Genomic DNA, 70,679 nt, shown 5'->3' on the forward strand with positions numbered 1-70,679 from the left:
TGTCGAGCTGCCCGAGGCCCATGGGTATGACGCGGTTATGGTAGTGGTTGACGCCCTCGGGAAGCGTGCCCACTTCACTGAGTGCCATACGACAATAGACGCGGTCGGAGCTGCCCGCTTGTACTATCGGAACGTCTGGAGACACCACGGAACCCCCGAGAAGCACATTTCGGACCGCGGTTCGCAGTTCATCGCTGACTTTACGCGCGAACTCTGGCGCTTAATTGGCGTCAAGCCGGCTACCTCTACGGCTTACCACCCGCAGACCGACGGACAAACCGAACGCGTTAACCAGGAGCTCGAGCAGTACATCCGAATCTTCACCAACTACCAACAAGACGACTGGGATGAGCTTATCCCTGCCGCTGAGTTCGCCTATAACAACCACGTTCACTCCTCCACTCAACAGGTACCCTTTATGACGGACACTGGCCGGCTCCCCCAAATGGGTTTCGAGCCGGGCACCCGCTCAGAGTTGGAGTCAGTGAACGAGTTTCGCGATCGGATAGCGAACGGCGTCTCCAAGGCGAAGGCCGCGCTCGTCAAAGCCAAAGACGAGTATAAACGGTACTACGATCGGAGACGATCGGACGCTCCGAATATTCAAGTTGGTGATAAGGTTTTGTTAGATGCCTCTGACATCAGAACAACTCGGCCCTCCGAGAAGTTCTCCCACAAGCGCCTCGGACCGTTCAAGGTGCTCGCAGAGGTTAGCAAAGGTGCCTACAAGCTCGACCTCCCCCCGCGTTACTCCAAGCTCCACCCCGTCTTCCCCGTTGTTAAACTCGAGCTCGCTCAGGACGACCCCTTCAATGGACGACCCGGCTACGACGAACCGCCCCCCGAACTAGAGGATGGAGTTCCCGAATGGGAAGTCGAGGAAATCTTGGATGCCAGGATAAGGTATAAGCGTCTTAACTATTTCGTCAGGTGGAAAGGCTACGACGCTTCACACGACTCGTGGGTTCGGTTCGACCGTGTCTTTGCGCCAGACAAGATTGCGGACTTCTATCAGAGGTACCCGGGTAAACCACGGCACATCGCCTCAGCGACTTTCGACTCCTTGCCCTTTCGAACTATGCGTTGGGACGCCGCATTCCAAGGGGGGGGTGATGTCAGGGGAACCCCCGCTTCGGCCTCCTTCGGACCCTCCGAACGCATCCGAGGCGCATCCGACCGGCGCCCCCTCGGACGCTCCGACCCACCCCGACCATCGTCCACGGCCTCCTTCGCCCGCACAATCACCGATCCGTCAAGACCCTCCCAACGATCACCTTGGGACAGAGCCTGCGATGCCGCTCAGGCCTTCTGCGCTCTACGTCGGCAGTTACGGACGACCAGTATATAGTTGGCGCCCTAGCAGGCGGACCCTTAGAGTTTCTTCTCTTTGGATCCTCCCCTGCTAGGTCGGTCCCTCCGTGTATTTCCTGTAGTCTTATTCACGCTTTGGATCCTCCCCTGCTAGGCTTTCGTCGGAGTCTCCAGGGTTGCCCTTACAATCACAATTAATTGTTAAGTTGTTCAGTCGGATGGCTGCAGTTTAAGTTTGCTGTGATCTGCAAGCAAGCCCTTATTTCTACTAAGTCATGTCTCTCATATAACTGCACTTTCACATGGCCTCATCCCTGCACAAGATCTGAAACTATGCTCCAATGCTATCAGTGACTGATCTGTTCAAAGCTTGGTTGAACCATTGTTGGAGCATCTGGAGTTCAAGTCCCAAATATGCACCAAACCGAACATACCTTTTAGTTTACACTCCCTGTTGGTATATATAAAGGATTGGATGGACCCTTTATGTTGATTTGGGCTCTGCTGTTATTTGATTGTTCTAAGAGTTGTTCCAAAACAGTTATTTGCTGTCAATGACAGTCAAGTTAAAACACCTTTTTGCAGATATCTCACTCATACCAGTTCTCAGATATGCACTATACTTATGGAAAAAAACAAAAATAGTGGTTTCTCTGTATGCTCCAAAATGCAGTTTACACAAGTCTGGCAATATTTAGCCCTAAATTTGTCCATAATAGGCAATTTTGCCTAATTTGGTGCCAGAGCTAATGGGGAAGGTGTGACGAATATTTAGGTTTGTCACACAAGTCACACACTCCAGTGGGTGACAAAATGATTAAAATAGTACATTATATAAGCCAGTCTCTAATTTAGTTAATATACTATTTAGATCAACTGTCCGCGGCATGTAACATGTAACGCACACTGTCCGCCGGACAAGGTGTCCGGACTACTATAAAAGGCAAGTCCGGCATCAGCCGGAACGAAAAATTGCCTTTTTAAGGCGATTTTGATGGGAGTCTGGGCCTGAACGTGTAACGGAGGCCGCAGGTGTCTGCGCCACACCCACGTGTAACGTGTAACACGAACACATGATCCAAATACTACAGTATCATATGATATACAGTTGCGGACAATTAAAGTTAACAAGTTTAATAAGTCAATATTGGTACGTAGGAATGAAAAACCAATTGTACAGCTGAAGAGAGGGATTTTTTTTCCTTCCAGAAACTGTCTAAAACTATATACTTTTTGTGTCACATATGCTAAAATTTTTGGAACACCCTATTTCTCACGCTGTCACCATGTATGGGGTATCAAAAGAAAGGTGTCGACAAGTCCTATCGAATGAGCCTGGTTTGGAGACATTCCCATATTGAGTTTGCAAGATATCATAGCTTTGATGGTAGACACTTGACATGAGAACATCCAGCCTAGAGCTTCTTCTGCAGTTGTTACCTATAGACTAGGGCCATATATACAAGAGCTCATTATGTAATCTGTGGCACTGCATATGGAAAGGGCCCAGGACATGCTAATAGATCAGAGAGAACACTTCAAACTCCAAAGTGGAAGAGCAGGCGGAAATTAGGGCTTTGTGTCACAAACAACACTAAATCAGAGAATGCTAGTTGGCAAGTTATCAGAACATTTAAGATAAACCCCCCCTGTCAGTACTTAAAAATCATAATGACAGCAATAATAAGTAATCTGCATAGTTAGCATAGTGACGACCGAGCCCTCAGTACCAGTGCTGATCATAACTAATGTCACCCAAAAGTAGGTAAAGGTTCTACTTGATAAGAGACTAGATGTTATAATAGACCTATAAGATATGGTCAAGCCTACTAGTAGTAGTATATAAAAGCAATATTAGTGTGAAGTAAGTCTATTTTACCAGTCTCTTTCCTTTTTGGGTGCTTATTAATATAAAACTATGAAACAGGGGGGTTTCCAGCCAGGCTGTTTATAAACATATAAAACAGGGGTGTTTATAAACCGGTTTACAAACACTCCTATATAAACCAAGCTCTAGACTGAAAGGCCCTAGGCCAAAAAGCCAGCAACAGATAGATATCAAGCAAGTGTCTTGGCAACTGACTGATCTTAATATGGTTGATTTAGCAAGCTCTACTTCTGAATCCGAATCTGGACCCGAACTTGAAACTGATGCTAGTGCATATCGATTAGGCTCAACAGGCAAAGCAGCAGCATGGGCAGTAAAAAAAGCAGAGGTCTTATAGGTTATGTAATAGTACTATTCTAGCAGAACTAGAGAAGGCAAGCATAGCTTTTTTTAAAAAAAAATACTCTTATGATCAAATAAATGAAAAACTTTTTTTTAAAAAAAAATTTCGCAACCCTGATATGATGTGGAAAATTACACAAATACTTTATAGGGGTTTTCAGACCCTCTGAATCTGAGCTCAGAATTCGCATAACAATAATGGTTGGCTCATAATTAAATGTTTATTTTATTCACTTGTCAACTTTGATTGTCTGCAACTGTAGTTTCCCCAGAGTTCAAAGTCTTTCCTCTGCTGCTTCTCCCTCTCTGCCAGTTGTGCTGTAGCCTCTAGTTGCAGTTTCTTGCATGGAAGAAGGGGATGTGGAGCCATGATTCAGAGCAATGGGGAGGACAAAGGAAAGGCTCCTGGTACTGCCACCTGTGCACAGCTGCCGCATGGTGTGGAGTGGGAGAACGCGGAAGACAATCGTAACAAATCGGGTCTTCTGCCATTGGCTCAAATCATTGATCCGAAAATTGTAACTTGGATATGTCCTTCGAGGAGCATATCCGGGAGAAGGGTAATGCGCGCCTATGACGAAACTTCCCAGCCGATTCAATTCTCTATCACTTGTCCGCAGCCCGTCTCTGGGCCTTCTTCACGTCGCGCACGCTGCACGGCACCTCCCCGCGCTGCTAGTAAGTTGCAAGGCCTCTTTCTTCTGGGAGCTGACACCGCCGCAGACCGCGTTCGTGCTTCAAGGCGGGCTGGAAGGACCCTCACACCCGAGCAGGCACGATCCGCCGTTCGCGGTGCATCTTGTGCTCGAGCTCGTCAAGCTTGCGGCGACTGCCGGGTGGTTGTATGTGCAGGAGAAGTGGGTGGCCAAGAGCAAGGCAAAGAACGAGGAGCCCCTGGTGCTGCAGGCGCGCGGCGAAGAAGAGACGACAGCCGTGGAAAGTGTGTGGGGGAGGAGGCAGAAGTGGGTCGTGGGGGCTCTGGTCGGCGGGTTGTTCTTCGTCCACCACCTTTTGGTGCGTTTTCTGCTTTCGCTTTGATGGCCTTGCTGACCAGACCAGCTGCAAGCGCGCACGGCATACTCGAATCAAGTCACGCTGAACATCGTCGACGCGCTGCCGATTCTGTTCATCATCCTCCACCAATTCGTGCCTTTGCGGAAGGGAACGCCGCTGACACACATAACGAGCGCGCTCTTGCAGGTGCGCAGCGGCTCTTCCGCCGATACAATTTTGCTCATTTCTCCGAGATTGTCGCGCTTTGCCTGCTGTATCACAAAAGTGCTGCAATACCCACACGCTACATACTCACTGCTCCTCACTAGTGCAGCCGTCTCCTCGCTCTTCTCCCTCGCGCCGTTTGTGGTATGCGACCCCTCCTGTTGTGCTGGACAGTCGCTGACGCTGACTGTGGCTGACATCAACAGCTATACACCCTTAATGCCGACTTCCACCGTCTCAACCGGTTCATCTTCCTCAGTTCCTCTGTCACTGCGTTCATCGGCGTCGTCGCCTATCCAGCAAAAAACACGAATCTTCCCACCCCGCTCGCTGCCCCGCGACTGGGTAGCCGCATTTGTCGGCGTGCTACGGCGGGTGGACGCGCTGCTGAACGTCCCGCACCTGATGCAGTTCCCGTAGGACCGGCTGTGGTACCACAGTCCGTTTGCGACGCGGTTTGTGCCCAATCCGGCACAGACTCAGAATGGGACGCTCGCGGAGGGGACGGCGGACATGAGAAGGGAGGAACAGGTTGTGCTGCAAGAGGCACAGTGGTCAAAAAGGTGGTGAAGATAGGCAATGATAATTCACGACAATGTGAGTACTACACTTGTGCCAGTCGCTATTAATATTTATCGAAAGAAACAGCCAAGAAAAATAGAATTATAGGCAAATTGGGCGTGCCTTCAAGTTCCTTGCGGAATACTTCAGCGCTCTCAGGATTCTGAAGGCGACGGACATACTTGGGGTCGACGGTGCCAGTCTAGTCGTCGGCGCGAACCGCCGGCGCGCGACGGCCGATATCGGTCGGCTCCGGAGGCCGGGGGATGTCCGTTTCATCCTGGCGGCGCTTCAAGTCGGTTGGCTCAGGAGGCGAGGGGATGTCTGTGTCCTCCTGTCGGCGCTTGAATTCGGTAGGCTCCGGGGGTTGGCCGATGTCGGTGTCCTCCTGTCGGCGTCTAAAGTCCGTTGGCTCTGGCGGCTGCCCGATGTCGGTGTCCTCCTGCCGGCGCCTGAAGTCAGTGGGTTCGGGAGGACGGGGGATGTCGGTGTCCTCCTGTCGGCGCCTGAAGCCGGTCGGCTCAGGCGGATGCCCGATGTCGGTTCCGTCCTGGCGCCGCATGCGGGCTGCCCCCGGGACTGCCCCGGCAATGACGACGGGGAGGAGAAGCGCGGAGAGGAGGAGTTTGGGGAACATGGTAGTGCCAATGCGGGTGCGGGTACGACAGTGGGCGGTGGGATGAGGATAGAGGCGATGTCGCCAGCGTTTATATACGCCCCGGGAACCCTCGTTGGGCCATGGGGCCATTCAAAAAAGTTTTTTTTCTCGTCGTCTGTTTTCGCAACTTGTCACGGTCGTTCCCGAGTTCAACTTTACGCGTGCAAGACCCTGCGCTAGCGCTACCCGCTACCCGCTACCCGCTACCCGCTACCCGCTACCCCATAATCCAAGCCTCTCACGACCCCAGAATCAATACCTTTTCGCCGCTCTACTGCTCCACCGGATCCAGAATTGGACACACCACAACCTCATTGCGTAAGCAGATCATGGAGCGCACCACATGCCACATGCGCGTACCACTGGCAAAAAAAGCACCCGCGGTATGCGGAGCGTCCGCCATCCTCCGGATCAACGACCGCGCGTCCGTAGGCGTCCGTTTACCTTTCACGGTTTTAACCTATCGCTTTGGTTCTTGGCATCCTTTCGCACGATTCGGCACGAATTCGCGAAGCGTTGTGCGCATTATTGTTCAGGCCCGCATCCGCTCGTAATTAGCTGGAGCCTTTTAGTTCCTTCCTGACTTCCACAGTCCGTTGAACTCGCGTTCCCGGAAGATGCGTCGATTTAGCCACCGACTCGGCCGCCACTGGCGCTGACAGCGCTCCACAAACGCCTAGACTATGGCGAAACGCCGCGCTCCGAGTCCGCCGTCTGCCGGCATTATGTGGTTCCTCTCGACAGGTGTGCAGATCCTTCCGTCATGGGCAGGCGTCGTCACCAACCCAGCGCAGACCACAGTTGGCACCAAAGTTTTGAATGCTTGGCCTTCACAACTCAAGACCTTTGATCTCAAGTTGCCGGTGGGACGAATATTCAAGTTGCTGAGAATACTGTATCGAAACCACAGAACGATGTGTATCCCGACGCATCCCACGTGCAGTTGTACAAGTAATCGTGCGCGGCATGCTCACTGCCCATAGGTAACTCGGAGTCGCTGATGGGCAACGGTGCCAGTGGGGTCAAGGCCGATGACTCGCGGTGGAGCGCGTTGGGTCAAGGCCGATGACTCGCGGTGGAGCGCGTTCGTAGTCCCGCTCAAACACCCGAATTGCAGCCGGACGAGGACAAACGCGTGGGTCGAACGTGGAAGTCACGCTTCTTCAACTTGAAGATCACAACCGCGCGCTGCATCCCTGCCAGCGATGCCACCAGGCCCGCGCGGTGTCCGAGGGTGCTTTGCATACGGAGCGCGATGGGCCATGCCACCCCACCCCAGCCTGAGGAGTCACTGGCGGTCTGGAGATCAAGCGCCGACTCCGCCGCCGCGTGTTGGAGAGGTTGGGTGGCGGCGCGATGCCACGGGGGATTTGGGGGAGAAGCCGGTTGGATGGGCCTAGTGATGCGGAAGGGTGGCAATTGGCGGTGTGGATGAGGGTAAAAGGAAGAACGTCAAGTGTGACTCAGCAGTCACTCATTGCGTGATGGGCGGGCGGCGGGACCATGTGATGCCATTACCCGTTTGGGAAGGCATGTGACGTTGCTGAAATGTTAATACCTCACAACCCCCACTGATGGCGGTTGCGCCGCGCGGGCCGCAGCGACCGAGCTCCGGCACGCGGACGGGGAACTCGGAGTGTCTGGTGTTTCGCGGCTCCGAGTATCGGTGGAGACCGTGTGCGCAAGATGACGCATCGTCAAGCTACAGTCTCAATCTGGCTGTGATTAATTGCTGGATTGCGTGACGTGCGTCAGCGTCCCGGTTGCCCTCCAGGATGAGTCTCCATGGCGTGCCAGCCTCGATACTCCACAAAGTTGATCCGATTATGTGGTTGATTGCAACCTCAACCGTGACGTTGTTGAGTCTGGAGTGCGTTGCCAGTGGAAAGCATGGACATACCCGACCATGTCGACAACACCGTGTTTACGTGCGTCGAAGAGAGAAAGACGACTTGGCGGCCATTCGTCTGCGTTCCTGGGGGCGTATATAAATGCCGGCGAATTGGCGTCTCTCCTCATTCCATCGTTTAACCCACATCGCATCCCACCTACAACAACAACAGCAACGAACCATGCTCCCCAAACTCCTCCTCTCCGCGCTTCTCCTCCCTGCGGTCATCGCCGGTCCAATTTCCGGTGCAGTCCGCGACGCCGAGACCAGCATTGCGCGCCGGGCACCCGACAGCGCTTATTCCGTCCCCTTGATTGCCCGCCAGGAGGACGACCCGCAGCCCGGCGGCGGGGGCGGTGAACAGGATCCCGACCCCGGGAACGGCGGCGGCGAACAGGACCCGGACCCCGGGAACGGCGGCGGCGGCGAACAGGGCCCCGAGCCGCGCCAGGAAGAAGACCCACAGCCCGGCGGTGGCGGCGGCGAAGAGGACCCCCAGCCCGGCGGCGGGGGTGGTGAGCAAGACCCGGACCCCGGAAACGGCGGCGGCGGCGAGCAGGGCCCCGGAGGCCGCAAGGCATGAAGAGCACAACAAGTGAGTTCTGTCGTTGCATAGTTCATCTTAATTGATGTGTTGCAGACAGGCTGTTCAACGCGCGCTGGTTCGTGCGCATACCGGTCACCAAAGCGAAGTTCCTCTGCAAGACATTTGTGTAGCACATAAGTAGTAATGGGACAGTTTACTCCCATCATCCGCTGTACATGTCTTCACAATCATCGTCACTTTTTCTCTGATTTCCCCCCGGCAGCCTGAGGTCAGGGCAGAGCAGTTCGATTCCTTTGAATACCCACGCACCAAGCACCCCCACATCTACGGATGTCCTGTCCTATGCCTCTCGTCCTCAGAGTGAGCCATGGCCGTCAACTGACCGCTTGGGCCACGTCGTATACCATGTGTGCGTGTAGAGAGTCATGAAGCTGCACGCCGCGCGTTCCCTCTTGCCGGCGCGGAAAATATTCAGCTTACGACGATCGACGTCAGCGCAAAAAAAAAAGAGGTCACGAGAGGTCACGACGGTCACGGTGATGCCCAGATGCTATGCTGTGTTTTGACGATTCCGCCGGTTCGACCCTGGCTGCGGGTGATTTGCAACGCACCTTAACCTTTTTGTTACTGCTGTTGTTCCCTCCAGCCAGCCTTTATTTTTTTAATATATAATTTCTTCTTGTGTCTTTGGTAGTGATGATGTCAAACCCTGGGTTCAAACCCGTCCCTATGGAGTTGGATCGCACCAGGGCTCGGGGTGCCCCTCGCCGCGCCTGCTTCAGGTGCGGCGACCCAAACCATCTCGCCCGGGATTGCCCCCTCCCCGCCGATGTCCGCTCGATGGACATCCTCGACGAGGTGATCCAACAACTCGGTGACGAGATGTTAGCGGAGTTGATCGCCCGCTACACGGACACAGCTGCCCTGCCGGAGACGGCAGCGGAGTCGATGGCCGGAGAGGATTTTGTCCCCCGCGACGAGTGACTGGTGTGCCCTCGTTCGCGTCTATAAATCGTTTTGCCTCTTTGTATGATGAATGCAGTTCCTTGCCCTACAATGAGCCCGAAACGAAAGACACACCCTCTCCTGCCCCCGCCTCGACTCCGTCTCCGACTCCGCCCGCGACTCCGGTCATCGTCCTTCGCCGCCTCACTGCCTGGGAAAAGAAACTGCCCAAGCAGTACACCGTTGCCGCTGCCCCCGGGGCGAACTCCCTCCACCTCCCGTTGGAGCTTGAGTCCACCACCAGCGCGCTGAAGCTCTCACTCTCTGGGCTTGTAGACTGTGGTGCCACCTCCGACTTCATTGACATGAACTATGTCGCTCGGAATGGCATTCCGGTCCGCACCCTTGATCAGCCGATTCCGGTTTTCAATGTCGATGGCACCCCCAATAACGCTGGCTCCATCAAACAGATCGCGGACTTGGTCCTGCGCTACAAGGGCCATGCCAAACAAGTTCAACTGGCCGTCACCCATCTTGGCAAGCAAGACCTCATCGTGGGGTATTCCTGGTTGCGGAAGCATAACCCAGAGATCAATTGGGAAACCAAGGAGGTCAAGATGACAAGGTGCCCCCGCAATTGCTCGACCTGCCGTGAGGAAGAGCGCGTCGAACGGACCGAGCTGCGGCGACTCCGGTCGCTTCAGAAGCGTCTCCGCTCCGGCCCGTTCCCCTCGGTTTGCACTATGGACCTCTCTGGCCCGGAGGACGGAGACGATTCCGATTCCGGTCTCGATTCCGACCGGCCTGATCTGACGCCGGACTCGGACTCGGATGACGAAGATGACCAGCTCGAAGATGGTGACCGCATCTTCTACACCTCGTTCCGTCCCTCAGAGGAGATAGCGCGCAGGTAGCACCGTCTCACAGCGTCTGGCCGAAGCCTTCGCCAAGAACTCCGCCCCACCGCCCTCCGAGATCCCGGACTGGGCTAAGGAGTTCCAGGACGTCTTCAACAAGGAGTCCTTTGACACGCTACCGGAGCGGAGAGCCTGGGACCACGCCATTGAGCTTGTCCCCGACGCTAAGCCCACCAACTGCAAGGTGTACCCCATCTCGCCCCTCGAGCAACGCGAGCGCTGACGCGTTCATCGAGGAAGGGCTTTGACGGGCCGGATTCGCCCCTCCAAGTCTCCGATGGCGTCTCCGGTCTTCTTCGTCAAGAAGAAGGATGGCGGACTCCGCTTCGTCCAGGACTACCGTGCTCTCAACGCGATGACTGTCAAAAACCGGTACCCCCTTCCGCTGATCAACGACCTCATCAACCGGCTCAAAGGCGCTCATTACTTCACCAAACTCGGACGTCCGTTGGGGCTTCAACAACGTCCGGATCAAGGAAGGTGACGAGTGGAAAGCGGCTTTCCGGACTAACCGAGGCCTGTTCGAGCCCTTGGTGATGTATTTCGGCCTGACAAACTCTCCCGCAACGTTCCAAACAATGATGAATGACATTTTCCAGGATCTCATCCTCTCCGGAGACGTCATGATCTACCTTGACGACATCCTGATCGCCCATTCCGACCTCCGGAAACACCGGCAGATTGTCCAGGAGGTCTTACGGCGACTCCGGGAGCACAAGTTGTACCTTCGAGCGGAGAAGTGCGACTTTGAAAAATCGTCAATCGAGTACCTCGGAGTCATCATCTCCCACAACCACGTCGAAATGGACCCTGTCAAAGTCGCAGGCGTCTCCGCTTGGCCGACTCCGGAAAACAAGAAGGACATTCAGCAGTTCCTTGGGTTCGCTAACTTCTACCGCAGGTTCATTCGGGACTTCTCGACCCTTGCGCGCCCTCTTTTCGTGCTCACCAAGAAGGACCAGCAATGGACTTGGGGCGACGCGGGAGGCCTCCGCGTTCCAAGCGATCAAGGACGCGGTCACCTCGGGAACCGGTCCTGGCGATTCCGGACGACGCACGGCCTTTCCGACTCGAGGCGGACAGCTCTGATTATGCGACGGGGGCGGTTCCTTTCACAATCCGCCCCGGACGGGAAGTGGGAAGTAGAGGAAATCCTGGAAGCAAGGGTAAGGTATAAACGGCTGAACTACTTCGTCAGATGGAAAGGCTACGACGCATCGCACGACCAATGGGTCCGCTTCGACCGCGTCTTTGCCCCGGGAGAAAATTGCGGAGTTCTATCGTAAGTACCCCGGCAAGCCACGACACATCGCCTCCGCGACCTTCGACTCGATTCCGTTCCGGTCTATGCGCCGGGACGCCGCATTCAAAGGGGGGTGATGTCAGGGGAACCTCCCTTTCGGCCCCTCGGAGACGCCTCCGATTCCGGTCCGACTCGGTTCCGTCTCCGGTCCGGCCCTCCATCTCGCCCGCACAATCACCGATCCGTCAACGCCCTCCCGACGGTCGCCCTGGGACCTCGCCTGCGACGCCGCCCAAGCCTTCTGTGCCCGACAGCAGCAGCTACGGACAAGCAGTATATAGTCAGCTACCTAGCAGGCGGACCCTTAGAGTTTCTTCTCTTCGGATCCTCCCCTGCTAGGTCAGCTTCATTTGTATTCGCTTACCAATGTTCACTCTTCGGATCCTCCCCTGCTAGGACCTTGATCTCAGGCCTCCGGGGTTGCCCTTACACCATCCTCAAACCGACGGTCAGACAGAGCGGATGAACAAAGAGATTGAACACTATCTCCGCATCTATGTCAACCACCACCAATCAGACTGGTCGGAATGGTTACCGTTGGCCGAGTTCGCCTACAATGACAAAGCTCATGCTTCGACCAAGGTCTCGCCATTCTTCCTAGATCATGGGTACCATCCCTGGAAAGGCGTCGAAGGACCATATGACTCTAAGGTCGAGGCAGCAGAAGAATTCGCGAAAAAGATGCAGCGTGCGTGAGGATGCAACGGTGGCAATTAAGAAGGCCCAAGAGCGGATGAAGAAGTACTATGACCAGAAACGTGTACCAGCACCTGAGTTCAAAGTCGGAGATAAGGTGTACGTTGAAGGGTCAAAAGTGCAACAGAATCGACCATCCGAGAAGCTCAACGATCGACGTGTGGGACCATTCAAAGTGGAGGCAAAGGTTGGACCTTCGGCATACGAACTCAAGATGCCAGGTTCTAGTCAGGCTCATCCAGTCTACAATGAGACAGAGCTGACACCCTACCACGAGCCACCATCCCACCGGCGAGAGGAAAGGCCGCCACCGGACATTGTGGATGATCACGAGGAGTGGGAGGTTGAGGAGATTATGAAGAAGCGGAAACGTGGTCGTGGTTGGCAGTATCTGGTGAAGTGGAAGGGATACCCGCATAGCGAGGATACATGGGAGACGGCGCAAAGGCTTGAGAACTCTCAAGAATTGTTAGACGAGTTCAACCAGAAGAACCCAGTGGTCAAGACCCGTAGTGTGCCTGTCCTTGCCCAGGGTCATTGGGATTACCTGGTCAAACGTTATAAGCCGACGCCAGAGAAGCTCCCATATCCATCCCGGAAACTCTTTAATTATCAGACTGGCCATTTTGTGGAGGCTGAAGGGGGGGTGGATGATGAACGCGCTTTAATGCCCTCTGTCGACGAGGACGTCGACCTTGAAGGGGGGGGTAATGTCAAACCCTGGGTTCAAAAACCCTTTTTCTTCGCCTTTTAAACCTTTTATTTTGGCCCTGGTTGATAAGATAAGACAAGGAGGAGATAAGATGGACGATAAGATGGTGATTGGATCATTAGATGTCGATGCTGATGTTGATTGACAGCGTGGAGTTGGACATGAGGCAAACGGCACGTAAAGGCATGGCTAAAGTATGACGTCATTGCCTCTCGTATTAGGCATGGTAAACACATGGTAGTAGTGTATATAAGTAGAGTAGATTTCGTCTTGTACCCCAGTCTTCGAATTCCATCATCTTTACGATATCTTTTCACGGTGCTTCTTGCTTGCCTTCACTGGCCAACTGGCATCCTCTGGATTGGTGTTGTTTGTGACAGATGAATAGGTATATACAGACAAGTGTATATATTTCCAGTGCTAAGTATTGAAGTTGTACTCCCAGGTTGCTTCCAGGCTCAGAGCATTGGTATATTACCCTCCAATTTCAAACAATTTGTCAGTCACACGTCACACCCATCAAAAATGATAAAGTTTTTTATCAGTCATAGGGTGCTGACAGAGGTGATGGCACCCAGGCCAGGGCTGCAGGGCCACCTGCTTGTAATGACCAGTGACTAGGGTGCTGTCAGGGGAACCTCCACTTCACTACCCCTTGGACCTTTCAAGCAGACCAGTCAACCTAAGGCTTCTCATGAGTGTTGCAGATAAGTACCTGTACTCTACCCACAGGTAATTCAGGCCTTAAAACCAAGACTTGCATTTGCAGCATCCATGGGAAATGGGTACCTGTACTCCCAGATATGGGTATCTGCACAAGTTGCACTAAAATAAACACTACAGGGCATGAAAAGACTATACACCCCAAACCAGTGATGATATCCAGTGTATATCTCCACTAAATGTCTGTAGATATTAGCACCAAATATCAGGCCAATGTCTAGAGAATATACTCAGCAAATTCAAATACCATGTCAGTTGACAATCAGCTGATATTAACTGATCATATACACCTGATATCATGAAAAATATCACTCTTATATGCCTCTAACTATCTTGCTGAACTATCCATTTAGATTTATATAGCCTCAGGATAGAGATTCAAAATAAATATTGTCTGATATTGGTCATACATTGCCAAGTATCTTATCCAGTAGTCAAAACAGAAAGAAGATAAGGATAATAATTGGGGTAATATAGTACATATACATGTTATGAGCCCTCTATCATTCATTAACGCCCATTGTTCTCCTTCTCGGCATCATCATCATCATCATGATCCAATATCTGAGCATGTGTTCGCTTTCGTCCGGTGGCCGTGGGATTAGTGATCTTGACATTTTCAACGGATGGGGCCAGCTTGCGGACTCGCTGCAGCCATGCCGGGCTATGCAGCCCAATATCCGGATCAATTTTGACTTCAGAGTTGAGCTTGCCATATGTCTTTACATCCTCCTTAAAATTATCCTGGAGCGCACTGAAAGTCGGATCAGAGATCAACAGTGAATTTTGTAAATTCATTACGCACTACACATAGACGCCGGCATCCTCATCTGAACGAAGCCCATGCATCTCCATGTCAAGATGCTCCCAGAAGTCTCAGCCCTTGTTCTCCACAAGCTTGGTTCGCTGAACTGGGATCAGTGTCCGTTGAGAGCAAATGTAATGGACTCAACATACCATAAGAGCAAGGCGCCATAGAAGCTGAAGTGTAATCGGAGCCTCAATGCTCCAACCCCCGATGAGGCGACTTGCCACGCTAGCCAAATCTGTGGATTCAGCCCTGGATTGGAGGGTGCTTTCAAGCTACACTGCTATTCAGCCCATTGAATGCAAGACAATATATGACATACCTCAGTCTTGATGTGGTTACGATCCACAGACAGCTGATGACCAACAGCAGCCTCCAGGGCTTTCCTCGCCGGAAGCGGAGCATCTTTTGCCAGAATCTTGGCGACTTTTTCCTTGCGCATTGCATCCTGGATGCCAGAAGCTGAGTGAGATGACACGCACAATGAAAGGTGAAGACGCACGATGACGACGAGCTTTATATTCCCTTTGTAAAACTGCAAGTTGGGATCGAGGAAGAATGCACGGCTGTAGTTCCGAATCTCAGTCTGCGACAATGACTCGGATGAGTGAGGGGTTTGTAAGGAGGGTGATAACACGCACTGCAACATCGCCATTCTTTTTGAAGTCTTCCGTCTAAGATTGCTGTAGGAGTTCCGTCATCTCGGTGATTTTGTTCAGAAGCTGGAAGACTGTGAAGGTCTCGAGATTCTGTCGCTCGTGAATGTTTGTTGACTGGCAGATATGAGTGAGTGTTATCAATGCCACCATTGCTCGCACCTCGCAGATTTCCATATAATCTCGTTCCAGCTGTGGCATAAGCTTCTGGCGTTTCAGGTTGCGCTCACCAAAGCCAGCGAGGCTTGGCACCCAAAGAGCATGGTTAGCCAGTGCGGAAAATGGCAGGACCGCGTCACTCTCCAAGTCGTCGGTGTAATTCAATGGCGATGACGAGCGAGGTTGTGTTCCGCCAGCAGAGGGGCTTGAGGGCGGCAGGTCAATATGGGAGGCAGTGGTGGCAGCAGCGGCAGCCGCTGCTGCAGCAGCACGTTGTCGGCCGCGTTCAGCAAGAGTAAGTGCAGCAGGCATGGTGGTGGTCAGTGGGAGAAGAAATGTGTGGCCGTCACCAGGTCACACTTCCTTTTGTATTGGCGCGCCGTGTCGCGTCGCATTGTTTGACGCGGTCCCGTGCTCACGTGCCAAGCGTCGGATTCCAACAATGCCACCCTCACGGGCAGATCTTCCCCCAGGTGAGATTGCTGGCTCAGCCCTTGGTATTGCCTCCGAGTCCTAAGATTCCTTAGAACACTTTGAATCTCATCCATCCGATGCAAAACTGCTGCGCTGCTTGCTCAGTTACTCGTACGACGTCGGACGAAAAGATTTCATTCAAAAATCGAATGTAAAACGACATGTAGCGACAGCAGCACACCAATCTTGCGTCAAGCGTGCTGCCGAACGTACTCGAGAAGAGCTCGTGGCACAGACTCGGACTGACCTGACATACCAAGGTTCTGAAGCAGTATATCCCGCAACTGCAGTGCCTTTCCCCCATCGAATTCCAGTGCCTCCAATGTTCCCTGCCGTCACCAAGCCTCTGCTGGACCATGAAATGTCTGAGTTCCGGTTTGTTGCCCAGGAGCCTGCCCAACGGGATGTAGAACAGCGTGAAGGTCGGGAAGCAGGATTGAGTGCCGAAGACCTCCGCCCGCGAGTTTCAACGGATACTTGCCGACGCCTTGCAATATGATAATGGGGACCAGCCGTTAGAAGACAACGATGAAGAAGATTTTGAGCCAGAACTCACAGAAGAAGATGCCGAAATCCTCGAGTCGGAGCCGTTGTGCTTTCCGTACCCGAATCGCACAGTGAGTATTACAGCTGTGCACCGGCAGACTTAAAAATTGAGGTTTTGCAGGTACTGATGCTGGATGCCGTCAATAACTTTGGTCGCTGCCGGTTTACCAATGCCCAAATGTCACTTGTTCTCCATTTACTCAAGCACCTTGGCGCGCGCGATGTACCCACGCTGAAAGGTCTGCGAAAAATTCAAAAGCAGGTTCATGACCAATTTCCGGACAAACCTGTCAAGATTACGAGCAGTCTAGGCAACATTTTCTATATGAACGATATTCGCCATGCAATCGCCCGCGACTTTTCTAATCCCCTTGTGGCACCACATCTGCATCTTTACCCTGAAGAGATGCCGAGGACGGGAATATCTGAGCGTTGGCAGGCTGCGCGACTGTTCGAATACACCGCTGAAGAGCTGACACCCATGTACTCGAATGGTCGTCGACGGTGGTGGATTAATGAGCTTGCTCAACTTCAAAATGGACAGTTCGTTATCCCAATGACCTGAATTGTCCGTGATGGCAAGCTCACCTCTGATGCCCTCTCCGTCGCCCGAAAGGCAGATGGCGAATGGGATTGTGCTGGCGCAGAGGTCCAGATTAACGCCGAGAATCTCCAAGCTAACTTTGACGATCTAACGGACGTGTTTGGCAGAGACATTGTCTGGACTGAGCGCTCACTCGAATATGTTACCCAAATGCCAAGCCACTTCCGTACACTTAGCGGAAACCGCGATCTATTTGTGGTTGGCACAAGAAATGGCTGGACCAGCAGCCTGGAGACAAACTCAATCCATTGCTTGATATCACAGGACTGTAAGGGCAACCTCGCGAGGCTCGAAATCAGAGTCCTGAGCAGAGGGGGAATCCTTAGTGAACTACTACAACAGGAAGGGACGCTACAGACTCACCTGAGCAGAGGGGGAATCCTTAGAGAACAAGCCAAGGAGCCCTCTGCTCAGGTGCACTACTATATACTAGTGACCGGAGTAATGATAGAGTGACTGCATAGCGACGAACGACGCATGGGAGAAGTCAGGTGTCGCTAATGGACCCTAGGTGAGTGTCGAGTAGCCCTCGAAGCTCCGGAGAGGCAGGTTTGGGACCGTGATGCCAAGGGAGGAGCCCAGGCATCCTTAGAAGGCCTAAGAAGGGCTTCGGGAGGTCCAGGCTGCCTCTGAGCGTCTCCGCTTGTGACCGTGACCGTGACAACCGGAATCGGAATCGACTCCGGGTGTGTGACCGTGACGTGACGGCCGGAAACGGAGAGGGAAGGCGTGGAGCGGAAAGGGAAGGAGTCTGGTCTAGCCCAAGGGCCGGGGAGTGTCGGAGAGGACCAATGGGAATGGCGGCCAGCCATGACCACTGGAGGGTAGCGACAGGAGGGTCACTCGGAGACGTCCCCGGACGTCTCCAGAGAGGTGGGTGTGAGGGCGTGCAGCCTGGGGCGCTGCGGTAGGCACGAGCCTTAACGGCAGTAGGCCTCACCCAAAGGGAGACCCAATGACGGGGGCCGTGGTGGCGGAGTGGGAAGCGGAGCCATGGCGAGGCTCAGCCATCCGAACGTAAGCCCGAACGCTGACATAGGTTGGAGACACCTAAGAGGTCCAGCAGGTAGAGATCGTAGGGAGACCTTGATAAGTGACAGCCCAGAGAGGCTGGCAGGCCATAGGCTCAAGGTCTAGAGGGAAGTGGTGCATCCACATCCGGAGAGGTCTCCGATGGCATTAGTGATCCCTGATGGTGACTCCGGAGAGGCTCCCGGAAAGGGGTGGCCAGGGAAGTCGAAGACTAGGGATTACTGGATGTGGGATGTGGTGCGGGCAGTGGAGGGAGAGCGTCAGGGTGTAGAGACACGGAAACACGAGCGGAGACGTGGAGACGCGACCGGAGACGCGGCGCTTGATGGGATCAAGTGACGGCATCAGGGTTTCCCCTGACAAGGACTTGATCTGGCACGCCGACACACCTGTGGAAATTATCCATACGATTCTCCTTGGTGCTGTTCGATATGTATGGCATCATCTTCACTCAAAGCAATGGTCCGACGAGGACCGACACCTTCTCGCAATTCACCTGGAATCGACCGACATCAGCAACATGAACATGCCTCCAATGCGGGCCGCTTACAAGATCCAATACCGCAATAATCTCATCGGAAAAGATTACAAGGCCATAATGCAAGCACTTGTATTCCATATCCATGGCATTTGCACACCTGAGCAGTTTCAGCTCGTGAAGGCGACAGCTGACTTGGGCGCTTGGGTGTGGGTTCCAGAGATCGATGACATGCCCACCTATATTGCGCAGCTCAAAATAGCCGTGGCAAACGTCCTTGATGCATGGGATGCTGTCGACCCACTCAGAATTATTGTCAAAATCAAACTGCATTTATTGGCTCACCTGGCTGAAGATGTCGAATGGTACGGGCCTCCCGTGCGCTTCTCAACCGAAACACAGGAAGGATACAATGCAATTTTCCGCATGTGTTCCATTAACGGGAATAATCAGGCGCCGAGTCGAGATATCGCGGCTAAGTTTGCGTCAATGGCGACCGTGAAGCACATTCTATGTGGTGGTTACTGGCAGTCTACAACTGACGGAAAATGGATTCAATCTGGCGAAGAAACTCGCAAACTATTACTTACCGACCCAATGTTTCAACGACATCTTGGATGGGTCCAAAATTCGGCTCCAACGCCCGGTTTCGTTCGTTTCTTGGGTATCAAGACTACGGCAGCACTTGCATGGGCCGAGACCAAGGCCAAGCAATACTGGACCCATGATAAGGAACCGTCTCAAGCACACTGGCGACGGGGTAAATATGTCATTGCACAAAGTGGAGACCAAGTAAAAGAACATACCTGGGTGTTTGCCAGAGACGGAGAGCGCAACCCTGTGCTTGGGCGGGTCAAGGAAATCATTGGAGACACAAAGTCGAATATGGCGTTTGTCACGCTCGAACGGTTCATTTGCACCGATACACGGCATCCAGACTTTCTCTGGCCAGTAGTTCGCCGCCCGAATGGCCCCGAAATCCAGACTGGGAGGACGTCATTCCTCGTTGTCAACGGGGTCGATATTCTCTTCTCCTGCTCAGTCCAGCACAACTGCAGGAACGAAGGCTGCCGTCCATCAGTCTTTGGAAAGCAGCAGCAGGAGCGGGAGGAGACGAACCATGATGTGCAGCTCATCAAACACACCGACGATAACCACTTTATCCTCAACCTCGGATGTCTCCATAACTTCGTTGAGCTGACGCGGTTGCTCCCCGCACCGATGTATCGACTGGAATACCTGCAAAGTGACCGTAAGGGCTTCCATACGGGTGTCACGGCCAAGGCACATAACGCACGGGACACGGCGCGTGAGAAGACCGCACAGGAACGGCGAGCCAACGCTCAAGCAAAGCTTGCAGAGGCTGTAAAAGCAGCTGCAGATGCACAACAAGCGGCCAACGATGCAGTGGTCATTCCTGCGGGAGCCTGTGCCGCAGATGTTGATGAGGATGGGGGAGATGGCAGCGAGCCCACAGGAGCACTGGAAGCACCAGCTGATGATACCCTGGGTGATAGCGAGGTGGAAGAGCAGTCAGATCCCGAGGGAAGCGACGAGTCTGATGGTTATGTGCCGGGTGGAAAAAGAAAGCGCCAGCCACACGGTCGAGGGCGCGCTGGTCGTGGCAGAAAGCGAGGAAGATGGTAATCACATGTGATAATGATTATAAATCTGATTGGTGTCCGATATTTCTGAACGTCCGACGTAGTCCAGTCTGAAGTTTTCCACCAAGTTTGAGATAATATATGCCCCAATGTCAAGCCAATATAGCGTAGTATATACTCAGGACATTTCTTCGATTATATACTGCTGATGTCCTCCAAAATTCACTGCAATATCTCTCGGAAACATTCCTACGATATTATGCCACGAAATTTCCCTGATATCATGGGGGGTTTGGGGTGTAGTTACTGCAATATATATAAGATAATGAACAATGAGATCTTTCAGAGCCATACCTGTACTCTTGGCATCTGTGGGAAACAGATACCTGTATCCATGGATGTCAAACCCATAGATGTCTTCTTGCAGGTACCTGTAATGACATTACTGTTAACCTACCAAGACCCTACCAGTAATCACGTGAGACACTGTAAATGAGGTACAACTGGTGGGGAATTCGTGCTCGACCAGGCTCTTATATATTGTCTATAGTACACATATAATATGATTATAGCCCAATGGTGCACCTAAATGACATAGCTGCCCTATGTGCTTGCTTGTCACATGCGCACCACCATGCACTAACAATATGGGAATGGGGATATTGAAACTACTGTTTAAATGCTCCAATTTCCATAGTTCTTAGCCCTAGGATATCGAGGATGGACTGGAAACCAGTAACCCACCTACCGAGACCAAGCCCCAGTTCGAGACACATGCACTGGATGTTGAAGACATTGCCCTAGGTCTGACAGATGTCAACCAATCCTTGGAGGACGGCTCACTGCTGACTAGCTTCCTATCACTTTGCTTTGACACTGAGATGTCTGGTGTCAGATTCTCCTCTCTCTTCTTCTGTGATCTGCTGAGTGACACCCAATCGCAGGCGCCAAGGCAATTTCAGGGTTTGTGGGACACAAGAACACACCAAAAGAGTCTCCAAATGGAACAGGAACGGTAGACCTCTATGTTAATATATACCCTTCTGAGCCCCTTGTACATTTTTTACGTGAATGCTTCCTCCCCTTATTTCATTGGGTACCTGAGTGGGTGATTAAGTGATTAGGGGTAATATGATATACACCATATATGAAGGTGGATGACTCATATCCCATCTGCACTTGCAAATCAAATCAAGTCTACTTTCTTTAAGTTTTATATTCTAACTGTTCAAGTTATTAAAATTGTTATTATCTCTGGTACGAACTGTATAAGTTGTCCCAAGATACTAGGATCATTTACATTTGTTACTAATAAAATCATATGTCTTGAACATACATATATGACTTTTGGTTTACCATACTCTGGGAATACTATTTTCTGGGTAAGCTGTTTTCTTTTGTAAGTATTTTAGTATTTTAGCATAAGAGTCTCTCTGACGTGGGACTGCGACAGTGGCATGTATGGTGTGGTGGTTGTATACTGCAGCATTCTGTAGGGGTACAACGTAATGCATAACGGTGCCTGTGTTGCATTGCAGGTTGCTGCAACATGTAATGCATAACGGACCTAGTGTTGCAGGTCTAGGATATTCATTTAAATAATATTTTTTAAGTACTTTAAATTGCTGTGGAAATTGTGTAAAAATTCGTAAAAGTACATAAAATACATATTACAGGTCCTCAGCATGAATATAGTTTACATCCTCCAGTTGTCCCATAAACTCTGCGCCCGTTCGGTTGCACCACATCCGCCAGTGGAACCTCGGCATCATCAAAACTCGAGTTATCTAGTTCTGCCTCCGCCTCTCCCTCCTTCTCGGCATTTGTTAAAATCCGATCTAGCTTTGCTGCACCACATCGATTGCTGATTTCAGTTGCGAGTGTCGGATCGGACCTGCGACAAGCACCACGGTGAGTCAGGAATTTTGCACTTATCAAAACTCTGCTTGATGAGTCGCTGACCTTCGGAAGTCAGCAAGAACTTCGGAAGTCAGCAAGAACTCATAGAGTTTGACAAGTGGCCGAACAGAGGCATCACAAAGGGGCCCAATGTTCTTGGGAAAGCGCACATCAGGAGGAGCGACATCCTGCACAATTTGGTTGCGAGTATACTGTGCAAGCCACGCTTGAAATTCTTGCTTGAGAATCAATAGTTTCGGATCGCTCCGTCTCCTTGGCCAGGGGAGAGGAGCGCTTTAAAAACCTGCCTCGCGCAACTTCTGAATCAACTGCGCCAACGTGCCATCGAACTTGTCACCCTCATCAACCTGAGCCATCAAAGACTGGAAGAAGTCGGTCAGTGACATCTTATTTTGACAAGTAGTCATCACAGTGTTGCAGCTAGGGCCATAGGGCCCTAAGGCTCCGTTCGGGAACCAGAATCTGGCGCGATTCTGAGGAGAATCCAGATTCTGTCGCCGTCACACAGCTGCCTGAGAGTCCGCGGCGTGACTTCCTTTTGGGGGAGCGATGCTCCGGGCTTCCGGATGCCGTTGCAACGCATCGATGCACTGAGTGTGCAACTATATATACCAGTATGTAGCAAGGACTGTAGGTTAGGATAGTTACAAATATATATTTTATTGCTTCTGGAGCCACAAGAAGACTGGGAAGAATGTCACAGTCACATTCATGACTTGGAATCATGTAGCCACTTGACCCTCGTCGTGCGCGTGAGGTTGCTGCCCTTGTGGGTGCCCATATGCTGCAGCTCCTTTCCTATATGGTCTACCTTTATCAACAGTCCTCGCAGACTCGGATTACACCAATCCTATACCATACATCAAAGCTATCAGGTCAAGAGTGGGTAGACGAGCTATACCAGAGCAACCACCCTGATCGGATGCTCATGTCTTCGACATTCTCATTGCTGAGCTCCGATGGCTGGGATGTAGGCAATCACGACACGTCTCACTGGAAGAAAAACCGGCGATCTTTCTCTATACATGCTCAACTGGATTGGCAATACAAAATGTGGGGGAACGTTTCCAGAGATCAAATGATACTATAAGCAAGTATGTTCTTTTTTTTGTACCATCTCTGGCAACTGACTGCTATTAGGTACTTCCAAGAGATGGTTGATGCCTTTTCAAACCCCGACTTTTATAACCGATATGTCGAGCTTCCGACTGCCGATACACCCCTTCCCCACTCATTCAAATCAAGCCCGATTTTCTCACCATTCTTCGATAATGCTCTGGGTGCAATTGATGGAAGCCATATTCCATCCTGGCCATCAAAGGAGGAACACCAGCTTCACCGAGATCGTAAAGGGCAGATTTTGCAGAACATCCTATGCTGCTGCTCTTTCGATATGTGATTTCAGTATTCTGTTACTGGATATGATGGGTCTTCTGCAGATGCTACCATGTTCGCTCAATCCCGAATGAAGGACTTCCGAATTCCGGTAGACAAGTACTATCTGGCTGATGCAGGGTTTCCAAATTGCTTTGCGCTCCTGGTTCCGTATCGTGGAGTTCTGTAAGGGCAACCCCGGAGGCCTGAGATCAAGGTCCTAGCAGGGGAGGATCCAAAGCGTGAACATTGGTAAGCGAATACAAATGAAGCTGACCTAGCAGGGGAGGATCCAAAGAGAAGAAACTCTAAGGGTCCGCCTGCTAGGTAGCTGACTATATACTGCTTGTCCGTAGCTGCCGCTGTCGGGCACAGAAGGCTTGGGCGGCGTCGCAGGCGAGGTCCCAGGGCGACCGTCGGGAGGGCGTTGACGGATCGGTGATTGTGCGGGCGAGATGGAGGGCCGGACCGGAGACGGAACCGGAGTCGGACCGGAATCGGAGGCGTCTCCGAGGGGCCGAAAGGGAGGTTCCCCTGACATCACCCCCCTTTGAATGCGGCGTTCCGACGCATAGACCGGAACGGAATCGAGTCGAAGGTCGCGGAGGCGATGTGTCGTGGCTTGCCAGGGTACTTACGATAGAACTCCGCAATTTTCTCCGGGGCGAAGACGCGGTCGAAGCGGACCCATTGGTCGTGCGATGCGTCGTAGCCTTTCCATCTGACGAAGTAGTTCAGCCGTTTATACCTCACCCTTGCGTCCAGGATTTCCTCTACTTCCCACTCCGGGACTCCGTCCTCGAGGTCCGGAGGGGGCTGGTCGTAGCCGGGGCGTCCGTCGAAGGGGTCGTCCTGAGCGAGCTCGAGCTTGACGACGGGGAAGACCGGGTGGAGCTTCGAGTAGCGCGGAGGGAGGTCGAGCTTGTAGGCACCTTTGCTGATCTCCGCGACTATCTTGAACGGTCCAAGGCGGCGATGGGAGAACTTTTCCGAGGGGCGAGTCGTCCTGATGTCAGAGGCATCCAGCCAAACACGGTCGCCAACCTTAAACTCCGGAGACGGAGTCCGTCTCCGGTCGTAGTAGCGCTTGTACTCCTCTTTGGCCTTAGTGAGCGCGGCCTTGGCTTCAGCAACACCAGTGGCGATCCGGTCGCGGAACTCGTTCACTGACTCCATGGCGGAACGGACTCCGGGTTCGAAGCCCATGCGCGGGAGCCGTCCCGTGTCCGTCATGAAGGGGACCTGTTGCGTGGAGGAGTGAACGTGGTTGTTGTAGGCGAACTCCGCGGCCGGAATCAGCTCATCCCAGTCGTCCTGCTGGTAGTTGGTGAAGATCCGCAAGTACTGCTCCAGCTCCTGGTTGACGCGCTCTGTCTGACCGTCTGTCTGCAGGTGGTACGCGGTGGACGTGGCGGGCTTGATGCCGATTAGACGCTAAAGTTCTCGGGTGAAGTCCGCGATGAACTGCGAGCCGCGGTCGGAGACGTACTCTCCCGGAGTCCCGTGGTGCCGCCAGACATTCCGGTAGTAGAGGCGGGCTGCCCCTACTGCATCGACCGTCATATGACACTCTGAGAAGTGGGCGCTTTCCGAGGGTGTCAACGACGACCATGATCGCGTCGTACCCATGGGCTTCGGGAAGCTCTACGATGAAGTCGACGGAGACGGTATGCCAGCGTTCCGGGGCGTTTCCGTGGGGTGCAGTTCTCCGTGGGGCAGTCTCCGGAGTGCCTTGGTGCGACAGCACAAGTCACAGGTCGCAACATACCGGCCAATATGGCGAGACATCTGAGGCCACCAGTAGTTCCGGGAGACCAACTCCAGGGTCTTGAAACGACCTGCGTGTCCGGCGACTCGGGTGTCGTGGCAGAGCTCGATGATGCGTCTCCGGAGGTCCTTGTCTTTTGGTACGACGATCTTTCCTCGGAAATGGAGAAGACCGCCGGAGACGGCCCATTCGTCAGAACGTGAGGAGCGGGGGCCTCGAGCTTGACCTTGAACCTTAAGAAGTTGCCGGGCCGCTAGTGCGACGGGCTCCTCCAGGTCAGGCTCACCGGAGAGGGCATCACGGATGTCACGGAGGAGTTCAGAGCCGGGACCGGAAACGGAAACGCCCTCGAGTGCGCGGACGTGGAAGAGTTCAGGCCGCAGAAGGACGACATCGGAGTTGTCGGAATCGACTCCGTGGTCGGGTCTCCGGGAGAGGGCGTCAGGCCGACCCATATCGCGGCCAGGCTTGTGGTGCAGCGTGAAGTCGAACCGGGAGAGGTACAGAGACCACCGGGCCTGTCTCCGGTTGAGGTGTTGCGTCTTCCTGAAGTACTCCAAATTCTTATGGTCAGTCCAAATCTCGACAGGGTGCGCGGCGCCCTCGAGGAAGTGTCTATACTCCTCGAGTGCGCGGATGATCGCGAGCATCTCCTTGTCGTGGATTTCGTAGTTGCGCTGGACATCATTTAAGCTTTTGGAATAGAATGCTACAGGGTGCCACTTCCCGTCCGGGGCGGATTGTGAAAGAACCGCCCCCGTCGCATAATCAGAGCTGTCCGCCTCGAGTCGGAAAGGCCGTGTGTCGTCCGGAATCGCCAGGACCGGTTCCGAGGTGACCGCGTCCTTAATCGCTTGGAACGCGGAGGCCTCCGCGCCGCCCCAAGTCCATTGCTGGTCCTTCTTGGTGAGCACAAAAAGAGGGCGCGCAAGGGTCGAGAAGTCCCGAATGAACCTGCGGTAGAAGTTAGCGAACCCAAGGAACTGCTGAATGTCCTTCTTGTTTTCCGGAGTCGGCCAAGCGGAGACGCCTGCGACTTTGACGGGGTCCATTTCGACGTGGTTGTGGGAGATGATGACTCCGAGGTACTCGATTGACGATTTTTCAAAGTCGCACTTCTCCGCTCGAAGGTACAACTTGTGCTCCCGGAGTCGCTGTAAGACCTCCTGGACAATCTGCCGGTGTTTCCGGAGGTCGGAATGGGCGATCAAGATGTCGTCAAGGTAGATCATGACGTCTCCGGAAAGGATGAGGTCCTGGAAAATGTCATTCATCATCGTTTGGAACGTCGCGGGAGAGTTTGTCAGGCCGAAATACATCACCAAGGGCTCGAACAGGCCTCGGTTAGTCCGGAAAGCCGCTTTCCACTCGTCACCTTCCTTGATCCGGACGTTGTTGAAGCCCCAACGGACGTCGAGTTTGGTGAAGTAATGAGCGCCTTTGAGCCGGTTGATGAGGTCGTTGATCAGCGGAAGGGGGTACCGGTTTTTGACAGTCATCGCGTTGAGAGCACGGTAGTCCTGGACGAAGCGGAGTCCGCCGTCCTTCTTCTTGACGAAGAAGACCGGAGACGCCATCGGAGACTTGGAGGGGCGAATCCGGCCCGTCGAAAGCCCTTCCTCGATGAACGCGTCGAGCTCGCGTTGCTCGAGGGGCGAGATGGGGTACACCTTGCAGTTGGTGGGCTTAGCGTCGGGGACGAGTTCAATGGCGTGGTCCCAGGCTCTCCGCTCCGGTAGCGTGTCGAAGGACTCCTTGTTGAAGACGTCCTGGAACTCCTTAGCCCAGTCCGGGATCTCGGAGGGCGGAGGGGCGGAGTTCCTGGCGAAGGCTTCGGCCAGGCGTTGCGAGACAGTACTGCCAGCGCGTATCTCCTCCGAGGGGCGGAACGAGGTGTAGAAGATGCGGTCACCATCTTCAAGCTGACCATCGTCATCGTCGTCGTCGGAGTCCGGCGTGAGATCAGGCAGGCCGGAGTCGTCACCGGAGACGGAATCGTCTCCGTCATCAGACCCAGAAAGGTCCATGGCGCAGACCGAGGGGAACGGGCCGGAGCGGAGACGCTTCTGAAGCGACCGGAGTCGCCGCAACTCGGTCCGTTCGACGCGCTCTTCCTCACGGCAGGTCGAGCAATTGCGGGGGCACCGTGTCATCTTGACCTCCTTGGTTTCCCAATTGATCTCTGGGTTATGTTTCCGCAACCAGGAATACCCCAGGATGAGGTCTTGCTTGCCAAGATGGGTGACGGCCAGCTGAACTCGTTCGGCATGGCCCTTGTAGCGCAGGACCAAGTCCACGATCTGTTTGATGGAGCCAGCGTCATTGGGGGTGCCATCGACATTGAAAACCGGAATCGGCTGATCGAGGGTGCGGACCGGAATGCCATTCCGAGCAACATAGTTCGTGTCAATGAAGTCGGAGGTGGCACCACAGTCGACAAGCCCAGAGAGTGAGAGCTTCAGCGCGCTGGTGGTGGACTCGAGCTCTAACGGGAGGTGGAGGGAGTTCGCCCCAGGGGCAGCGGCAACGGTGTACTGCTTGGGCAGTTTCTTTTCCCAGGCAGTGAGGCGGCGGAGGATGATGACCGGAGTCGCGGGCGGAGTCGGAGACGGAGTCGAGGCGGGGGCAGGAGAGGGTGTGTCTTTCGTTTCGGGCTCATTGTAGGGCAAGGAACTGCATTCATCATACAAAGAGGCAAAACGATTTATAGACGCGAACGAGGGCACACCAGTCACTCGTCGGGGGACAAAATCCTCTCCGGCCATCGACTCCGCTGCCGTCTCCGGCAGGGCAGCTGTGTCCGTGTAGCGGGCGATCAACTCCGCTAACATCTCGTCACCGAGTTGTTGGATCACCTCGCCGAGGATGTCCATTGAGCGGACATCGGCGGGGGGGGGGGGCAATCCCGGGCGAGATGGTTTGGGTCGCCGCACCTGAAGCAGGCGCGACGAGGGGCACCCCGAGCCCTGGTGCGATCCAACTCCATAGGGACGGGAGCTGGAGGCGCCGGAGCGGGGGCGCGGGCCGCAGGTGGCACGACCGGAGCCACCGGGCGGAAAGGGGCCGGAGCCGGGATGCGGTTGACCGGAAACGGAGTCCGAATCAAACCGCCAGGCGTCTTGGGGGCGGCTGACTTGATCAGCTTGGCCCGGACCAGGGCCTCGTATTGACGGAAGGCCCGGGTGCGCCAGCTAAGGTAATCCCGGAGGTCCGGGGGTCGTTCGAGGACGTGATTCCGTTATTGATCAGGGGGTCAAGTCCGTGGCGGAACTTGGTCACCTTGACCAGCGCGTCTTGAATCCGGCGAGGTCCATCAGGTCCTCGAAGTCGTCGGTGTACTGGTAGACATCCTTTGTACCCATGTGATAGGCGGAAGTCTCCAGCTTGGAGAGAGCGTGATCTTGCTCATTCTCCTCGACGAACCGGAGTCGAAACTCGGAAACGAATGAGCCCCAGGACGGAAACGGAAACGGGGCTTTGCTTCCGTGGCGCTCCGCCCATTGCTGAGCGGGTCCTTCTGCCATAAACGACATGGCATAGCGGACAGCCCTTTTCCTCGCTCGCCTCTCCGTTGACCACGAAGGCCTCAGGGGCAAGGGGGCGGGCGTAGGTGCGGACCGCGTGAGAGGAACGCGGCCGCGTTTCCGGTCACTGTTGAAGGTGAACGGGGGGTTTGGTCGCAAGACCAATTTTGAGGCGAGGTTGATGTCGCCAAAAAGGGCTTCGAGTCGCCCTGGACCGGAGTCGGAGTCGGAATCGACGTCTCCGGCGATGGTGTTTGGGGTCCGCCAGCATTATTAGCGGCGGCAGCGGCAGCGGAAGCCTGGTTGGTGAGTAAAGCAAGGGCCTCAGTTAGGCTATCGATTTTCGCCTCGAGTGAGTCCAGCCGGGCGGCTGCGGTAGGAGTGACTCCGGACGGCATGACGGGTGCGGGGACCACAGGAGTAGAGGAGGAGGGGACAAGTGGCAGGGGTGGTGACGAGGGCGGAACGGACTCGTACTCCGAGCCTGAGTCAGCGCCGAACCTGGCAATCTTGTCCGGTTGATCCCGTAGAGAGTTTCTTCTGCTGTAAGGGCAACCCCGGAGGCCTGAGATCAAGGTCCTAGCAGGGGAGGATCCAAAGCGTGAACATTGGTAAGCGAATACAAATGAAGCTGACCTAGCAGGGGAGGATCCAAAGAGAAGAAACTCTAAGGGTCCGCCTGCTAGGTAGCTGACTATATACTGCTTGTCCGTAGCTGCCGCTGTCGGGCACAGAAGGCTTGGGCGGCATCGCAGGCGAGGTCCCAGGGCGACCGTCGGGAGGGTGTTGACGGATCGGTGATTGTGCGGGCGAGATGGAGGGCCGGACCGGAGACGGAACCGGAGTCGGACCGGAATCGGAGGCGTCTCCGAGGGGCCGAAAGGGAGGTTCCCCTGACAAGTTCGCTATCATCTAAAGGAGTGGGGTCGTGTACAACTACGGTTTGAAATCTATCATGTTCTTTGTTTTACTGACATAGCAAATATAGCCCTGCAAACCCACAAGAGCTATTTAACCTCCGCCACGCTCAGGCTCGAAATGTCGTTGAGCGTATCTTTGGCGTCTTGAAGAAACGATGGACTTGTCTATGCTATCCTCTCTAGGGTTGAGCACGGGTCCGGGTCCGGGTCTCAGAAGGCTGACCCTGACCCTGACCCTGACCAACCCTGACCCTTCCGGGTACGGGTCTAACCGGGTCCGGGTTGACCCACGGGTTACAGACATGGTAGCAGAAGGTGTATTTGGAACAATAATTTTGACATCATATATATATTGCCATGTGATATTGGCTCAGATATAGAATATGTAGCCTATTTTTCAAGATTTTAAGCATAGTTAATACAGTTTACTTATATGTCACATGTCACACGAGTGACTTAAGTGACATGTAATTTTTTGTGTCTCTTAAAAACTCACAAAAATCATGTTTAGATAGGGAATTGTTAAATCACAACAGCTTATTGGACCCTCCGGGTTGACCCTGAAAGGGTCCGGGTTTGGCCGGGTTCAGAAATTGGTGTACCCTGACCCTGACCCTGACAGACCCTACCCTGAAACCCTGCGGGTTGACCCTGACCCGTGCTCTACCCTAATCCTCTCAAATACAACATGCACATCCAAGCTCGGGTCCCCTTGATTCTTATTGCGATTCACAACCTAGTTGTAAGGGGAGCATGTGATGTGACAGCTGTGACTGATCACATGACTGGTCCGTGCGCAGATAGCCCTGTACTTAAGTAGTTGGCCGTGGGGCTGTTCCCCCGGCTTTGGTATCAACTAGGCACCTGGACCCTCATCCCCTGACACTAGTCTTAAAATACGACCCTGTTGAGGCCAACCATGCTATTGACGAGGAGGATGAAGATGCTTGGGACCCAACTCCTTGCCGTGACCGGGGCAATGAACCAGATCCTGAGCTTAGTGCAACAATCGCCATTTCCTATGCTGAACAGACCGCAGCAGACATTCGACGAGACACCATTGCAAACGCTATGTGGATTCAATATCAAAACTATTTCAATGAACAGATAGAGGAGTAGCTAGCCCATATGATTGTAAATAGAAGGAAGAGGTGGGGGGAATCCAAAATTGTATTCTGTGTTATCGAAAAGATAGGAAGGGAGAATCTGATCAAGAGAAAGGTCATAGTCAAAGGGAAGCAAGTGGTCTACACCTAACTTGTGCAAGATCCAACCACGACGGTAGGCAGCATCATTCTCGTCCAGTCCCAAATATGACGCAAGCAGATCTCGATCCTTCTCCAGCATATCAGTAAACCGCATAGATAGCTTGTTGGGCAGCCAGACCCGCTCAAGCCTGCGGACAGTCCGGACAGCATCGGTAAGCCGATTGGGAGTGTTTTGAATGGGAGGCGGGGGTGGCGGAGGTGCAAGAAGGGCTTTGATAACACCTGTCGTCTCCGTAAAATGGTTGTTCAGCTGATTGAACCGCTCATCAACCTCCGCCTTCGAATTCTTGCCTCGTGCAGAGGTGGGTGGTGCGGGGGGGTATGAGCAGGAGGCGGTCAGGCCTTGGTAATGCGCTCAGATGGCAATGGTGTTGCTGTAGCTGCCCGTTTACGAGAGGACGAAAGGGATGCAGAGGGAGTGACTGGCTCTGCAACGGATTGGGTGGACTGAGATGGCTGACGCTCTGTGTTGTCAATGTCATTAAGGTCAACACCATCATCCTCGATGTCCCAGGCAGCACTGGCAGGGCTCCCGGGGTTGCTAGAGTTTTTGGAGCTGGTGCTCTCCTCATCGGAGCCTAGGACTATATTTATTAGGAATAAAGTGACTGAAATGAGTATATAGTACTCACTCTCTGCACCGGTTCTGGCCCGATACACGTTTTGGCCCCGCGCCAGAGCGTCTTTTGGCGGGTATGAGCATCTCAAACTGTGCATAGAGAGGAAAGCCAGCATTGTGGAAGGGTTTGGACTTCGGCTTTCGCACAAGCCACGCGTCCCAGACGGCTGCCTTGTCGGGGGTGATGTTCGCGCTACGGTCTTTGTCCCAGGCGCCAAATCCTGAGTTGCTCTCAATCTTGCAGACCTCATTCCACAAGCCCTTCTGCTGTAGAATGTTTCAGTAAGAGTGCAGAGACATATGTGGCATACACATCTTGGAGTACTGATTCTTGACAGACAGCCCATCCCTTCAATGGTGGATTGAGTGCCATTGTGACTTCATGAGCTGTCGTCTTTGTCATGCCGCCGCCGTCTCCGAGCTGTCCCTTGCGCAAAACCACTTCATCCAGCATCTTGACAAGGTCCTCCAGCGTGTAGACACATGTCTCTCGCAGGCCCTGTCCTTTGGTGGCTTTTTCGTCGGCCTTCTTCTTCTTGCGCGCCTTCGGCTTCTTGTTATTTCCCATGTCGAAGCGGCGAAAAGAGGTGTGTGTGACTACGTGACATAATGTGACTACTTCGCTGAGAATCTGCCCAACAGAATCTGGATTCTCCTCAGAATCACGCCAGATTCTGGTTCCTGAACGGAGCCTAAGCGATAGGGCCCTACAATGGCCCTATGGTAGGGCCCTAGCCCAAGGTCCTCGACCTGTAGGGCCCTAATAGGGCCTTACAATGTCATGTGTCACAGATCATTCTGTGGATTCCCACCGCTCTCTCTCTGGCCAATTCACTCGCTATGGAGACAGAGTCAACAGCCAGCACTGGCGCACCCATTGCAATGGCTGTATTGTCCACTGGAAGAGGGAAAACCTGCCCCACCATGTCCAAGTCAGGAGGATATTGAGGTTCAGGCAGCAATGGATGCGGCTGAGCCAGTAGCAGAGGTGGCGGAGGACGCGATTCCAGACGATAGTGGCATAGAAATTCCCTCAGACGAGGAGTACATAGAGTAAATTGTGGTTGTGCAAAATTTCCTTTTTTGGCACTTAGGGCCCTATGGCCAAGGCCCTATATAGGCCAATAGGCCCAAATAGGGCCCTAGCCTCTGAAATTTCGGAAATAGGGGCTCTACCTGCATCACTGAGTCATCAGCTTCAGATGCGCTGCCTGTGCAATGTTTGTGTCCTTGAATGAGAGTTCCAGCTCCGTGATGAGATCGTCAAATGTATAGGTGGCCGCAAGCACACCATTCTTAAGGGTTCGCTTTTTCCAATTGTGCACCCAGTCAGCTGCCGTACATGCGGAAGCATCCGCGGATCGAAGGTACGAGACCAAAACCAAATTCATTTATGATCTGTGTCGAGCGCATCAGAGTATGCCGCAAAGTCCATTGTCAGGGGTCCAAGAGACCTGTTGCGTGAGAGGAATCCACCGGGGCCTTCTACGACACACCCCGCGCTGGACGAACTAGGGTTCTCCGAAGATTGCCCCTGCGCTCCTTGTAGCAGCTATGACTCTACAAAAGCACCTGGGTTGAGCCAGACGTCTCTCTTGCAAGTACGAAGCACATGTCCTCTCGAGTGGGTCCCTTGGATTGGCGTCTCCGAGTGTACCTAGCCAAGAAGAAAAACCTAGAGCAAAAGACCTAGAGTATCGACCTAGAGCAGAAGGGGAGAGGGCGTAGGAAAGAGGCATAGGAAATTTGGCGATAGTTTCGGGGTAGGAGAGTGGTTTGGGTAGGTGGTAGGAGGTAGGAAGGTACAAGGGTAAGAGGGTAGTCTTCGAATTATGTCACAAACAACACCAATTCAGAGGATGCCAGTTGGCCAGTGAAGGCAAGCAAGAAGCACCGTGAAAGGATATCGTAAAGATGATGGAATTCGAAGACTGGGGTACAAGACGAAATCTACTCTACTTATATACACTACTACCATGTGTTTACCATGCCTAATATGAGAGGCAATGACATCATACTTTAGCCATACCTTTATGTGCTGTTTGCCTCATGTCCAACTCCACACTGTCAATCAACATCAGCATCCACATCTGATGATCCAATCACCATCTTATCATCCATCTTATCTCCTCCTTGTCTTATCTTATCAACCAGGGCCAAAATAAAAGGTGTAAAGGGCGAAGAAAAAGAGTTTGTGAACCCAGGGTTTGACAGAGTTAGTCCAAATACACCTGCTGACATGGGAAAATGTGATGCAGCATGAGTAATGCAGTGGTCATCAGAGATCAGCGCATTTGTGATTTAGTCACACCTGGTTAGCATAAGCAAAACTGATAAATGAGTTTGTGAATCAACTGACAAAATTTCCATTTTCGGAATTTTGTCACTGACCAAGGTAATACTATCTAACCTTCTCAAACAGTATACTTTAAGGTTTTTGCTCATATGTAACCAAGATGGAAAGTGTGACTATCACCACCATATATATCATACTTGCTAATTTAGGAAATTAGCTTGGAGTAGTTGATTATTGCAGCATTAGCAGCATAGAAGGGTTTGTGCCAGGAACTGTAAGGGCAACCTCGCGAGGCTCGAAATCAGAGTCCTGAGCAGAGGGGGAATCCTTAGTGAACTACTACAACAGGAAGGGACACTACAGACTCACCTGAGCAGAGGGGGAATCCTTAGAGAACAAGCCAAGGAGCCCTCTGCCCAGGTGCACTACTATATACTAGTGACCGGAGTAATGATAGAGTGACTGCGTAGCGACGGATGACGGGTTAGAGAAGTCAGGTGTCGCTAATGGACCCTAGGTGAGTGTCGAGTAGCCCTCAAAGCTCCGGAGAGGCAGGTTTGGGACTGTGATGCCAAGGGAGGGGCCCAGGCATCCCTAGAAGGCCCAAGAAGGGCTTTAGGAGGTCCAGGCTGCCTCTGGGCGTCTCCGCTTGTGACCGTGACGTGACAACCGGAATCGGAATCGGAATCGACTCCGGGTGTGTGACCGTGACGTGACGGCCGGAAACGGAGAGGGAAGGCGTGGAGCGGAAAGGGAAGGAGTCTGGTCTAGCCCAAGGGCCGGGGAGTGTCGAAGAGGACCAATGGGAATGGCGGCCAGCCATGACCACTGGAGGGTAGCAACAGGGGGTCACTCGGAGACGTCCCCGGACGTCTCCAGAGAGGTGGAGGTGTGAGGGCGTGCAGCCTGGGGTGCTGCAGTGGGCACGAGCCTTAACAGCAGTAGGCCTCACCCAGGGGAAGACCTGATGACAGGGGCCGTGGTGGCGGAGTGGAGAGCGGAGCCATGGCAAAGCTCAGCCATCCGAACGTAAGCCCGAATGCTGACATAGGTTGGGGACACCCAAGAGGTCCAGCGGATAGAGATCGTAGGGAGACCTTGATAAGTAACAGCCCAGGGAGGCTAGAAGGCCATAGGCTCAAGGTCTCAGAGGGAAGTGGTGTGTCCACATCCAGAGAGGTCTCCGATGGTGTTAGTGATCCCTGATGGTGATTCCGGAGGGACTTCCGGAGGGGAGTGGCCAGGGAAGTCGAAGACTCGGGAGCACTGGGTGTGGGATGTGGCGCAGGCAGTGGAGGGAGAGCGTCAGGGTGCGGAGACGCGGCGCTTGATGGGATCAAGTGACGGCATCAGGGTTTCCCCTGACAGGAACATGAGAGAACTGAGAGATGTCACAGAATTATTAGGTTTTTATTGCAGCATAGAGGATTTAGGGTCATTAGTCTTATATTAAGCAGATGCCATGTGAATGTATGCACATGTTTGGTATTAGCTTTAACAATTAATTTACTTCACCCTTCCATTTTTGGGGTCACTGCTGTTAAAGTCCTAAACTGGTAAGAAAGCTGTAAAATGTGACCAATACTGAGTGGGATGCAAAGCTGTAAGTGATATCTTACACCCAGGACTGTGAACAAGTTGTATCAAAGGTTATTTAAAAGTAAATATTCTCAAATTCCCCACAAATTGAGAAGTAAGTACACAAAGTTTAGCACTCAACATACTCTAGCAACAGATATTTAAGAAAGCAATCGGGCATCTGTGTGCTGTCAGGGAACCCCCCTTTCGGCCCCTCGGAGACGATTCCGGTCTGATTCCAATAGTGTCCATCACGGACAAATCACGGATCCATCAACACTGTCCCAACGGTCGCCCTAGGACCTTGCCTGCGATGCCGCCCAGGCCTTCTGTGCCCGACAGCAGCAGCTACAGATGAGCAGTATATAGTCAGCTACCCAGCAGGCAGACCCTTGGAGTTTCTTCTCTTTGGATCCTCCCCTGCTAGGACCCTGATTTCAGGCCTCCGGGGTTGCCCTTACATGTGCCATTCTATAGTTAGTGACAATGTTCTTAATTAAGAAAATCATGTTATTCGAGCAACATTCAAGTTCAAAGCTGGGTCACTGTCTAGTCCCTTTATATCAGAATGTGCAGCCCACTGGGCCATGCCTTCTACTAGTACCATCACATTTCAATCAAGTATCTGGCACTTTGTCACAATTTGGGACCAAAAAATTCTATTTTGATTTATGGTCATTTTTCACAAGGACTTTTTTGGTCAATGTAACGTGTAACACGGACAGTTGACCTAAATAGGACAGTATGGATCAGTGGAATTGGTGGGTGAACTGCTTATGTTCAATTATTCCCAATACTATTCATAATTGTTGGTAAAAATCAATCCTCAGTGTCATGTAACAGTTGGGATGTGTATACTTATTGCACCAGCTGTCTCTAGTCATTGACAATCACTGAGCAACAATCTAACATAGTATCAAACCTATACATGCAGCATTTACGAACAATACTTCTTTTCTGTAGGAGTGGTAACTTGAATAAGGTAGCGCCCTGAATTACAGTTGTGCTGGGTGAAATAAGTATTCACTTTCCTTCTTCTTTCCCTTCTGCAGCAAGTTTTTGGATGATTGCGGAAACTTCGTTCCAGCGAGCGGCGTATATATTTGAAGCCTCGGTTAGCCCTGCTTCAGACTCGATAGAACGGTCTGTTGGGTCCCAATCCGACTCCAGCGCGATTGAGAGATGGGGGAAGAGGTGGGCAAGAAAATGTGCAACTTCAATGGGATTCTTGATTGGCGTGAAGCCGGTGTTCAGGCTTAGGACGGCAAGCGGGGTCTTGATTAGGGTTTTGCCGGAATCATCGATCGCAATAGTTGTCGGCACCACCGTTGCATCGAAAGATACATCAATGGCGGCAAGGCACGGGCAATGTGTGGCCAGCGCCACCAGAAACGACAGGGTGAGGCGCGTGCGCTGAGCCGGCTCTGTCGGATGAAGCACGAAGGTTTCCAGTGCAGGCCAGGCGCACGCAAGAGCCTCGATATCACTGTCACGAACAAGATATTTCCCGCTGCACTCGATGTACAGGCGGGTCAAGCCAGAGAATCCTTGCAACGATCGCAAAGCGTCCGCGGAAATATCTACGTGACTCAAACTTGAAGATCGGAGCTCGTATTGGAACTGCTGGAGGGTCTGCTTGTTTACATAGGCATCCACACTTCGGTAAAATGCGGTCATGTCCGCGGTGGTGAGATCTGTGTGGAGCAGAGGAGAAATCCAAAGTGTGTGGAGAGGGGAGAGTCGGAATAGATGCATGATTTGTGTCAGCCGCAGGACATCGACATTCTCAATAGCAAGGATTTCGAGAGAAGGGAATGTGCACTGATTGTCGAGGGCCTGCAGGGTTTTGCTCGGACGGGCCGCCAGGTCCAGCTCTCCAATAGTCAATTCTTTCAAGCTTTTTAGCTGAGCCACATGAGGCAGCATATTATCGGCCATGTAAGACATCGTCAGCACTTGGAGATGACACAAGTTTCGGAAGAGATCAGATGCCACATGCAGGGAGTCGGATGTAATAAGGACGAGCGTAGTGAGCTGCGGGGTATGACTGACGATCATTTGAATGAGGGGAGTGACATCGATATCAGGGTAAACTTCCGGGTCAAAGGTTTCCTCTACGGTGACAAATCTCAGCGTCGGCGACAGGAGCGATTGGAAAAGAGATCTGAGCCATCGATCTGGGTTGTCAGATCCGGGGACAGAAATGACTAGTTTTCGGAGTCGCGGGAAAAGAACGGCATCAGGAGACGTTCCCCCAAGGATGGACAGTTCTGCGCAGTGGGGCTCGTGATACGACGCCCAAGGGGGGTTCAAAGTTCGAATCACGGATATAGGGTCGGAAAGTTTTTTTCCGACCCCCCCGGGACCCCCCCCTCCCCCCTCCTGCCATATATAGTAATATATTCTCACGATCAGCATCATGTGACCACTGATGCAATCAAAAAGTGGGATAAAAAATTCAATCTTTGTGAAACTTTTTTTGCAAAAAATTTATACATGTGTCTGTGTATATGTGTAGGTATGTATGTACCTAGAGCCTTCAAACACACACATGGCATGCCATATCAACACTCCAACATGTTCACCTCTCATCAATTGCCTGATGATGGGCCTCTGACAGAGTGGGCTATCCAAGCGTATAGGCTTGAAAGTATATAGATATAAGTAATGAGAGTGCTAAACTATAGAAATTAGAAGGTATACACTATATATTCAGTGTCTTTATACCCATATAAGGCCCAAATCTTTTATATACAAAAAGTTTTTTTTACCCCCCGGGGACCCCCCCCTCCCCCCTACCCCATGTGCCTGATAAGGATCTTGAACCCCCCTTGACGACGCCGAGATCCTGCGAACGAGATTGCAATAGCGTCGTGGCCGCGCCCAATCACTGGGCGGAACAGTGAGGGTGAGAGGCTGCCAATGGCATGGCTGCTAAGGAGCGTCAGCATAAGAAGAGACCTCACAAAGAGCCATTCTTACATCAGCCGAGTATGCGAAGAGACCAGGAGGGAAGCAATTGAGAATGTAGTGCAGTGTGTAAGGGCCAGGGTCGGCCCAGAGGAGTTCCAACGCCGGCTGTTCGAAGACGCGACACGTTCGAGCCAACGCCGCCAACGTCGTGTTTGGCGAGTGCTGCAGCGCCACTTCTGCAAACACTTGAAGGATGATTTCGGGAATCTGGAGGCATCGATGGAGCGTTTGCGGCGGCGCACTCCCGACGCCTACCGAGACCTGAAACAGCCATCAGCTACGGTATCTGGCGGGCAAGGACGACAATGGCCGACCTGAAGCATGGTGCTGGTCAGTTTCAAAGGGTCGAGTCAGTGTGACGGTGTGACAGAGATGGATGTCAGTCACGGTCTTTTCTCATGCTTCCAACAGGATGAACAAAACCAAACCATCAACTTTAGGACCGACAATGAGACCCATTGGCTGTGCTCTAAACGAGTGTCTCCATCAATAAATACCCCTCGCAAATTAAATACCCCGCACATTAAATACCCAGTAAATACCTCCCCACCTCTTACTCCCGCTCTACGAGTCGAACCACGCCGCGTCTGGGCCCTGCAGCGTCAGGCGCTCCTTCGTGCCGAAGCCGTCCGCGCCCGCGGGGTACGCGAGCAGGTCGCGGATGCGGTCCGCGTCCTGCACCTCTGTCAGATGTATTCACGAAGATAGGGGGGCGCTTACCGGGCCGTCCGCGCCGACCTCGATCGAGAAGTACTTGAGCGCGAGCTGGAGCCACTGCTCCGCGGATTTTGTGCTACGAAAGTTGATCAACCAGGAGAAAAACGTGGAAAGAGAAGGACCCACTCGCCGTGGGCGAGCGCGACAAGCGCGGCCTCCTCGGAGAAGCGCGCGCGGTCGCCGGTGTAGTCGAGCTTGAACGACACGGTCCAGAGGTCGCGCACGATGCGGATGGCTTCTGGGCCCGGGAGCGTGCCTTGTAGAGCGTAAATAAAAGGGAGGGGAAAAAAAGCACACGCACCCGCTTCCGAGCGCTCGTCAAAGTCCTTCTCGAGCGCATGCCACTCCGCGGCCCAGGCGTCGCGCTGCGCGGTCGCCTCGGCGTCCTGTGTGCAGAACTTACAGCCGCACGTGAAGCCCCACGTGTTCTTGAGCGTTTCTCTGCGGCCCAATGGTCAGTAACCCACAAAGACTGAAAAGGCCAACGCACATCCTGTCCGCTGTCGGGCCCAGCTTATGTATATACGACCCGCCGAATTCCCCGCCCTTGGGGATGTCCCTTACCGCATAGAGGCGCATCTCACGGAGGTCCTCGCGCCAGACGTAGTTCACGTTGTTCGCGCCGGGGCAGGCGTGGTTGAGGCGCGAGAAGCGGGGGAAGAGGGCGCGGTAGGAGGTGTCGCCGACGCTGACCGCGGCGACGTTCACCTCGATGGTCCCGACGGCGAGCTGGTAGCGCTCGTCGGGCGTCTGCGTCGCGGGGTCGAGGTTGATGCTCTCGTCCTCGACCCAGTGCGCGAGGTTGAAGAAGATGTCCCGCTTCGACGGGGAGAACGTCCAGTTGTAGAATAGCTCGTGCACCCACTCGCGCGGGGCTGGTCAACGGGGCCACGTCAGCAAGGGAAGGCCAAGAAAAGGAGATGGACACGCACTCTCGTCGTCCGGCGCCAGCAGCAGCGGGTGTTCCCGGAGTATCAGCTCCCCGCGCTGCCCGGGCGTCAGACCAATCATCGACCGACAGAAGCTGCACACCTTGATCTCCCGCGCAGCGACGGCGCCCTTCCCCTTTCCCGGCAGATCCTTCACCTCGAACACCAGCCGGTCCGCCATGATGCCCTCGTAGTCGTACGTATTCGGGTCCAGCACGTCCCCCGGTGTGCCCCGCCACCGGCTCTGCACGAAGCCCGCCAACGGCACCCCGACGCGGCCCACGACGAGCGTCCGCACCGCCGAGCTCGACAGCGCCGCGCCGAGCAGCGCCCCCAGCGCCAGCGACCGCACCGACACGCCGCTCTGCTTTTGCGATGATTTCGTCTTGCTGCCCATAGGTGCGGGTGGGTGGTGGAGGGGCGGAGCAAAAGAGGGTAGTTGGGTACCGATCACGATCGACACACAATTTTTTCAGGTGTTGATGGCGTGATCCGGCGACGGTAACAGTGGCAACTGCCTTGGGCTTGGCGGCGGGAACGATGGAAGCCGGGTCACGGACCCTGGCCGTAGCGCTGGCGACGAGGGATTTCGACAACACCGTCCTCATTACATACTTGGACTGGATTTATCTCTACACGATTTTCTGCGTCGGCGGGTGGTGCGGATGCGGGTACGGTCACTCACCGACCCAACATCATGAATCATGATAGCTGCGGCCGGCGCCTTATATACATACCGGTGAGTCAGCGGCTGCGTTCGGACTCGGGTGGTCTCAGGCCGGAATGCGCGGCACTGGCATGATTCATCCATGATTCACGGGCGGAGGTCTGACGGCAAGTCTCAGACAAGAGTCACCAGACTACATAAATTGGGACAGCCTGCTATGACTCGGTGCATGCCGCTCGTATCTTCTGCTCGGGCGCGCCCCTTTCCGCAGTCAGTTCCACGTTGGTTCCACGCGCAAATTCGAGCCGTCGCCGCGGTCAATTTGCTTATCTGATGAAATTCCTGTGACTGACATCCATCTCCACACCGTCACCGTGACTCGACCGTCTTGGAAACTAACCAGCACCATGCTTCAGGTCGGCCATCGTCGTCTTCGCCCGCCAGATATCGTAGCTCATGGTTGTCCCAGGTCGCAGCATTGACACCCGAGAGTGTGCCTCCGCAAACGCTCCATCGATGCCTCCAGATTCCCGAAATCATCCTTCAAGTGTTTGCAGAAGTGGCGCTGCAGGACTCACCAAACGCGACGTTGGCGGCGCTGGCTCGAACGTGTCGCGTATTTGAACAGCCGGCGTTGGAATATCTCTGGGCCGACCCTGGCCTTAACACACTGCAGTATATTCTCAGTTGCTTCCCTGCTGGCCTTTTCGCAGACTCGGCTCACAGTGTAAGGATGCCTCGGCTCTCGAGTTTCTGATTTGTGCGACATCTAATTATGCTGACATACCATCGGCAGCTCCTCTCCCGCGACATTCAGCGCAGTGACTGGGCGCGGCCTCAACGCTATTGCAATCTCGTTCGCACGTTCTCTGTGTCGCATCGCGTAACACACAAACAATTGTCCGCCCTTGCGCCAACATGTCCCGAGATTTTCCTTTTCCCGCGACTCTGAACACTCTTCATTTCTGGATACGACAACCCAACTCTACAGGTTATACATCTTTTCCGACAGCTCTTGTCGCCGACTCTTAGACACATCACACTCGATGAATTCGACATCATGGAGCCCTTCCGAGTTTTCATTTCCCTCCTTCAAATGATCACCTATCATACCGCGCAACAACTTACGACGCTCATCCTTGATACATACCTGGATGCACCCCACTGCGCCGGAGCGATATCTGATCTCCTCCAAAATCTCCGCCATCTCCGAGTGCTGACACTGTCTTCCATGGCGGATAATCTGCTGCCTCATGTGGCCCAGCAGAGAAGCCTAACAAACCTGACCATTCGAAGTTTAGCCCTGCCAACCGTTGAGAGCAAAGCACTACAGGCTCTCGACACTCAGTGCACATTTCCTTGTCTCGAAATCCTCATTATTAGGTATGTCGACGTTCGGGCGTTGACACCACTCATGAATCTTTTCGAAACCTCCCCTATCCACACACTTCATATTGGTTCTCATCCCTATACACGGCCCACCACGGCGGACACAACCGCATTTTATCGAAGTGTGGGTGCTTATATAAACAAGCACACACTTCAAGACTTTAAACTTCAGCTTGGCTACGACGTCGATGTGGACATTTCAACAAATGCTTCGCGATTGTTGCAGGGATTCTCGAGCTTGACATGCCTGCATGTCTGCAGCGGAAAATATCTTGTTCGGGATAGTGATATTGAGGTCCTTGCACGGGCATGGCCCGCGCTGCAAACATTCGTGCTTTGTTCGACACGTCCGGCGTTACGCACCCGGCTTACCCTGTCGTTTCTGGTGGCGCTGTCCACACATTGTCCCTGCCTTGCTGCCATTGAAGTATCTTTCAATGCAACAGTGGTGCCAACAACTATTGCTATCGATCCTTCTGGCACAACCCTGATCCAGACCCCGCTTGCCGTTCTAAGCCTGAGAACCGGCTTCACGCCAATCAAGAATCCTCTCAAAGTTGCACATTTCCTCACTCGCCTCTTCCCTCATCGCTCAATCAGGCTGCAGTCGGACTGGGACAAATATGACAGCAGTGACACTGAGTCGCTAGTGGGGCTATCAGATGCCCCGAATATATATGCCACTCGCTGGAACGAAGTTTCTGCAACTATCCGAAAACTTGCTACAGAAGGGAAATAAGAAGGAAAGGGAATATTTTATCCAGCACAATGGCAATCATGATTCAGGTGTTACCAAATTGTGCCTCTTACCACTGCTACAAATAAGAAGTATTATGCGTAATTGCTATATGTATAGGTTTGATACTATGTTAGATTGTTCCTCAGACAGTGAGAATTGATTTTTGCCAAGAATAAGTATTGGAAGTAAATGAATATAAGCAGTTCACCTACCAATTCCACTTACTCTATCAGTTTGCATGTTATGCACCACCAAATTGTTTTTTTCTCACGTGTCACACAGATTTAAGCAAAATTGAGCCCAAAAAGGGTAATTTCTGATATTTTTGGGTGCCGCTGGCGCTAAGAGTTGCCTAATGAGGAAATATTTCAAATTAAAATTCTTTTATCATTGGAATCGAGTTAAATATTATAGTATCCTTAAAATGAAGGGCCCAGTAGGCTGCACAATTCAGCTGTTTATATCTCACCCAATTGATCTCTGGGTTGTGCTACTGCAGCCAGGAGTACCCAAGGTTCAGTATGGCCCTTGTAGTGTAAGACCAAGTCTGCAATCTTGTCAGGGGAACCCCCCGCTTCGGCCTCCTTCGGACCCTCCGAACGCATCCGAGGCGCATCTGACCGGCCGCCCCCTCGGACGCTCCGACCCACCCTGACCATCGTCCACGGCCTCCTTCGCCCGCACAATCATCGATCTGTCAAGACCCTCCCAACGATCACCTTGGGACCAAGCCTGCGACGCCGCTCAGGCCTTCTGCGCTCTACGTCGGCAGTTACGGACGACCAGTATATAGTTGGCGCCCTAGCAGGCGGACCCTTAGAGTTTCTTCTCTTTGGATCCTCCCCTGCTAGGTCGGTCCCTCCGTGTATTTCCTGTAGCTTCTATTCACGCTTTGGATCCTCCCCTGCTAGGCTTTCGTTGGAGTCTCCAGGGTTGCCCTTACAAATCTGTTTGATGGAGCCAGTGTCATTCAGAGTGCTATATAGGTTGAAAACCAGAATGGTTTGCATAAGTGTGCAGACTGGAATGCCATTTTAGGGCAAGGCCCGTGACACCACACAGGCTTTCCATTTGAGGCAACAATTATTCTTGGCATGTCAGATGTGTAGTATATCACCTAGCAGGCAGACCCTTAGAGTTTCTTCTCTTTGGATCCTTTCCTGGTAGGACCTTGATCTCAGGCCTCCAGGGTTGTCCATTGCTATGATCCATTAACTGATATGTACTCTGTATATACCTTTCACACCTCTGGCACCCCCTATTCTATGTGCCTGATAAGAATCTTGACCTCTTAAAATAATTTAGTATCTAGGTCTTTAGGTACACCAAATAAAGATATTTCATTTTTGTGTAATTAAAAAAATTTACACAGAGCCATGGCAAAGCCAACAGCAGTTGGAGAAAGGGGTCCACGAGGGTTTGAAAGCAGTTTTTTTTTTTGCTTTGTCTCAAACAAAGAAACCTTTGTTTGCCTTTCCACTTCCGTTGGGCCTCCCTTTGGCAAACTGCTCTTGGGTTTGCACCCAGTGTAAATGTCTGTACTTGACATTCCTGAGATATGTGCTATAGCACTTACTTGACATAGAATTTTTACTTTCTGTATGGTATAATTTTCAGAAAACATCTCCCTCAATGCATCAGATCCTGACATCAGAGTGAGTTTGATCAGATTACCATTTATGGGGGCATCCAAATTTTGGTGTATGGAGTATCAGAAATGAGAATATGCCTCTGCCGAGGGGTTGCAAATATGGTCTATTCACACTGAAGTTTCAGCCTAGAAATGGTTGCTTAAGCAGGATTTATATATAGGAAATAATAATCCAAAACAATGGCATTTTTGCTGCCTTGATGGATATGCAATAAAAGTTCCAACAATTGTATCTGATTTACAAGAAATCAAGTTCTATATCATGGTATCAAATATTGCATACATTATGACTACCCCATCCTTGATCATGTTTTTAAACAATAAGTGCAAGTTATTCAAGCCCAGATATTTGTCGAAGAAATAGTGTCAAATTATTATTACCCCAATTTGTCATATAGAACACTGGAGGCATGGACCGTGGCATCAGGCTGCCTGATGCTTAACGGGCATCAGGCGCGTACTGAGCAAACTTCTTGCATGTGACATGAAGTGACCATGAGGCTGTAAATTGATTAGATATGATTCAAGATAACTCTGAATTCACAATTAATTCCCTTCTTACTTGAGATGTATTCAAGTATGCAGTCAGTATTGGATGAGGGCAACTTGGTTGTGTGACCCCTACTTACATCTCACTATAAATGAGTTTATTTCTCTATGTGGGATGTTTTTTTGAATTTATATACCTGCTTAACTCTCATCCCACACCCATCTGACTATTCTGACCACTATTTAGCTATATAGGGTAGTCCAAATCATAGATCACCTCTTGGAGATCCTAAAGCAGCCTGCAGCCTCCCCCTCTGGGCAGGTGTGGATACCCAGATTTGGACTGGCAGGCTACTAATGGTCTGCTTCCACTAATGGTTAGGCTGGTCATAATTAGCATGCAATGTATGGCAAGCAGTCTTAAGCTATAGCTATTGGAGTCAGCCATCTTACCTCTTGTTTTGCCACTATCAAGCTGTGTTTGGGTTTGAAGGTATATAAAGATCTAAATATTACTTTCTATCATATTAACAATAAGGAAATTATTTTTATTTCAATAGTGTCCCACAGGTGCCTGAAGTTCCTACAGCAGCATGAATGGCAGCTACTCAAATAAAAATACGGAATATTGCTAAGCCTCATGGCAGTGACCTGTCGCATTTGCCAAAGCTTGCCTGAGGCTTGCCTGATGCCCGTAAAGCATCAGGCAGCCTGATGCCATAGGCAATGCCTCCGGTGTTAGGGTGGTTTGTCATATATAAGAGCAATTTGTCACTTATTTCTGATATATTAGGTACACTTTGGTGCTGGCCCAGATTTTGCTATATATGGTCTCATATTTTGTGACATATTTGGTGTATTTATTGGTTGTGAATCATTGCCACAACATTTTCAGCTAATATTGGCCCTGAGGTCAGTCTAATCTGATGACTTAATATATGACCTAATTTTTTTTACAAATCAAGTCTACTTTTCTGGAGTTTTATAAATGGAAACAGTTCAAAAATGTTTGAAAACTGTTTATAAACATTTATCAGGGGTTACATCTTACTAAGCCTGTCCATGTCCATGCTGGGGCAATGACCAGCCTTCAAACACATCTTGGTAAGCAAGGCTTGTGTCAATGCTTGAGTATCTGTGCAAGGATGCTAAAATTCATGTGAATAGTGACACATAGGGCTAGCCTATTATACCATCATCATGCCACCAAATGATATAACAATATTATAATATCGTCCTCTGCATCATAATATATCCATAATATAAATTGTATATCATAATAATATTAATATGAAATATTTCAATAATAATAATGATCATATGGCATAATAATAAATTACATTATAGCAATGATCAGCACTAACACGGACACATACAGCTGGTTTTGCCACTTGCTTCTCAACAGAGTTCATGTATCTTGCTTTTTAACAGTCTTTCTGCATTGGTATTGGCAGGCCTGAAGGGGGAATCACTGCCTAATTAGGATCAAATCAAAGCAAATTTCAGAAAAAAAATGGAAACCATTTTAACTGTTTGTTTTTATTTGTTTCTATATGCAGTTAAGAGCAAACGAAGAGGGTAATAAGGGTATTCAAACATTTATTTCCATTTGTAAACGTTAGCAAATGGAAGTGGTTGGAGCCCTAATTGTTGTCCAAATGCACATTTTTTTGTCCACTATTGATCATAAATAAATCCTACTTCAGGGCCTATTTTTTGGCAGAAACGTGTGATTGTCTCTTTTCACGGGGGACTTACATCAGTGACCATTAGTAATAGTCACACGAAGTTTTCCTTCGCAACTTCCACCTATGCCACTGCAGCTGCTGGACCTCCCCGAGGAGATCCTCCTTATGTGCCTCTCTCACATGGCGCTCCCGGACATCGCCGCGTGTTTGCAGCTGTGCAACTCAGCGCTGACCAGGCTAATCCGCGAGGCGCCGGCGATCCAGTTTCGCCTTGAGCTGACAGGGTATGCGGTGGAGGAGACCGCGTATGGCCACGTGGGGCCGCTCTTCAAGCGGCGGAAGGCGCTGAAAGAGCGGGAGGAGCGCTGGAGGACGTTTGCGCCGGGCCACCGTTGGGTGGTGACGACGCGCGACACGCCCGCCCTGTATGATGTCGGCGAGGACTGCTATGCGCTCGCATATAAAGCTGACCCACAGACGATGCTGGGTGTTGGGATGGAGTACATTTTCCTCAATGAAGAGCCGGTGTGGTTGCAGCCGGCGGACATCACGGAGCCAGTGTGGGATATTTGTTTGGTGTCGGAGTGGGATCTGTTAGTGGTGGTTACTCTGTGCGTCGCCGTTGTTCCATTGACTTATTCTTGTCTGACTGGCAAAATACTAGCTCGGTGGAAAACGCCGGAGTACGTACGATGGCTGCACATCTGCGGCAACTGTCGACTGGGGCAGTGCAGGAAGGACTAGCGAGGACAATTGACCTGGCCAAAGTGCCCCAGGTTTATGGTGTGCCACATATCCGAGTGGAGGTTGCGGGGTCCACGCTAGCAATCGCGTGCCGCTTCCCGTTCAATATACTCGGCACGCGTGACCAGGACCTGCTACACCTAATCCATTGGCCGTCCGGCCGTGCATTCGCGGCGGTCCCGTGCTCAGTGACGGGCTTCGTGTTCGTGCACGACACGCTCCTCCTCTTACCGAATCCGCAGACGCACTGTCTCGACGTGCTCGCCCTCAAGCCTGGTCTCGACGGCAACTTGAATTCTTATTGCTGGATACTCTCCTTCTGCCTGCCCGCCCTCCGCGTCGGCCACCGAATCCGCTGGGACACTTTCGACTGCCGCGGCCAGCCTAACCCGTCCACTCATTCCTTCGACCGCTGCACTACCCTCGCCCAGACCTGCTCGCCATTCCGGTCCAAGCCAGAGCGGACGCCCATCTTCCTCATGTTCGATACCGCCACGACTCCCACAGACGCTGACGTTGAGTTGTCGCATACCGTGGTCGTCATCGACCGTGCGCGGCTGCAGGGGCGCTTTCTGGAGAATTATCAGCACCCGGGGAAAGGCGCACCGGTCAGAAAAGTGCCTTTTGCATACTGGGGCCTGCGCGCGTCGACGTGGCTCGACGTCGGGCCGGGCGGACTAAACCTGTCGGCGTACGCGGTCACGGGGTTCCTTGGCACGCGTTTTGCAGGGCTCGGTTCGAATCATGTGCGGATTCTGGACTTTAACCAGACAAGTGTGGCACGCGTGTGCAAGCAGATCAAGGCCACGCGGACTGACGTTCTCGCGGCCACGCACGCTACAATCCGGGTCCAGCCGCCCGCCACCGGCGGCGCGACCCAGGAAGACAGTGTTTTCGCGGAGCGGCTCGGGGCAGCGCTGGGGTATGTTGAAACAACTTCGCGGGAGGCCGTCGCCTGGGAGAGCGTGCATCTGAGCAATGCGTGTATCTTGGGCGAGAAGGTGCGTGTTCAATGTGTTCACTTGCCGATGAGCTGACTAGTGTTGGGTCGGCAGGATTCGGATGTAGAAGGAGAGAGGGAGCTGCATGTGCTGCACTTTGGCTGAGCCGCTGAGGATGCGTGCCAATGAAGTTCGGTTGGCTGTGTGAAGAATTTTCATGGTGTTGGACGTTGAGAATTGATGTCGCTTTTCCGTTGTGATGCCCACCCGGCGTCAGCGCAGTGATAAATGTGGCAATGAGAGGCGGTCAAGAGCGGTAGCATTCCCCAAGGAGTGTCTGGATTCGCGATCGTTTGTCCCCAAGAGCCTGGGTTTGCCATCTGGCGGACACTTACTCACCGTCGTCCATGATAGAGCACTGGCTTGTGCTCTATCTGGCTTGTGCTCTATCGCTTCTTTATATGCATACGGGTGAACCAGGGGCTCTGCCATCACACCCCTGTTATGACTGCCACAAAATCGCCTCCATGGCAGGGCACGAGGCCCGTATCTTCCCCTCCAGCACGTCCCTCTGCTCCGCCGACAGTTCCACGGCGCCAGGCGCAAACTCCAGCCGATGCAGGCCGGGGAACAGCGTGAGCCAGCGCGCAAACGCGTTCGTGTCGTCGAGAAGGTGCGCCGGGCGGAGCGAGGCGCGTTCCACGCGCAGCGTCAGCGCCGCCACGCGCGCCAGCCGGGGGTCTGCGGTCCCCGCTTCCGTGTCCGCCGAGACGGAACGCGTCCACGGCAGACCGGCGCCGGTCCTCCAGGGCCGGACGGTTAGAGTAAGATGGATCGGCTGCCCACCGGGGAGCTCCGCGATGGATACCATCGCCGAAATGAGTTCGGAATACTCCACCTTGGCATTCGGTGCGACGAGAAGCGTCTGCGTGTGACGGTGCCGGTTAATATCGAGCGCGTGCATAACAGCAGATGCCAGAGAGCTGCGCGGCCGATAGGCCCTTGGGCGGGCGGATGGCGAGCTGCGGTTGATTTTTGTTGACGAGAGTGACAAGTGTCAAGCCGGGGAGCGTCTGCACCCGCATCGAGTAGGTGAACCATATCGACCCGTAGTCATACACCAAACGTGACTCGAACGGCCACGCCGGGCCGGCCACCGCGTGCCAAGCCCACAGCAGCACAAGTTGCGACCGCAGCCAGAAGCGGGATACCCCAGAGTATGGCTGGTAAAATCTGGTGGGGGTGGAAGACCACAGGTCACCGCGGCAGCCACCACTCCACGGGTGGTGTTTTCCGGGGCCGGGAGAGCACCTACCGCTCCCCGTCGATGATGAGCACACCTATAGTGCACCCTAATACCCTCTAGTTAGAGGGATAGAGGGGGGTACTCTCTCCCTCTAACTAGAGGGGGTTGAGCCAGTAGCGGGCACCCCCGCTAAATATGGCTACCAAGGGCGGTCTTGGTAGCAGGGAAAGAGGCTGCCCCCAAGGCCTCGGCGTCCATTCCAGATACCTAAATATACTTCTCTACCACATCTAAACTGTAGAACAAACCCCCTAGGAGTGGAATCTTCCATATAGCATTGTGTGACATCAGTCACTTCTGAAGAGTACAGCCTAACCTTCCCCAGGACTGGTGTTAAAGACTAATGTAGCTATGCTGAATGATCAATGCAAGGCCTTCTACAGGCCAATGCCTTCCAATAGCTTATCTGTGACCAGATCCCTGAGTAATATAGCTATGCCACCTGTGACACCTGAAGGAGTGACATATGAGTTTCTGGAATTTCACCTAACATGATAAGCTATTTTTGGATAGAAAACTGTTCCTTGAAGTTCTCTGATACTTCTAACCCATTCTCCTATAGAATCTGGCAAAGTTTGAATGCTTCAAGGCCTATATAGCAAAATTTGCTATGGACAATTTTATATAGAATATAGAGCTGTAGTAAAGATATTAAGGTCATTAGAGTACTACAAGCATGGCTCAGCACCATATATATTCAGCTCATTTGAAAATATGAAGTACTGACTGATATAGTCAGGTATCACACAAGGATACCTAATGCTTGATCATGAGCCTATCTTTAGATCACCACTTCTCAGACTAGATGGAGTCATTTGGGAGCCTTAGAAGAATTAAGAAAAGCTGAGATCAAAGAGATCAATGAAGAATTGAGAGGGATATGGTGAAATCCAGACAATTGAGTTAACAACATTAATGATTGAGTTAATGACAATATTGAGTTAATGAGCTTTATTAATATTTCTTAAACGAATGAAGATATTGATTAGCGGTTTGTACTGGGGACGGTTTTCGTGACATTCCGCAACCTTTCCATTTTTGGGTCCGGAGGTGTTGGGGGGCATGTCGGGTGTGTCTGGCGGGCGTCGGGGCAGGGCGGGATCAGTGGATGGCAATGATGACACCGCCATTGTGTTGTGATCATCAAGTTTGATCAGAAATCAATTTATTTGATGGAAAATGAAGAAGAATTGGGCTCACCATCGAGGGCAACGTCGAGGACAACATCGGCGGACTATTTGACAGCGGCGGCGGGGTGCCTGACACCGGCGGGCAAGAAGCTCCGCGGCTGACGACAACGGGCGCGATCAGCGACGTCAATCAGTGATCGGTGACATAAGCGACGACGCCGAGGCCATGGGGGAGGCGGCAGGCAGCGCGCATAGTGGGCGGGGGCGGGGAGGCAGCCGGGAGGGTGATGGCAACCTCCGGGCCTCTTTCCCTGCTACCAAGACCCCCTTGGTAGCCATATTTAGCGGGGGTGCCCACTACTGGCTCAACCCCCTCTAGTTAGAGGGAGAGAGTACCCCCCTCTATCCCTCTAACTAGAGGGTATTAGGGTGCACTATAGGTGGATGAGCAGCAGGTTGTCGGTAACAGCCGGCATACACGCCGGCATTCGCATTGCTGTGTCGGTTGTGTACCAACACATCCGGGATGGGCGGCCCGCTCGCAAACTTAAACTCCGACTCGGACGGGGCGGGCCGGGGCCAATTCAGATACCGCAACGCGACCAAGCTCCGAAGCGGTCGAATGTGGCCAACGAGGACGATGAGCAGCGCCTCATCCGCCCGCGGGCAGCGTCAGCGTGCCAGACTCTGCGTGCACACGCAAGATGCCGAGGCGGCCGAGGTACACGCCCAGCCCCACGCGCCGCAGCCATGTGCACGTCCGCACGAGTGCCCATACTTAGGTCGCGCCGCTCGACTAGCACGCAGATGTGCGTGAGGAGCTCGGCAGGGAGGGTGTCGAGGGTGGACATTTGGGATGAATGGGGGACCAAGAGGTATGCATGCCTGAAACCACTGACGTCAGGTCGGAAAAGTGGATGAGCTACCCCCCCCCTCACTGTGTGACGTCACACCACGTGACTGCACGTGACATCCTAAAAAGGTAATTCCTTGATTTCCCCTAGAAACTAGCAAGAATCTCATTATTTTATAAAATACTACCAGTTTTCTCTATATATAGCGTCCCTTCTTGCGCCCTCCACCAGCATTCCTCCTACAAACATCATCACAGAACCAATTTTTTGCCGGAGGCTCTATCAAACCAACACAGCAGAGGTGGTACTGTGAGACAATAAGAATGGCAGGAGCAGATTAGATTCTGAGTGCAAATTCAATGTGGAAGAGATCCATACCGTCTTGGCCGTGGGCATCGTGATTTGAGGCCGGACCGGGAATGGGTGGTGAGCGTGGGTGTGACGTGGCAGGCAGGTGTGACGTGGCCGCGTCATGACCACCCAAATAGGAAATTCTCATCAAAATGTTCGTGTATCCCCAGAATAAGCCCCAAAATGTCCTTTTAAGAACAATTATATGCATTCTGAGACTATTAATATCATTCCTAACCACTCTAGATTCTACCAAAAAAAAAGTGAATTAAGGGCTCTGAACCACCCCCCTCCCCTCCCCCCTGACGTCTCGGCTTGCGCCGGCGCATACCCCTTGTGGGGGACAGACGAGAGGTGTTTTGGTTGACATCTCTGATTGACAGTTGGTCGTTATTGATGGTGTGACTGTTACCTGTAACAGTCACACGCCATTTTCTTGACACCTTTCAGCCTTTCACCTATGCCACTTCAACTGCTCGACCTCCCCGGCGAGATCCTTCTCATATGCCTCTCGTACCTGGATCTCGCGGATATCGTCATGTGTTTGCGGCTGCCCAACTTGGCGCTAACCAGGCTAATCCTCGAGGCACCGGCGATCCAGTTTCGCATCGAGCAGAAGGCGTGCGCTGTGGAGGAGACTGTGTATGGCGAGGCGAGGCCTCTCTTCGAGCGGAGGAAGGCGCTGAAGGAGCGCGAGAAGCGCTGGCGGGTGTTTGCACCGTGCCACCGTCAGGTGGTGAAGACGCGGCGGCGCGAGTGGTTACGGTACGATGTGGGCGAGGACTGTTATGCGCTGGCCTATGGATGCGACCAAGACCCGATGCTAGGCGATGACGTGAAGTATATGTTTCTCGACGTTAACGACAAAGAGCCGGTGTGGCTGCAGGCGGCACAAGTCACGGAGCCGGTGATAGATATATGCGTGGTATCAGAGTGGGATCTCTTGGTGGTGGTTACCTTGTACGTCGTGGTCCCTTCATTTATGCTTGTCCAACCACATATCACTAGCTCAGTGGAGACTGCCGGAATGCGCGCAATTGCCGCACATCTGCGACAACTGTCGACTGGGGCAGTGCGAGAGGGAATGGCGAAAACCATTGACTTGGCTCAAGTGCCCCAACGTTATGGCTTCCCGGACCTCCAGGTGGAGGTGGCGGGGTCTACGCTGGCCATCGCCTGTTGCTTCGGGGGAGGCGAGAACGATCAGGATATGCTGCACCTGATTCACTGGCCGTCCGGCCGCGCATTGGCGGACACGATCCCGTGCTCGCTGACGGGATTTTTGTTCGTCCACGACGCGCTCCTCCTCATTCCGAACTCGCACACGCACTGTCTCGACGTGCTCGCCCTCAACGCCGGTCCAGATGGCAATGCTTGCGGCTGGATGCTCCCCTTCCGCCTCCCAGCACTGCGCGCCGGCCACCGTATCTTCTGGCACACTTTCGAGTGCCGTGGCCAGCCTAACCCACGCACCCACCTCGTTGACCTCCGCCCCACACCCGCCCAGACCCGCACCCCGTTCCGGCCCGAGCCGGAGCAGTCACGCATCTTCCTCATGTTCGACACCCTCACGGCTCCGACGGATAGCGCCGATGCATATGACACCGAGCTGAGGCAGACCGTCGTCGTCATCGACCGCGCGCGGCTTCAGGAGTGCTTCCAGGAGGCATATCGGCATCTGGAGCAAGGCGCGCCGCTTGTGGAGGTGCCTTTCGCGGACTGGGGTCTGCGCGCATCCACGTGGCTGGACGCGGGGCCCCGCGGGCTGGGGCTCTCGGGCTATGCGGTCACGGGGTGCGTCGGCACGCGGTTTGCGGCGCTCGGCGCGGGGGCGGATCCGGCGGGCCCGAAGCACGTGCGGATCCTGGATTTCAACGAGACGGGCGTGGCACGCCTCAGCAAGCAGCTCGAGGCCGCGCGGTCGGACGTTCTCGAGGCCACCCACGCGACGATTCGTGTGCAGCCGCCCGGCGCTGGCGTGGCCCAGGAACACAGTGTTTTCGCGGAGCCTCTTGGGGCAGCGCTCGGCTATGTGGATATCACATCGCGGGAGGCGGTCGACTGGAAGGGCGTGCATCTGAGCAATGCGTGTATCTTGGGGGAGAAGGTGCGTGTTCAACGTGTTCATTTGCCGATAGTAAGCTGACCGTCGGCAGGATTCGGATGTAGATGAAGAGAATGAGCTGCATGTGCTGCACTTTGGTTGAGGATGGTGCGAAATTCGAATTTGCTTGGCTGTGCGCGTGAAGGAAGATATAAAACAGGGATTACAATTGTATGATGTATTGAGTTTGCCTTGCAAGTGGCACGAGCTATGGACTATAGCCTTTATAATCATATAAGAAACGCTTTTTGGGTCTTAAACTTGGTCTTTGAGCATCTAATACTGTCTTTGGGAAAGATTAGTACTAGTACTTAGGTCTTGCAGAAGACACTTGATTTCCTCCAGACCAGGACTTAAATACAACCCACAGGGTCTTCCTGGTATTTTAGATCTGTTTGGTTTTGCTCAAAGACAAGAAAGATCTACAAGACTTTTTGAGTACTTCAACTGATGAGCTGGGTTACACTGCAGCTCTGAAATTTTTCATTCCATTATCTACCATAACATTTAGTGCTGGCCATTATTATATTATGATTTATTATTATACCATATTATTATTATTATTATTATTATTATTATTATTATTATATTATGCCTGGTGGCAGGAATGAATACTATTATTATTCCATATTATATTATATTACGATATTATTATATTATCGTTATGGCTCCAGCATAATATATTATAATATATTATTTCAGTTACCCAGATATCAGCCCCAAACTCATAAGCTTTGTACAAAACCTGCCTGTCTAATGACTAGTACTCCCTTCTATTCATGTTCTAGTCATATTTATCTACTTCAAATGGTCTTATTGCTCATATTCCTAAGGCTAGTTCATCCCTGTTGGTGATAATGGTTGAGAAAGACTTATATATATATGTATATATCTGATCTGACCATCAACTACCAGGGTGGGAGAGTGTTTAGTCTGAATAAAGAACACAAAAAACTTTTCCCTGTAGCGCTAAGGTAGGCCTGGTAGCTGGGGGAGCTGGGTAGACAAGTACCCTGCTACTGAGTGCTACCACGATCACCTGTCATATAGCTGTCAACTAAATCTATTATAGCTGATCATAGTTATATATTATACTGCTTATGTTCATAAAAAGGGAGTATATATAAAAAGAGTAGGAGTAGGATTGGCCTGATAGGACTCAATCTGTCAGACTGCGGGTCGGGCGGTGCAAGGACTTCTCCTAAAAATGCGCACCTGGAACAGAACAGACATATTGTCAGGCCTGCAAGCAGAGTGAGCGGGGTAGATCAAAACCAAAAGGGCCCGGTAACTTGGTCCCTTGTCGCTGTCAGTGGTCAAAGGTTCAAATCGGGTCATGTCGGGCCTGATGAGTCGCTGGTACCTCCTTGCACAGAGAAAGGTAGTTCTTTAGACGATCTAAGCGATAGAGTACATGGTACACTATCACACATTATATATGTGGGCCCGCAAAAAGGGGTGATCGGACACCCTGGCCTCTCCTGCTCCTCCTCGCCCCCGTTCCTGGCCGCAGAGGAGACGATCGTACATCCCTTGCGGGACAGGCACTACTCCTAACCTCCTAGCACTCCTCCCCAGTCCCCTGGTGTCGAGTTGGGCTCGGCAACGGCTTGACGCGTCGCTCTCGGTCATATGCTTCCCATGTTCCTCCTACTGGGGTGCATGTTCCCCGTCGTCACGTGCTCCGTGTTATAGGCCTGCGATGGCCCGACACCAGCGCCCGGAGCGGATGGGCCGGGTCTTATCCGTGACACAATCCTATTGGATCAACTAATTTATTAGCTTAACTTAAGTTAGGTGGTCCAGACCATGATATCACTCAAGTTGTGACCAAGACTTAAGTTTTGCCCAATATTATACTGCCATATAGTATATTGTCTTAAACTTAAGTTACACAAAACTATAAACTTAAGATTAACTTGTATCTAGGCAAGCATGTCACAGTCCAATCATCACAACCCAAGTTTCAATATATATCCAGTATAACTTAAGTTAAGCTTGTTTTTCATTTTACTTATCTAAAATCATGCTATATCTTCACTTTGGCCTTATATAGTAAACTATCATCCATGATATATATTAAGCTTACTAAGGCTCTTGTCTCAATATATTTTCTCAGCTATGATGATGGAACATTTGATCTCATCATCAATTTCTGATGATATCCTACATCCAACTTTGTTAGTGACATATTATTTTAATTTATGATTTATTATTGATTTTTAATATTTCATTATTTTATTATAAAATCGAAACCATAAGTAAGTCATTGAAAAACAATCAAAACCATAAATATTAGAATTCTTTATACGCCCGGTGAATTTTCTATACTGGTATGAGTAATTTGTTCGGTTATTCCAAAACAAATAAACAAACCATTTTGTCCATCCAGCCAAACACAGCATCCCGCCATGCGTCGATTTTGATAACCAAGTCATCAAATGAAGTTGCACTAACCCAGTCGTGATGTGCACCTGATTCAGCATCTTTGAACACAACTTCCGCATTATGCTGTAAGCGGCGATGCATTGCTGCTTGCATGCGTGCAAAGGTCACTGCCCCATCAACATGACCATTTTGCTGCTGATGGCGATCAGCAAGCCCTGTCCACACAACTGCATCCCGATGGAATCGCTCAATCACGCGGAACAGCTCTGCATGCTTTCGTTCGTACTGCTCCAACCACCGGTACATCTCAGCTTCAGCACGGAAATACTGGACGCGGTCACCTATGTTAATATGAGCCTGTCTATTTGAAATCATATTATAGACAAGAACCTACTTTCTAGCTTATATGCCTGGAGTTTCTCGTCGGTAAGCCCGCGTTTGTTGACCCAGTTCTCAAGCCAAATCCACCCGTCTCCCTTTTTGTCCTTCTTCTTCTTGCGGAGTTGGGTATGCTTAACCGGACTCTGGGTAAGTGGGTCATCACTATCCTCTGCCGATGAGAGTACTGTGATGTTTGTTGGAGCTGGTGGCAAGATGTCCTTCAGACGTTTTGCTGGACGCGGAGATTTGGTGAAACCTGCTTGAAGATTAGATGACTCTAAATGTCAGTGAGCCGTTACCTTTCCGCTTCAGAGTTTGAGTACCCGTAAGGAGTTGAGCCTGAGGCTCATCACTCTCGCTCTCAGAGTCAAGGCGGCGAGTCAGAAGGAGGTTCTGAGTTGGATCCATATCGGGGATTCTTGTGCCGCTCTGCAGGTACCAAGCCGTCCCATCAAACACACGAGAATCGCCAGTGGCACGGTGAAGATGCGTGTCCTTGCGACGCGCGTATCGCGATTGCTAAGTGGTGGGAAGGTATCAATATCATCGCTGCAAATATGGCCCAGATGCACCAATGCATCCCGATTTTCGTTATACTGTGCGATCTCGAATGCCTTCATCAACTCCGCATTTTGAAGATTTCGTTTAGACCGTGTGATACCTGCCTGCCCACGAAAATCGAGGTCTCTGGATTTCTTGACAGCAGAAAGCCCCAAGGATGCCGTCCGAACAGCTTGAATTGCGTTCTCGAGCTGACTGCATCGCAGCTCGATTTCCGCATCACGCAACTCAGCATCACAAGCGCTGATACTCGATGGAGAGCGCTGCCCGTGTTTCATGCGATACGAGGGCAGTTGAATGGCTGCTAGTTCTGGCTCATTTGAATCTAGCGCACTGAGGGTCAACCGTGGATAGATTGAGCGTTGTTGTTCTCGGAACGGCTTGAGTTCGCGATTAAGACTTGCACGAAGCTTGGTAATAGACTCGAATGTTTCTTGCATGGGATGGTCGTTGTGAGTCTTGAGAAGTGTGACGATAAAAGCTCTACATAGATATCAGCTCAGCTGGGCAACAGCCTGTACTAATGGACAAATACATACTGTTGGCGCTGTATATTCATACCATTCCAAATCCAGTGAGCAACGGGCGCCGTATGAGAAACTTCATCCTGATGTGTTTGACGTTCACGCTCCTTGGTCACCATTGCAGCAAGGACATCTTCGATCGTAACAACTATTGACCGGACAGTCAGTTTGGAGATCCTGTTGCTGACAGTAGAACATGCCTGCTTTTGATGTGTGCTGGTATACACTGTGCCAATCCCCGTCCAGGCCCTGATACGCCTTTGGGACATCTTCGACCACTCTACGACTTCGGCAGCATGCTGGTGGCTGAGGTCAATCACAACAGACATGTGTAGCTCAAACAGCTGGAGTGCTTCTTGTCGCTCAGCTGCTAACAGTCGTCCTAATTATATGTTAGTACACTGTTCAACGTTGGACCTCTTTGTTACTACCTTGCCGAAATACTTTCGATGTATTCCAAGCATCAACCACATAGTTCATCGCATCATGCCGCGCGCCCCCCCGTCATTTGGCGGGTTGATGACCCAAGAGGGTTAAGGTTCGCCCAAATTACCTCTGCTGTCTCGCCGTGGAAATGCGCCCGGCAGGCAAAGTAGACGGCCTGCCAGATTTTACGACACACTTCACCATGATCGTTGATGTGGTCAGCAGGAATTTGACCCTCAATCTTGTCTAGAAGATCGTGAAGCCATATTGCTTCAGGGAAGAGTGTGACAGCTCGGGTGCGCAAATTCTTGACGAAAATGCACCAACTATCATAACTGCCAACTAAGGGTGTTTGCGACTCGGACAGATGTGGTGGCGAATTGATGTGTCGTAGGAATTCACGTTGGGCATAGGTCCCCAGTGCAAACGCCTCCCCGACCAGCATGTCAACCAAGGATCCAAGGACGGCATGATCACATGCACAACCGACAACACCGCTAATGGCGGTATTTCCGTACTTGGCCTTACCCTGGTGACGAATTGAACCAATATGTGCTTGACATGGCGCCTCCTAACCGAAAGATAAGCTGAGAGCTAAGCAAAAAGGTGCGACAAACCGTATCTTCATTCGGCACGACATATGTCGCAGCAATATGGTTATACTCCGCCTGGACAGGGAAATACATCTTCCCATCCGTTAGAGCATGATCGCTTCCATTGTCGCTTGTGAAACAGGTTCGCCTTGAAGTTGCCATCGAGTGTGATATGTTGCGAAACAAGATGACGGAGATATCGTGGGTAGGTGACTTTCAACGGCATGTTGACGCCGCCTCGGGGCATGCCGCGCACAAGTTACCAAGGAAATCTGGTGCACGGTTAGGATAAGGACGATTTGCTTCGCCAGGTATCGGGGTATCAAGACCATGTGCTTGTCCTCGGCACAAGAGAATGTCCAGGTATTGATAAAATCACGACGGCTAGGAAGTTGGCATAGATATCCTAAGAGAATGTGTATATGAGTTTGAAAACTAAATTTCCGGGAAAAACACGTACAGGGACAGCACTTGCAAAGAATGGGTCAGCCATTCGTTGAAGAACATGCACGAAGTTATACATCGAGCCTTTCCCTTGGTTGTGCTCCTGTTTGTAATACTCGAGCACATTCAAAGTATACCCTGTCTTTGGCTGACGAATGCTACCAGGAAATATTCCGGCGCGTAGAAGCTGCTTGAACTCGGTTTCCCCCATTTCGGACTCGGTCGTGCGGCAGCGACAGAAGGAGACGGCGGTCGCATGAATACCGTTTAAATCGACAAGAGTGAAAGAACGGGCCAGTGTTGCATTGGGACACTTGTCTCCGTTGTGGCCGAGCGCAATGACCGCATTCTTCATGACGCGGCTGAAGTCAGTCCGTTCGAAGAAGCTATCGAGTTCGTTCCACACAAGGGCCCAGTGAGTAGGCAAATGTCGATGTTTGTTGATCCAGCACTGGGAGCAAAGTAAATCGGATTGAATACATTCGTTGCATGCCACAGTTCGACGACGGTGAGATCCACATCCGCAAGGTGTCAAAAGTGTTGAGTGATGATGGCGCGAGAGTAAAAGGCGAAGAAAGACATCTTCTTGGCCTTTAAACTCATCCATATGAGCGACAGTCTGAAGATTTGTCCAGCGGCTATGGAGAATGGATATTAATAGCTAACCTGTCGAACTTTGTTTCCCTCAGTTTCACAAGGCATTGTCGCCGAATAGTCAGGAATTGCGCCGGGTTCAGTGTCCGTTGAGATTTCATGAGGCGGAATCGCCGGCAACGAGTCGTTCTTAGTTGAAGGTGGCATCAGTGGTTCTGAAACCGTGGCAGGCACATAACGGTTTTCGGTTCTTGAGCGATGCAGTCCTTGAATACGGACTTCAGCGGCAAGATGAAAGGGTGAATCGGTGCAAACCTGTATGAACTGTCATCTGGTAGGACGGCACATTCGTTGCCATGAGTGTCGTGCTCGGCTTTGAGGCATTTTTTCGCTTTACTTGTTTCATGCTGCGTGTTGCTGCAACCATAAGTTCGAGTAATTCAGTTTCTGGAACGCCAAAGCTTACCTTTGAGTTAGTGTGAACACTGACTGTTGAGCGTTAGAGAGAGTAGGATGACACTCGCGCTTTGTCGAGATCACACCAGCAGCTCAGGGAAAGGATAGGTGACGGCTCAGAATTTGCACTCTATGAGACATACTGATATATTAGTCGTCGTAATAACTCTGCAATACATCTGAGATATGAAACACAACTAGTCCAAGAGAGCTCACCGAATGTATGGAGTAATTTTGCCAGCTGCGGCGGTCGCGCAAAATCCGTACTAGAGCAAGTCCCTCCACCTCGTTCTATTATCGCAGCAAACAGCCATCTGGTTTTGAATAAGCTTTGAGAATCTGTGCTTTCTCGAGCGTCGAGAGCTTTTCGAAAATGTCAGTCGACATATGCACAACGCGTAGCAACTTGCAGAACTCACCAGAGTAGCGGTACCGACACGCGTAGTCCAGCGCTCGATGTCCTCGAAACTGAAGCGCTCGACCCAATCCATTTGGCTAGGCCCATTGTGCGGTCAGCTTTGGGCCGCCGACAAGTAGGACACAGCACCTACCGGTTCACACCTGACCTGAGCAGTGAGCACACACACTCTGCCCCAGGACTCATCCTCCTGCGCACTACCGGGCGCTGCTTCAAGTTTACCGTTTAGCGTCGTTGTCGTCGTTTGCACCGCATCGTGGTAGACGGTAAGAAGCTCGGTGAGCCGATGATCGGAAAATGACGTGATCATCCACGTCACCATTTCTCCTCCGCCCACTGGTGAATCGCCTGGCTGCGAATCTGTACAGGGCGCTCCTCCACCCCGTTTTCCGGGTCAACATCGCCTTTGACGATATGCCTGTCCCACACCCCAGTCCCATCACCGACTTCGCTTACTCGCCCAGCAGTGGGTACTGGTCGCAACGTCGGAATAGGTTGTGCTCTCACTGACTCCAACGGATGAGCCATGCGAGACACCGGTCCTGCCCATTCTTGGCTGCGACCGTATATCAACGCAAAAATCGACTCGGGAAAGGTTCCCGACGTCCTCGACTCCTCATCCATCGAGTCGACTTTTCGTGGCTACCGGCTGCTCGCGAATAACGCACTGGGTTTTCCCGCAAACCGTCCGTTTCCCTCGAACGTGGCGGCGGCCGCATGGGGCAAGATGTCCCAGCGTGTTCGGCACGTCGCCGACCCGCCTCCCAGTCATCTTCAGCGGGCTACATCCGCCTACCTCGGCGTTGGCGGCATCTTTCCCGAACCTCGAGGGCAGCAGGCGCTACAAGTTCTTGCGCGGCCTGCCTGACATTATCAACTTGAAATATGGCAGGATTGACATGCACTCGACCGAACGGGCCAGTGATTGGCTTTGCATGGCCAGGGCGCTGATTTCGCGGCCAGCAGTGTTCCAGCCGCGCGTTCTTCCGAGCGTGCCCAAGGACATCACACTGTCGCTAACTCGACTTCTTGGACGGACTTCGCGCAATGAACTTCGGGCTAGAGTATAGGTTCGTCGCAGAAAGTTCTCATTCATGCACCTCGTTAACATGATATATACAGGATAGATAGTTCAGATGAATGACACGCAGGAACTTGTTCCTTTTTCGCAGATGTGGCTGCTCATCGTCGGAAAGTTTGATAAATCCGGCCTCCGCTCAGTCCGCTCTTGACATCCTTTTGTGTCCAGTAAGGGCCATTAGTGTTCGTGTCTCGAGTCAATGTGCGCCTTTTCCCCCAATTTTTTTCGAGTTTTCTTCACAAAATACAGGTCTAAGTACTCAAATCGATAACCCCCAAAAATTTATTCTTCTTCTGTGGCCGCCGCTCTTCCTCGTCGTCCGAGATTTCAATGACATCCAGCACTCTTTTTATCCCTCTTGTCTTCCGCAATGGCGGCATAACTGGGTCAAGCCATGCCATCGCTTGAACTGCCCATACCGGGCGCTCTCGACCTTGAGCTGCAAGATACCCATCCACCCAGTCGTTCCAGGCCTGTTCCGCATCCTGGGCCGTTTCTTGCTCCTCCACATTCCGGACACGGTAGGTATTGCCCTGTTTCATATAGTACTTGTCATACGCATTTCGCCAGGCGAGCAATGCGTTTTGACATTGAATATCAGGTGCGCCAGTTTCACGGACGACCAATTTGCCGTTCTGGAACCATATGAAGGTCGGTCTTTGAGTTCAGAACATTTACGCACATTGTCCACATAATTTGAATATATTTTCCCCAGATTTGCGCATGTATCGCTGCGGCCCATGACAACCCGCAGATTGGAAGGGCGAGGGCCAAAAATCTCGCGAAGCACCCGCTCGGGATAAAGCTCCAGTGCCTTGCGCAGAAACGCCCGATGTCGCGCATTCACGTCAGCCGGACGATACTTTCCAAAAAGCCGTCGTTCTTCGTAGGACATGAGTGAGAGGTGCAGGTGTGTATGACTGACGGACGGTCGTCAAAAGTGCCTTAAATATCTTCAAGTTGCCAACTGCGCTTTGAATTAGTGCCATAGTGGGACTTTGACTTTGAAACCACTGGACAGTCACGTCACACCAAACACTTGCCTCTCTCTCTCGACCTACCGCACTCACCTTGTCTCACATGGCACCACCAACTTCGAAGCAACCAAAGGAGATGTTCAAACCGTATGAACCCTCCAAAGTCCCCGACATTATGCCATTTCCCGAACTTGCCAGCGTTGTGGGCACCAAAGCAGAAGAAATCGCGGTACCCAAACTGAATAACTTCCAACGTAGCTGGATTCTTGACGTCGCACTTCGCGGCACCAATCTACCGGCACTCCAAGGCAAAGGAGCACAAGACTTTTATGCCCGAGTCAAGAATGACGCCTTCGATGCAAAGGCTTTCAAGCATGCCACTCAGCTTAACGACGTAGCGGAGGAAGCACAGTTGTCTACACTGGTGGCAAACTGGAAACAAGCAAGGAAGGGGCGCGGGGAGTATACTCGCACTGCCGATGATGCATCTGCTGAAGCAAAATTGGACGCCGAGGCAGATGAAGATGAGGGTGGCAAAGTGGCCCTCTTGCGGGGATATTCGCGTGCAGGATGGAAGATCGTGGGTTTTTTTTTGTCTTGTCCTAAATGCAACGCACTTATTTCCATACACTTGAACAGGCGATTCAGAAGGTTATCAGCAATAAGCGATCTGCTGATAAATCAAAATCTAAGTCAACAACCGTTGCAAACCCCTCGGTCATCTTCTCACAGCCGCCAACCTCTTCTGCGATGACCAAGCTGTTTGGACTCGCCGCCTACACTGGGCGCGACAAATTTCGCGACGAGAAGCACGACATGATTGAGCAGCATGCTAAGACACTTCCCGGTTCCATTAATGCTGGTGGCAAGTTCCGCAAAGCTGAAGCGGAGCTTTGGTCCGAGGAGAACCAGGAGCTATGGGAAGCAGAAGCTGCTTCGACAAAGGACGTTGACTGGCAAGAGTAAGTTGTCTCCGAGACTGCGTGAACTTCTTTAATCATTTTAGGCGCCAAATGCTTGTGCCGAGTGCGTTCCAGCACTTTGTGCAGACACTGAATGACAACGGCAAATTTCGTCCTTTTGTCGGAATGATGTTGATGTCATGGCTTGGCGACGATGGCCGCCTTCATTTTGAATGGTGAGCCCTCGAGTTGTCTGTGTGCTTATCTTGACAACATCATATAGGACAGAGGCAGTACCGCAATCAATGCAGGTCGAGCAGTCCTTCGAGGCCACTCACAAGCAGCTGGTTACATCCCTTGTCAACAGCGCACACATCTGGGCCGAGAAACCACTCCGAGGCATGTGTTTTATTGTGTGGTTGTTTGTATGCTCACGGAATTAATATCCACAGAGCACTACCAGAAGACCCAGCTCGATAAGCAACCCTTGGCCATGTCGTTTCCGCTCACCCTTGAGGAAATCGATAACATGGCCCCGAAGCCCCTCGCTCAGGCTGTTAGCGACTTCCTACTGGACTCATTCAGTATGTTGCTGAGTTCTACTTTTGGCTACCTAACTAATATGTTTCAGAAGCAGCATTCGGAATGAGCGCAATACCATGGCAAGATGTTTGCGATACTCCGGCAGATTACTACGATGAATCGGCTCTCGGCTTTACGTTCCGGCCTGATGGACTGAGCTCATTGAGCCGCGGAGAGTGGTACGAGCTTGCTAACAAACTCGCAACTATGGCCATGGCTGGCTCCGTAGGCTTCTTCCGCTCGGGATCAATCCGATTGTTGGCATCGCCAGTTGCAGCAAAGCCTCCTTCTTCGGCGCCAGCACCATCTGCATTGCCACAGTCTCCGTCTCCGCAGGACACACGCCGTCCACAAAAGCCTCCCTCAAAGGCAGTCCCACTTTCTCCTGAGCTGGTGCAACAGCCCCCGTCTCCATCACACAAGTCGCAGTCGCCAAGCCCATCCCTCGAGTCTCCAACACAACCGTTGACTGTGATCACATCACGAAAGCGGAAGTTGCTAGCTGAGCCGGTGCCAACAGTGGGAAACACCCGGACCTTGCGCTCACATGGAATTGCAAGCTCATCCTCACGTGTTCTCCGTCCACGCGAAAGTGACAACAAGTTGGTGGAGCCGGTACCAAAGCGTCGCAAGCAAAAATGGTGTGTTTTTCATCCAAAACTCAAGTTTACTAGAACTCAAGTTTCGGTAGAAAATTTCCGTGACTTAAGTGATGACTTGTAATGCAAGTGATAGATAGTGGTCAATATAATATGAAATTGGAACTTGAGTTGGGTAGGGACTTAAGTTAGTGTAGGAACTTAAGTTTATGTAATATTCCTGGTTTTGCTCTCATATTGAGGGTAACTTAAGTTATATCCAACTTGAGTGAGGAAGTTGGTTGCAACCAATTATAACTTAAGTTAAGCTCATTTTATTTCACATTGGATAGGACTCAGTCCTGTGATTATAGGACTCAGTCCTGTAAAATGGGACTCAATCCCGTACAGAACTTTGACACAAACTGTCATTAGCTACCAAATTACCTACTTATTATCATTAAAAGTGAGCATCCATAAGTCATTTACTAGCTATATATTGATTCAATCAATATATCATTGATGGAATAAATACATTTAATTAGCCTGTCAGGGAAACCTCCCTTTCAGCCCCTTGGAGATGATTCCAATTCTGGTCCGATTCTGGTTCCGAGTCCAGTCTGGCCCTCCATCTCATGCGCACAATCACCCATCCATCAACACCCTCCCAATAGTCATCCTGGGACCTGGCCTGCAATTCCACCCAGCAGCAGCTACAGACAAGCAGTATATAGTCAGCTCCCTAGCAGGCAGACCCTTAGAGTTCCTTCTCTTTAGATCCTCCCCTGCTAGGACCTTGATCTCAAGCTCCTTCAAATTTTTAGTTCATTCATGTAGATTGTATGCTGCAATTCCTGACTCTTTCTAGAAACTGCCTAAAAACTGGCCAAATTTTCTAACTGAAATTGGCATAGACTGACAGGCTTTACCAGAACAAAATGTAAAACTGTAAACCCTGTGTTTGAATCTAAACACTGGTGTTTAGCGAGCCTCTAGAGAAAGTTCTATGGAGGATCTCACCTCAATTTCACTGTGCCAAAAATTCTCACTGGGCTGTAATGTATAGTTTAGTCCAAATCTAGACACTGGATACAAAACCAGCTATAGAAGTATGAATTGTGTATGAAATATTATGAAATTTTATCACATAATATGGAATATCCAGAGTTGTAACACTTCCCTTGTTATATTGCAGCTGTTTATAAGTGAATTTGTCAGGGAAATTGTTGTAGGATTACTGGATCAAGAAGACTTGTACTTGTAGGATTAATAATGGATTAAAGATGTTGTTAGAGAGCTATTATAAACAAGATTATATTTTAATTGTGCCTAAGATTCTTCTTCTAACACGGATTCACACTATCAATAGTGCCAGGCACCTAGCATCACTAGATGCCGGCCTGGCCGACTTTGACCTTGCTTTGGGTAATCCTGTTGAATATTATTTATTCCTTACAACTCGTTCCATCGACTCCGAGTCCCGACGCTCATTTCTTCCTACTGTCACACGTCACATTCCTCAGTCGTTATCCTCCTACGACTGAGGTATGTGCTCTATGTCGAGTCTATTCTGTACACTACTAATCTAGCTACTAGTTGGTACTCATTATATTCCAATAGGTTATGGGCCCCGGCCACATCTGTGCCTCAATACACCACTCAGTGCTACCAGAGCGCACTCATATCATTCCTATTACCCCACATCTCGATTTCTACCCGCCTTCACGGCTCTCGACATCTTTCTCACCATCTTCTCGCTGCCACGTCACACGACATGGGCTGGGAACTCCCTCACGGTGTCAACGGGCGCTTCCCGCACCAAGACAGTGATCGTCTGAAGGACGAGGCTGGCTTCTTCGCGTGGAACAAGTGCATGGAGTCTGGCTACGAGACCATCGATGTACTCGATGTCATTGATGGGAGTACTCCAAAGCCCTCCGACAAAGATGCCGCTAAGGAATGGACGAAAATGGACCGCACAGCCTACAACATACTGCTTGGGGCCATCGACGCGACACTCGTGGTCAAGGTCACTTCTGCTGAGTCGACTTATCAGGCATTCCAGCTGCTCACCTCCGAATATGGCCAAACCGGCACTGGGAGTATCATGCACTGGTTCCGGCTCATGACTACACCCCCTTACGTCTGACGAAAACCTTGGTACCCATATCAAATCCTTCCAAACCGCTGGTACCCATCTCACAACGGCTGGTTTTCTCATTCCTGGTCCTATTGCCAGTGTGATCTTCCTCACGACACTTCCTGCCAACGCCAACGATCCTAACTCTTGGCACAACCACATCCAATCCGTTAAAATCGACAAAGACACCAAGCTGGTCGACACGATTCAGGCCGCTTTGGATGCGAAGCAACGATCAACTGGCGAGGATGGTCAGGAGACGACTTTTGTGGCGAACGAGAGGGCTGCGCAAAGTCATGGCAAGCTCTTCTGTCGCAACTGCAAGAAGGAAGGCACTCATACGAAGGAGATGTGTTATGCTCCGGGAGGTGGACGAGAGGGTCAGGGCCCGAGGCAGAAAGGGAAAAAGAAGGGGAAAAAGGACAAGGGCAAGGAGAAGGCCCATTATGCTGATGGAGGGGGAGATGAAAATTCTAACAATGTACGTTTTGAGAAATGCTTAATGGCCACCGAGGCCAACTTCTCCTCGTATCCTATGTGCGACGAAAGTGTTCCGACTACTGCTCCGACATCATCCTCCCAGGCGATCGACTCCGCGTACAGTACACGTCCGACGGACACGTCTGCCATCGTCGACTCTGGTACATCAACTCACATCCACTCTGTTTTGCACGATTTTTCGACATATACTCCAACGACCAATGGCAGCAATATCAACGGTTTTGGAGATGGGAAGAGGAAAATTGAAGGCCGTGCCGAAGCCCAACTTCTGGGTTTGCATCCGAAGGGTGGTTCGGTTCGGTTACGACTACAGCAATCATGCTATGTCCCGAATTCACACCCGACACTCATTTCTGTTTCGCGCCTTGACCAGGCCGACTGCTATACCGTTTTCGGGAATGGCAAGAGTGTTACCTTCGAGAAGGCTGACGGTGGAGCATTTATTCGGAAACTCACCTTGACTGAGAAGGTCATTTTGACTGCCTCATTGAAGAGCGACCGGCTCTACCACCTCGATACCCCCACATTGTCTTCAGAGAAGGTGTATTCCACCAAATCTACGAGCACTTCAAAACTTGAGGAACTTCATCAACGTCTTGGTCACCTCAGTTACGGGCATATTCGCCATCTTGTCCGGACAAATTGCTGGTGTTAAACTGTCGAAGGCCGAGCTCAATGCTACGCCTCCAGTTTGCGCATCTTGCGCTAAAGGCAAGATGACTCGTGCTTCCTTTCCACGTTCGGAGGAGGAAAGAGCCGAGGGCATTCTTGACCTGGTCCATTCGGATCTTTGGACCGCCCCAGTCCAATCCATTGGCGGTTCCAAATACGCTATCACCTTTACGGATGACTCTTCGAGTTGGGTTTGGGTTTACTATCTGCGACGGAAGAGCGATGCATTTGCGTCATTCAAGGAGTGGAGGTTACTGGTGGAGACGGAGACTGGGAGGAAGCTCAAGGGTTTCCACTCGGATAATGGTGGAGAATTCATTGACAATGCGTGGAGGAGTTATATGAAGGAAAACGGTATTGCCTTTACCTTCAGCTCGCCCAGAAGGCCTGAGCAAAACGGAATTGCGGAATGACAAAACCGGTCAATCTTTGACCGAGTTCAAACAATCCTAATCGATTCTGAGCTCCCGCTATTTCTCTGGGCTGAGGCCTGCAACTACATTGTCTACACCAAAAACCGCAACCCAACCAGTGCTCTCAAGCATCGTACCCCCTTCTCCGTCCGCTACCCTCGCCGTAAACAGCCAAAGTATAGGTCGTTCCACCGTTTTGGGTGTCGAGCGTTTCTCTACAACGATGAAGTCTCCCGCAGGAAACTGGACCCTCGTGCGGAAGAAGTTATCTTCGTCGGTTACGCAGATGACCGTAAGGCATGGAAGGTGTATTGACCTACAAAACGAGCTTGCGTCTTGTCGCCCCATATTCGGTTCGACGACCAAGTCAACTCCAAATTGAAGGAACTTCGGTCTGAGGGGGAGAATTTTGAATATTCGTCAATCAAATCCACTATCGATCTTGACGATACTCCCATCCCTCGTCCTTCGACACCTCTGCATGCCGATCCTGCCCCCCGCGAACCGTCTCCAGTCCCTGATCAGGCTGCAGATGTCGCACCAGCACCAGTGCCACGTCCCCGCCAACCATGTCAACCACGTCCACTTCCGCCGCCTCGCAAACACTCCGAACGCATCGCCAATGCTTTGTCAAAGAAGGCTGGTACTTCAACTACCACCCCTGACCTTGCAACTGCGGGCAATGCAGGGGGGAGCCACTTCTGACGATGAAACTATGTCAGAGCTTACCGATTTGTCCGAGGAAGACGCCAAGTTCGCTCTCTCACTTGAGAAATTCGAGTCAACATATGCCATTTCAACTGGTGAAACGCCTCGTAATCGTGGAGAGATGCTGGAGTCACCGGAGAAACCGGAATGGTTGGAGGTGGAGGCTAACGAGCTGGAGGGTTTTGGTCCCCCTGGCTGCTCTCTGGGTCTACAATCTCAAACTCGACGCAACTGGGTTATTCAACCGTTACAAGGCTTGCATCTGTGCTATGGGCTCGAGTCAACGCCCTGGTGTCGATTTCGACAAGACCTTTGCTCCTGTTGTGAAGACGGAGATGTTGCGGTTCTTGATCGCTATTGCTGCAAAACGCGATTGGGAATTCCATGTCATTGATGTTAACTCCGCTTTCCTCAACAGCGAGACTGACCCCGACCAACCCATCTACATGCGTCAGCCTCCTGGTTACGCTGTCCGCGGGAAGGAGAACTGGGTCTGGCGCCTTCTGAAGGCATTGTACGGGCTGAAACAGGCCGCATATCTCTGGTACTACAAGCTTCGATCTATTCTGGTCGCGCTTGGCTTCCGGGTCTGTGTTGCCGATCCGTGCGTCTTGATTCGTCGCTCCAACACCGCTACCTCCATTATCAGCACTCACGTTGATGATCTTGGGTTGTTCTGCTCGTCCGTGGCTGAGGTTACTCTACTGAAGCAACAGATCGCAAAGCACGTCGAGATCAAAGATTTGGGGGAAGCAAAATCCATTCTTGGAGTCGAGATCATCCGAGACCGTGCTAAGCGCACGATATCACTGTCCCATCGATTTTATATTGATTCGATGGTGAAGCGCTACCGACAAGACGACGCAAAGGCTGTCTATACTCCTGTTGACATGTCGGTCCAACTCTCAAAAGCGCAGTCTCCAAAGACTCCCGAGGAACGCGAGCATATGGCCAAAGTCCCGTACCAAGCCGCGGTTGGTTCGCTCATGCACACTGCCGTCTACTACCGTCCCGACATCACCAAGGCCGTACAAGCTGTTGCACAGTACAGCTCTGAACCTGGTGTTGCCCATTGGGAAGCTGTCAAACAGATCATTTGCTATCTCAAGACGACACGCGACTACGTGCTTGTCCTGGGTGGAGATGAGGATGAGACAATTCAGGCATACAGCGACTCTGACTGGGCTAACTCAAAGGACCATGCTCGTTTTATATCCGGCTATGCAGTCTTCTGCGGCAACAGTCTATTTGCTTGGTCTGCGAAAAAGCAAACTTCAACGGCGCTCTCAACTGGCGAAGCTGAACTCTATGCTGGTACTCACGTTGGC

The 70,679-nt window shown here is 51.8% G+C and overlaps 8 protein-coding genes across 8 annotated transcripts; 6 read left to right on the forward strand and 2 right to left on the reverse strand.

Annotated features, from left to right (window-relative positions):
• Positions 1-4,074: 4,074 nt before the first annotated feature.
• MIND_00198700 (uncharacterized protein) lies at positions 4,075-5,487 on the forward strand (the record flags this gene model as incomplete). The annotated part of the gene is made up of 9 exons (XM_037358891.1): positions 4,075-4,219; positions 4,265-4,555; positions 4,601-4,741; positions 4,789-4,808; positions 4,864-4,903; positions 4,966-5,130; positions 5,180-5,198; positions 5,237-5,356; positions 5,408-5,487. Exons 1-9 carry the CDS (start codon positions 4,115-4,117, stop codon positions 5,485-5,487), a joined length of 981 nt encoding a protein of 326 aa, XP_037223986.1. The 5' UTR covers positions 4,075-4,114.
• A 10,290-nt stretch (positions 5,488-15,777) lies between these two features.
• Positions 15,778-16,920, forward strand: MIND_00198800 (uncharacterized protein; the record flags this gene model as incomplete). Its single annotated transcript, XM_037358892.1, has 4 exons — positions 15,778-15,808; positions 15,863-16,215; positions 16,259-16,426; positions 16,477-16,920. The coding sequence occupies 4 exons, from the start codon at positions 15,778-15,780 to the stop codon at positions 16,918-16,920; spliced, it is 996 nt and encodes a 331-aa protein (XP_037223987.1).
• Positions 16,921-18,316: 1,396 nt separating this feature from the next.
• On the forward strand, positions 18,317-20,116 carry MIND_00198900 (uncharacterized protein; the record flags this gene model as incomplete). Its single annotated transcript, XM_037358893.1, has 1 exon — positions 18,317-20,116. One exon carries the CDS (start codon positions 18,317-18,319, stop codon positions 20,114-20,116), a length of 1,800 nt encoding a protein of 599 aa, XP_037223988.1.
• A 16,247-nt stretch (positions 20,117-36,363) lies between these two features.
• MIND_00199000 (uncharacterized protein) lies at positions 36,364-38,651 on the reverse strand (the record flags this gene model as incomplete). Its single annotated transcript, XM_037358894.1, has 4 exons — positions 38,628-38,651; positions 38,323-38,574; positions 38,197-38,274; positions 36,364-37,722 (listed from the first exon to the last, which is right to left on the reverse strand). Exons 1-4 carry the CDS (start codon positions 38,634-38,636, stop codon positions 36,364-36,366), a joined length of 1,698 nt encoding a protein of 565 aa, XP_037223989.1. The 5' UTR covers positions 38,637-38,651.
• A 226-nt stretch (positions 38,652-38,877) lies between these two features.
• Positions 38,878-40,431, reverse strand: MIND_00199100 (Set domain-containing protein 5; the record flags this gene model as incomplete). Its single annotated transcript, XM_037358895.1, has 7 exons — positions 40,063-40,431; positions 39,963-40,017; positions 39,521-39,905; positions 39,332-39,471; positions 39,157-39,286; positions 39,034-39,106; positions 38,878-38,988 (listed from the first exon to the last, which is right to left on the reverse strand). Exons 1-7 carry the CDS (start codon positions 40,354-40,356, stop codon positions 38,878-38,880), a joined length of 1,188 nt encoding a protein of 395 aa, XP_037223990.1. The 5' UTR covers positions 40,357-40,431.
• A 602-nt stretch (positions 40,432-41,033) lies between these two features.
• MIND_00199200 (uncharacterized protein) lies at positions 41,034-41,578 on the forward strand (the record flags this gene model as incomplete). Its single annotated transcript, XM_037358896.1, has 3 exons — positions 41,034-41,042; positions 41,096-41,353; positions 41,423-41,578. The coding sequence occupies 3 exons, from the start codon at positions 41,034-41,036 to the stop codon at positions 41,576-41,578; spliced, it is 423 nt and encodes a 140-aa protein (XP_037223991.1).
• Positions 41,579-46,705: 5,127 nt separating this feature from the next.
• On the forward strand, positions 46,706-48,432 carry MIND_00199300 (uncharacterized protein; the record flags this gene model as incomplete). The annotated part of the gene is made up of 3 exons (XM_037358897.1): positions 46,706-47,193; positions 47,247-48,327; positions 48,382-48,432. The coding sequence occupies 3 exons, from the start codon at positions 46,706-46,708 to the stop codon at positions 48,430-48,432; spliced, it is 1,620 nt and encodes a 539-aa protein (XP_037223992.1).
• A 3,918-nt stretch (positions 48,433-52,350) lies between these two features.
• Positions 52,351-54,115, forward strand: MIND_00199400 (uncharacterized protein; the record flags this gene model as incomplete). Its single annotated transcript, XM_037358898.1, has 3 exons — positions 52,351-52,868; positions 52,917-54,015; positions 54,065-54,115. The coding sequence occupies exons 1-3, from the start codon at positions 52,369-52,371 to the stop codon at positions 54,113-54,115; spliced, it is 1,650 nt and encodes a 549-aa protein (XP_037223993.1). The 5' UTR covers positions 52,351-52,368.
• Positions 54,116-70,679: the final 16,564 nt, after the last annotated feature.

Source organism: Mycena indigotica (assembly GCF_014461135.1).
Source record: "Mycena indigotica strain 171206Taipei chromosome Unknown Mind.scaff0002, whole genome shotgun sequence".
Classification (NCBI taxonomy): Eukaryota; Fungi; Basidiomycota; class Agaricomycetes; order Agaricales; family Mycenaceae; genus Mycena; species Mycena indigotica.